Source organism: Mustela lutreola, chromosome 7, assembly GCF_030435805.1.
Source record: "Mustela lutreola isolate mMusLut2 chromosome 7, mMusLut2.pri, whole genome shotgun sequence".
NCBI lineage: Eukaryota > Metazoa > Chordata > Mammalia > Carnivora > Mustelidae > Mustela > Mustela lutreola.
In genome coordinates, this window is record NC_081296.1 from 85,637,183 (window position 1) to 85,709,271 (window position 72,089).

Here is a 72,089-nt window from a genome sequence, read left to right on the forward strand (position 1 = left end):
CTTAAAATTCTTTTTAAAAATTAGGAAAATAATACATGCTTATTGCTAAAACGTAAATTCTGAACTCTATTATAATTTGATTAATGATTAAATTCACCAAATAATTTCTCCAAATAAACTGACTCAGATGAAAATACTTAAAACATCCATTGATAATTTTAGAATATATTTAAATAACTAATCACTATATAACAACGTTTCTTTTGCAAACAAGGTTTGCAATACTACTTAGTGTTCATATTTAAGTTAATGTTTATTAACAAATTACCATTTGCTGTTACAAGTAGGGTTTCATTAAATGACTCTCATAATGTAAGGGATCTGAATGAAAGCATGCTGTACTTCTTTATGTATTTTCTTTCTTCTTTTGCAATAACATGCCTAAAGATTAGCATAATTTATTTTCAAGAAATTAATGCTCTTCTTTAGAGTAATAATTATTCTCATTTTGACCTGTTGAACTAGCTTCATATTTACAAAAAATAATTAAGTGTTGATCAGAATGTGGCATCTTCTGAGGCTTTCTAATCACCAGCTCTACCAATCCAGGGCATTTCTTTGCTGACCCAACATAAATATACTTAACTAATGAGTTATGGACCTTTAAGAACCTTCTTTTTCTGCACTAAATTCTCCAAAGAATTATTTCAAGTATTTTTTCTTCATTTCATAGATGCACTTTCTTCTTGTTCTATCTGAATCTTTGATTCTGTGGGTTGCTCAAGGGAGCTGATATGATATTTTTTTTAAAAATTCAAATTAACAGCAAAAAATTGTAACAAAACTCCATCAAGGTTACAGTGGTATGCCCACTTGATTTACATTAATTAGACAACTTCTGTCCCCATTGTAATTTTCTAACAGGAAATGTTTCTTTATGAAGCTCTGCAAAAGTTCAGGTCATTTTTAACAGTTTTGAAGCATAGAACATGGAAAATGGAAAAGACTAAATACCTCATCAAATTTAACCCCATCTTATTTATAGTTATATAGATATGTTGATCAAGGACCAGAGAAGTAAAGAAATATAAAGTCACACATGGTATCGAATGGTTAGTTAGTATCAAATGGTATACTATTTTTATGCAGTTTAAAAAAATGTATTTCCATCTCCATTGTCCTCCATGCTATTTGTTATGCAAGAGGAGATGGAGAGGAGAAGGGAGTTGAGGGAAATTGGAAGGGGAGGTGAACCATGAGAGACTATGGACTCTGAAAAACAACCTGAGGGTTTTGAAGGGGGGGGTGGGAAGTTGGGGGAACCAGGTGGTGGGTATTAGAGAGGGCGCGGATTGCATGGAGCACTGGGTGTGGTGCAAAAACAATGAATACTGTTACACTGAAAAGAAATTTAAAAAAAATGTATTTCCAATATTTGTTAATCAGGTTTTTTTTGTTTTTTTCTTTAAAGATTTTATTTATTTATTTGACAGACAGAGATCACAAGCAGGCAGAGAGGCAGGCAGAGAGAGAGGAGGAAGTAGGCTCCCTGCTGAGCAGAGAGCCCGATGTGGGGCTCAATCCCAGGACCCTGAGATCATGACCTGAGCCGAAGGTAGCCGCTTAACCCACTGAGCCACCCAGGTGCCCCTGTTAATCAGTTTTAAGTTAGTTGTATATATAAACAAATATACACTCATGAGTTTTATTAATTTTGTCAACTAAAAATTACTGTTTTCTTAACATAATGTTGTATCCTGGATGTGATCTTAGAACAGAAAGAGGAAATTATTGGCAAAACTGGTGAAATCTGAATAAAGTCTAGAGGTTCAGTAATAGTTATGTACCAATGTTCATTTCTTAGTTTTGGTAACTGTACGATGGTAATGTAAGATGTTAAAATTAGAGGTATTAGAAACAAGACATTAGGCCCAAAATGGAGTTTTTGGTAAGCCCACGTCACCAAACTAAGGCTTACAGTTTTGAATCTCCCAGAAATGGAATCATCTGATCAACACTAGTTAGGTCATCAACCTGACAGAACTGATAGAACCCCCAACTTCCCCCTAAAGGAATGTAATTGCAATAAACAACTTGCTTTTCTGTCTATATAACTTGCTGGTTCTCACTTCATTTTGCCTATAAAAGTCTTTCATTTCATATGGCTTCTCAGATCTCCTTTTCATCTGCTAGATTGAATGCTAACTGATTCTAACAGATTTTTGCTCAAATAAAATCTTAAAATTGTTAATATCCCTCAGTTTATCTTTTAACAGAAGAAGCTGAGTGAAAAGTATACAGGAACTCTGTACTATTTTTGTAAATTCTCTGGAATACTAAAATTATTCCAATAATTATTTTATATAATTTTATATTAAATTATTTATAATTCAGAATTACAAATAAGGCCATTTAACTTAGACATTAAGAAAAAGAAGAAGAAGAAGGTGGGGCCACATGGGTGGCTCTGTTGGTTAAGCATCCAACTCTTGGTTTCTGCTCAGGTCCTGATCTTGGGTTCTTGGGGCTGAACCCCATGTTGGGCTCTGCCCTCAACACAGGGTCTGCTGGAAATTCTCTCTGCCCTTCGTGCTCCTGCTCTTGCTCTCTCTCTCTCTCTAAAATAACTAAATCTTTTTAAAAAAAATTTTAAATTTTAGGGGCACCTGGGTGGCTTACTGAGTTAAAGCCTCTGCCTTCAGCTCAGGTCATGATCCCAGGGTTCTAGGATTGAGCCCCGCATCAGGCTCTCTGCTCAGAGGGGAGCCTGCTTCCTCCTCTCTCTCTGCCTGCCTCTCCGCCTGCTTGTGATCTCTGTCTGTCAAATAAATAAATAAAATCTTTTAAAAAATTTAAATTTTAAAAGAATTTTAAAAAGAACCAGGATTCAGATCCTTTACCTCTTTGGTTAGATTTATTCATAGGTATCTTATGTTTCTTGGTGCTATAGTAAATAGAATCAATTCTCTAATTTCCCTTTCTGTATTTTCATTGTTAGTGTGTAAGAAAGCAACTGATTTCTGTGCATTAATTTTGTATACTGCCACATTACTCAATGGCTGTATGAGTTCTAGTTTGGGGTGGAGTCTTTGAGTTTTTCCATATAAAGTATCATGTCATCTGCAAGACAGATGAGTTTAACTTCTTCACTATCAATCTGAGTATCTTTTATTTCTTTTTGTTGTCTAACTGCTATTGATAGGACTTCTAGTAATATGTTGAACAAGAGTGGTGAGAGTGGGCATCCTTGATGTGTTCCTGATCTCAAAGGGAAGTCTGTAAGCTTTTCCCCATTGAGGATAATATTCACTGTGGGTTTTTCATAGATAGCTTTTATGAAGTTGAGGAATGTTACCTCTATTTCTATACTTTGAATTGTTTTAATCAGGAAAGGATGCTGTATCTTGTCAAATGCTTTTTCTGCATCAATTGAGAGGACCATGTGGTTCTTCTCTCTTCTCTTATTGATTTGTTCTATCACATTGATTGATTTTCAAATGTTGAATCACCCATGCATCCCATGAATAAATCCCACCTGGTCATGGTAGATAATTCTTTTAACATACTATTGGATCCTGTTCACGAAGATCTTATTGAGAATCTTAACATCAATATTCATCAGGGATATTGGTCTGAAATTCTCCTCTTTGGTGGGGTCTTTGCCTGGTTTGGGGATCAGGGTAATGTTAGCTTCGTAAGGAGTCTGGCAGTTTTCCTTCTGCTTCTGTTTTTTGAAATAGCTTCAGGAGAATAGGTATTATTTCTTCTTTGAATGTTTGGTAGAATTTCCCAGGGAATCCATCAGGTCCTGGACTCTTGTTTTTTGGGAGGTTTTTTTTTTTTTTTTTTTTTTAGAGATTTTATTTATTTACTTGACAGAGAGAGAGATCACAAGTAGGCAGAGAAGCAGGCAGAGAGAGAGAGGAAGGGAAGCAGGCTCCCCGCTGAGCAGAGAGCCCGATGCGGGACTCGATCCCAGGACCCTGAGATCATGACCTGAGCCGAAGGCAGAGGCTTAACCCACTGAGCCACCCAGGCGCCCTTTTGGGAGGTTTTTGATCACTGCTTCAATCTCATTGCTAGATATTGGTCTATTCAGGTTGTCAATTTCTTCCTGATTCAGTTTTGGAAGTTTATAGGTTTCCAGGAATGCATCCATTTCATCTAGGTTGCTTAACTTATTGGCATATAACTGTTGACAATAATTTCTGATGATTGTTCCTGACCAAATAGGTAAAGGTTCTGTACTTGTGAAACTACAGAACACTCATAAAAGAAACTGAAGACACAAAAAGATGAATGACCATTTCATGCTCATGGATTGGAAGAATAAACATTGTTAAAATATCTATATTGCCTAGAAATCTATATGTTCAATGTCATTCCAATCAAAATTCTACCAACATTTTTTAAAGAGCTGGAACGAACAATCCTAAAATTTGCATGGAACCAGAAGAGACCCAGAATTGATAAGGAAATGTTGAAAAAGAAAAACAGAACTGGAGGCATCACATTGCCTGATTTTAAGCTTTACTACAAAGCTGTGATCACCCAGACAGCATGGTACTTGCACAAAAACAGACACATAGACCAGTGGAACAGAGTAGAGAGCCCAGATATGGACCCTCAACTCTATGGTCAAATATCTTTGACAAAGCAGGAAAAAATATACAGTGATAAAAAGACAGTCTTTTCAATAAATCATGCTGGGAAAATTGGACAGGTATGTGTAGAAGAATGAAACTCAACCATTCTCTTACACCATACACAAAGATAAACTCGAAATAAAAGATAAAAGATAAAAGATAAACTCGAAATAAAAGATAAAAGATAAAAGACCTCAATGTGAGGCAGGAATCCATCAGAATCTTAGAAGAGAACATGGGCAGTAACCTCTTTGACATGGGCCACAGCAAATTCTTTCAAGATATGTCTCCAAAGGCAAAGGAAACAAAAGTGAAAGTGAACTTTTGGGACTCCATCAAGATCAAAAGCTTCTGCACAGCAAAGGAAACAGTCAACAAAACAAAGAGGCAACTCAAGGAATGGGAGAAGATATTCACAAATGACACTACAGACAAAAGGCTGATATCTAGGATCTATAATGAACTCCTCAAACTCAACACACACAAAACAGATAATCACATCAAAAAATGGGCAGAAGACATGAAGAGACACGTCTCCAAAGAAGACATACAAATGGCTAACAGACACATGAAAACATGTTCATCATCATTAGCCGCCAGGGAGATTCAAATCAAAACCACACTGATACCACCTTACACCAGTTAGAATGGCCAAAATTAACAAGGCAGCAACATATGTTGGAGAGGATGTCAAGAAAGGGGAAGCCTTTTACGCTGTTGGTGGGAATGCAAGTTGGTGCAGCCACTTTGGAAAACAGTGTGGAGATTCCTTAAGAAATTAACAATAGAGCTTCCCTATGACCCTGCAATTGCACTACTGGGTATTTACCCCAAAGATACAGATGTAGTGAAAAGAAGTGCCATATGCACCCCCAATATTCATAGCAGCCAAGGACACAGTTGCCAAACTGGAAAGAACCAATGCCCTCAACAGACGAATAGATCAAGAAGATATGGTCCATATATACTATGGAGTATTATGACTCCATCAGAAAGGATAAATACCCAACTTTTGTATCAACATGGGCAGGACTAGAAGAGATGATGCTAAGTGAAATAAGTCAAGCAGAGGGAGCCAATTATATGGTTTTGTGTACGTGTGGAGCACAAGGAATAACACGGAGGACATGGGGAGATGGAGAGGAGAAGGAAGTTGGAGGAAATTGGAGGGGGAGACCAACCATGAGAGACTGTGGACTCTGAGAAACAAACTGAGGTTTTGGAGGGGAGGGGGATGGGGTGTTGGATGAGCCTGGTGGTGGGAATTGTGGAGGGCACATATTGCATGGGGCACTGGGTGTGGTGCATAAACAATGAATTCTGGAACACCGAAAAGAAATAAAAATAAAATAAAATATATTAAAAAACCCAAAAAGAACAAGGATTCAGATTTTCTTTATGCACAGACTATCCTTTTATTAAAAGTTGCACTTGCATTTGGGGCCTGATGGATGACATAAACTGGGTTCCTCTGACTGAGACTCCTTATTCAGAGACTTATGTACAGGAGATTTATTGGAGAGAGTTCTGAAGAACAGTATCTGTTAGACAGCAGGGGAAGAGGAGATGGCAGAGGAAAGAGTTAAAATATGATGAAGTTTTAACAGGGGACTCAGTGGGTCTGATGGGAATCTCCTGAGCTGGGACAGCTGTTCAAAGATGTTTCAAAAGGGGCAAGCCTTTGTATTCACCATGTTCACAAGTTATTGGAAGTGGGCTACCTTGAGAAGGGGATACATCTTGGGTAGGCAGTGCCCTTTGGTCAGCTCTAATTCCTTCCAAGGGACTCAGCTGGGATCTCTTGTCAGGGAACACGTCTAGCAGCTGGAAGAATGAACACATTGTTCTGTAAAGGGGAGATGGTCATTGTGCCACAGCAGCCATTGGTCACAGGATGAATGTGAAATCAGGCAAGCAGATTTTGCTAGGTACAGGCAGTGAAATCCAGGTGAATTGTGCTTGTTCCAAGTACTTTTTCTCTTGAGCTTTTCATGTTTGTACCCATAATTATTTATACATTTCATAACAGCTATCCCAAGATGTGAGCTATTAGAACTGGAAAGGAAATTTAGAGTATGTTAAAAAAAGAAGCTCTTTTAGACCTTTAAGAGATATGATTTTAAGTGTGAGGAATATATAAAGAAAGTCCATTGACTTTTCCTATCCAAGTGTATAAACCCTCACCCCACTCCTATCTTCTACATTTGTCCCAGTGAAGACATCTTCACTTCCATTAGATATGGCTAAGTTATATTATGGTAACAAACCAATCCCCAAATCTCAGAGGTTTAACACATCAAATCTTATGTGTCCAATATGGGTCAGCAAGGGTTGTCACCCTGTAGTGGCTCCATCTGGAACACATGGACTCTAAGATCACTGCTGAATAAGTAGAGAATGGGAAAAACACACCTGTTTTTAAATGCTTAGAGTCAGAGTGACATTTTGGCTGATAGTCCATTGTCTAAATCTTGCCACATGGTTCCAACCTAATTGCAAGGCAAACTGGGAAATGTAGAGGAATGCTACTACAACAGGCTTTGCCAAAACTGGTTAGTGAACCTTCTGGAGTATTATACATAGCTCCAGCCCAATAAAAAAAAAGACTCAATTTATTTGTCATTCTCCTTTATTTCATTACTGGCTAAGTCTTATCCATCAGTATCATCTTCTCTGAGCAAAGAATAAGGTCAATCTTTGTGCCACACATATTTTTATATCAGCTATATTGGTTAGTGAAGCAACAACTTGAACATTCAGACAGTTAACATTTTTAGGAACACACATAAAAGTGCTTTGAAGAGTTGCATAATCATGGGAAGACAACTTTCATTTAAAATATCTTGTGAATTTGTTAGGGAAATTATCTTGATAATTCGAAAGTCCTGGGCTTAAAATATGTATGCAGGGACAATTCATGTTCTTGTTGTTTTACAAGAAGCCACAATGTATTAGGACAAATAGGATGTGCAAAAGTTGTCAGCAAATATCCAAAGAGGACATTAGTAAACATCACCAGAGGGGGAGACTTTAGTACAAAGGCATGTATTTCCTTACCATATGGTCCTAGTTTTTCAGCTGAAATGTTTTCCCTTCTGAAAAAAAAATTGCTTCTCTTCCTTGCTAATGGTACAGAAGACTGGTTTTATAAATTAGAATTACCATTTTTCATGAATACTGGTCATTGGCATATAAGGCTTTTTATTACAGATGGATAAAGTAGTGGCTAACATCTGGGCCCTAGACTCAGTCTGCCTGGGTGCAGTTCCTGGCTCTGTCATTTACTATGTCCCTAGGTAATCAGTTAACGTCTCTGAGGCTCAGTTCATTCAACTGTAAAATGTCCATACTACTGGTACCTACCTAACAGGGTTATGTTGGAACAAAAGAGTTACTATTTTTAAAATGTTCAGTACAGTTCTTGCCACATAGTAAACTCTGTTTACTGTTGTTGTTATCACTATTATTCAGCCATTTATAAATAGTTTCATAAGAGAGGAAGCCTATACAATGGAGAAGTTAAGTCTAATATAAAACTTACAAAACAATGGTGCCAATATAAAATTTCAAATGCCAAAATAAATTTTGCCAATATTATTCATTCGTCTTTTCCTCATCCACAGTTTTTCTTTTCCAGTTCTAAGGGAAAATGTCCTAGCATGTTCCGTTTTATAACTAATGTATTTTCTCAAGTAATAGTTCAAGGACGCAATTAAGGAATAAAAGAAGACAAGAAGATCTCTGTTTTTTCAACACAGTGAATTCTACATGGCCCTGCTCTATTCCCGCACACATACCAATGTACCCACTGTTCCACAGCAATACAGAGGTTGACACTCCGGCTGGAAAGACAAAGACTCATGAAAGGAAGGGTATAGACAAAAAAAGCTGAAAGATGTGGAGAATTTTAGGCTCAGAGACTCTCTGTAGTCAATGGGAAATGCAACTATGAAAGGGTCTCTTGTGGCATACAATATGTATCTTTCTCTAGCAGGGAAAGGAAGATCAAAGCATTGATAAGTTTATAGTCTTCCAGATGAACTCCCATTTCACTGGTAGCCATGAATAGGACTTCTCTTGGTCCTACCAATGTGTGAGCAAGAGAGTCCCACCACCGATTGCTTCAGGGCATTGCCAAGAGCATGGCACCTGAAAGTCATAAGCATCCTAAGTCCAGAACACGTATGCTATATGTTGAATCATGTCCCCCTAAAATTCATATGTTGAAGCCCTAGTACATTGCAAGTAGCTTTATTTAAAGATAGGGCCTTTAAAGAGGGCAATTAAGTTAGACTGAACCCATTAGGGTAGACCCCAATCTAATCTGACTGGTGTCTTTATAAGAAGAAATCTGGACACACAAAGAAATACCAGGATGCTTGTGCACAAAAGAAAAACCATGAGAGGACACAGTGAGAAGATTGCCCCCTGCAGCCAAAGAGAGAGGCCTCAGATGATATGAAAACTGCTCTTGGTCATCCAGCCTCCAGTAATGCAAGAAAATAAATTTTGTCATCTAAGCCACCCTTTCTGTGGTATTTTGTCATGGCATTCCTCATACACGAATACAACATATTTTTGGATTCAGTAAAGCCAATCAACCTATTTGCTTCCTATCCACTCTCTGACTATCTTGTAATATGAAATATGCTTTGTCTCACTGTTAGTGCTTCTGCTGGAGAAAATAAGCTAAGTGAGGAATTATATACTTTACTGGTTCACTTCAGAAAAAATATTCTCACTCTGGAACTTCAGAGTGCTGATAAACAGTTACATTTATGTTATTTAAACTCTATCATACATTTATCCATAATAATTTTTAAATTTGGAAGAAGTGAAGTTGAAATTGTATTTAAATTATCATTCTTTGCCCCCTCTATTGTACTCCCCCAAGCTAAGTTTATTAATATCAAAGATTTCTATTCACTCTATGTAAATTTACTAAAGTCTGTTAAATCTCCTGATTGCTGACATTTTAGAGTTTTATACACTTTTTGTCTCTCTTTTGACAAATCACACACACATCTTCAGGGACTCTTATTACAGAGCTAAGTACATTGTCTGACAAAAGCTGGAGAATTTTAATAGATAAATGACAAATTTTAACAAAGAGCTCTACTGAGTTAATTTCTAAAATCGTTTACTGTATGTATAGAAAACTGGCAGAAGTAATTTGATGAAGTGCAGGTTTTCCATACATAATAAAAGGAGAGACAAAATTATTGGTAGATTATTCGATAAGATCCATCTATTTGATGGATAACCGCAAAAATAATCTACCAATACGAATATATCTTCTTGCTTTCTTATTAGGTTCTTTTTTCCCTAGACTAAAAAAACCCAATGTCTTGTTAATATCTATCATTTCCATCATTTAGATTGCTGCCTTAGTAGAATTGAGAATGAATCCAGAAAGGTCAAGTTCAAATGAGAAAAAGCAGCTCAGTTCTACTACTGCAAAATCGTGACATCCTAGACTTTAAAGACAAAAAAAAGCTATAATTTAAATATATACCTCTGGGTAGTTACACTTTCTATTGAATACTTAGTTTACATTCTGTGTGTGTGTGTGTGTGTGTGTGTGTGTGTGTGGTGTGAAGGAATGTGCTTGATGGGGTCACTGCATGATCTATTCTCTGCAGGTGTTAGGCAAGGTCAAAGACAATCATCATCACAAAGTGAAGTGATTTTCTTCTTTACAAGCTCCTGATGTAAACAGACTGATGAACACAACAAGATCCTTACTCACTCACATGATATCATACACAATCACAGTTAAATGTTTCTGTCTGTCAAAGCCTGGAAAGTCACTACCAGATTGTTGCCTGATTAGAATATAACCCTAAATGGTATTTCCCTGGTTTTAGCTAGTCAGTGCTTGTTTTGCAAGATTTCTGAGCTCTGTAATGAAAGGTCAAAGGTAGTGAGTGCTGAGACAAGGTAAAAGTTTAGACAGCTCAGAAAATGAGCAGGCTGTGTACGTAATTGAGCAGCAACGTTACTGAACATTTGTTGACCGAAAAGCAAAAAATAAGTAAATAAAAGACACTTCTTATTTTAAGATCAGAAGTTACATAGCACATTCTTTGGAAAGAGAAGTTTTGTAAGCATGTGGCACCTAATCTTTGTTCCTAATTTATGCTCATGTTCAAGATATTTTTTATAGACTCCAATTTTACTGCTACATTTATTGCCAGTTAAACAGCAGCTTTTAGTATATGGAGGCCCCACTAAAAATTCACCTTCTGAGTTTCCTACTCAAGACATTTCAGTCAGAATCTGGACCCAATCTGCCACATTACAGCTAGCAGCAAGTGAGGAGGACTCAAAGATCCTGCTGGTATAAACATACTCCTTGAGGGAACAGCCAAATAGTTTGGAAGTTTGGATTTCTTCTTTTAAGATAAAAAAAAAAAACAATCCCTGGGTAAGGAAGGTTCCAGAATACTTTTAATAATATTTATATACTTTCTGGGAATATTAAGTAATTATTTTTACTTAAAAATGGAAGTATGAAATGACATAATGTATAAAATTTCAAATAAATCAGATCAAAAGGGATTGGGAGATAGTTTCCTATCATTTAGTATAGTATTTTTCTTCTAATAATTAGATCTTAACCTCATGCAGTGTCTTACTATGCTTAAGAACTATGAACAGTAGGGCAGGATCTTGTTTTCAAGATGCTGTGGAAAATAAGATGGAAAATTGTAGCAGCTGAGTTACAGTCCACACTGAACATATGCCAAGTCTTTGTTTTGGTGTCAATATCACTAACTAAGCACTAAAATATAGGCAAGTGGAAGATAAAGTACAGTGATATACATCAGATGTGAATATGGATTAAATCAAGTACCACATAACTTATTTGCTATTAAAAACAAAATGACTAGCAATATTTTTTCTCTTGCATTCTCACTGCCAAAGAATGTATCTAACATACATACAACTAACGAATTATTGAACATAAATCAAAAGCTAACGATGTACTATATAGTGGCTAACTTAACATAATAAAAAATACATTATCATATCATAATCTATGGTTACATCAGAAATGACGGGTATTTTTTGAAAAGTTTTTTAATGGCAGACTTCTCAGTTCATAGATTTTCACCTAATAGCAAGTTGCATCAACTTGCTAGAGTCAAAGAGCAGTTTTCAGTAGTCTGAACTTTTGATTGATCTGAGCCATGTTTAGCTTTAATCTATCCTTGCACATGACTAAGAAGAGATGTTCTATCAGATTCTGTCCCTGTAGCATTGAATCTTTCTCTGTGTGCATTTAGAGTGGGAAAAGTTTTCAAATCCAAGTAGGGTCAGGATTTAACCCTTATTTGGATTTCACTGTGACGGACTGAGGGAGGACATGCAACCTCAACAACAAAATGGGTCAAGACCTAGTGGAAAATAAAGGATTTAGGTGGGGCTGTGACTCTTGGCTTGAGCAAATACAGAGTTAATGGCTTGGAAACGGATTTCAACTTACTCTGATATGAAGCTCAGTGCTGAGTCACAGATGACCCAAAAGCTGACAGCTCCAAACAAGGATGGGCTGGGAGCAGGGCAGAAAAGGAAGTTGGTGCTCTGTGGAGAACAACAGCAGGAGCTTGATGCAGGGCTGGAAGAGATAGAGTGTGTTGTGAGCTGGGGAAGAGCAGATGGGGTGTGACTGTCAGCCTACTGACTAATTAGAAAATACTGGTTTGTTAAACCTGAGCTCTCAGAGAAAAGTCCTTAATGTGTACAGTCTGACAGAAAGGACAATCAATTTTTTTTTTCATTTGTCACTTTTTTCCACTTATTTTTTTCACTTTCTGAATTCTTCCATAATGCCACTTTTATTTATTAACTATATATATCTATGTCTTGAAATAATGAGAAACATCATTTCTTCTAAACAAGGAAAATTCTTCCAGAAAATTTTCAAAACAAATTACTAATTAGAATTTTGAACAAGGTGTAATGCTTCAAAATATTATACAAGAGTAATATTGTTTAATATTACTAAGAATGACATCTCACTTGTTATTGATCTAAAAATTACCTTGGTTCATTCAGAAATAGTAGTTTATAAGTTTGGAATAAACCATCAAATTTGGGGAAATGGGTCCATCAAATCACTCGGATACATTATACATTATCTTCCCAATAAATCATTGTACATTGTACAATGAATGTACAACTCAAATTTCAATCAGGCCCTATTTTAGGTTCCTGGACCCAATTCCAGTTTGTGTGTGTGTGTGTGTGTGTGTGTGTGTGTGTGTGATGGGGTTATTTCCCACACAACATCAAGCAATTGTCTGACACCATCTGGGTGTTGAAATTCAGCTCCATTCTGACACTATCAATGGTATCAGATTCCACAGTTTGAGGGCTCAGTCCCACAAGGCTGCCCCCACCTTTAGACACTCCAGTCACAAGCCCAGACCAACCAGCTACAAATCGGAGGTTCCAATGACAGCTCAGGATGTCAAACACAAGTCCAGGTTGTTATCTGTACTTCAGACCAATGGCTAGGTTCCAACTTACCCCTCTGGATATGATTAACTTGCTGGAGTGGCTCACTGAACACAGAAAAAACATGTTATTTACTAAATCTCCAGTTTATGTAAAAAAAAATAATAATAATTAAGGAACAGTCAGAAGGAAGAGTTGCACAAGTCAGGATATGTCAAAGGGATGCAGAGCTTCCAAACATGCCCTCTCCAGGTGTGCCCCCTTCCCCACTTCTCCAAGTGCTCACCAACCCAGAAGCTCTCTGAATCCTCTCCTTTGGGTTTTTATGGAGGTTTCATGACGTAGGCAAGACTGATTAAATCATTGGCCATTGGTGATTAATCTCAATCTCCAGCCCCTTTCTCTTCCCAAGAAGTTGGGGAGTGGGACTCAAAATTCCAACTTCCTGTTCACAAGGTTAATTCTTCGAGTAATCAGCTCCCATCCTTAGGTGCTTCTAAAAGTCACCTCATTCACATAACTAAAGACACATTTATTGTTCTCTTAGGAAATTCCAAAGGTTTTTAGTCCTGTACTAGAAACAGGGACAAAGACCATATATATATATTTCTTATTACATATCACAGGCCCCCTCCCAGCAGCATAATTCCATCTGCTTTATAGAAGCAATATTTTAATGTTGACAGATTTGGGGATCATATTCACCAAGGGTCAATACTGCAATGAAGCCTTGCTTGGTGATTTGCTTTTCACTCTGTTGAAGGTAGACCATATTTAACAAATCACTATCATCTAATTTACTCATTCTTACTATTGGTGGTAGTGGTGGTGGTGGTAGTAGTAGTAGTACTAGTAATAGAACTATTTCTTGAATGGCCAGAGGTTTGTTTGGTGTTTTGTTTTTACAGCTTTGTATATCGAAGAGATAAACCTAAACAAGAGGTCTTTATTCTGTTCTTTCCATGGAAATAATTCACTGAGTTGAATATTTATATTACCAAGATAGGAATATCTTCTAGATAACTATAAAATGTCTAATCATTGCAACCACTGCCCATTTTGGATCAGAAGTAAAAGGCATCTTATGTTAATAAGGCTATATTAGATACACTTTAAATTTACGAGCAATGTTGTCAATCATATTTTTCTGCAGAGGTGCCTTAAAGTGGCAGTTTTCTGAAGATAATTTACTAAGAAAATATTGAACATTAGGAAATGAAAATATTTTCTCTCTTAGGGGCAACAAATCCAAAACAGCAGCCTAAAACTATTGTCATAGTCTAACAGGTAATGATGTTACCTGATCTCTGAAATGGAAAAAAATTAGTTCTGGGAAGAAATTGGTTATGTCCAATAACTTTTCCCATTTTTAATTGAAATCTGAACCAGGAAGAGAATGAAATGAACCAGGAATTCAGGGTTTGGGAAAATGGAAGAAATAAAAAGAGCTCAAACTCATGATAAAAATATGAAAAATGTCTAGATAGAAGAAATAACAGATTATTTGGATCAGGTTCTGCTTTTTATTAATGAGGAAACTAATACTCCAATCTTGTTTTCATCACTTCTTTACTTTCCATTCTTTCCTCAGCCTCTCCAGTCAGGCTTTTTTTCACCCCATTTTATTTTATTTTATTTCTTTTCAGTGTTCCAAAATTCATTGTTTATGCTCCACACACCAGACCACACACCACGTATGCACCATATGTGCCCTCCATAACACTCACCACCAGAGGCTTTTTTTCATACTATTTCACTGAAACCTCATCCAGGACATCACTGAAACCCACCATTTGCCAAATCTGATGATCTATTCTCAGTCCTCCTCAGACTTGATCTCTTCGCAGAAGGTAACAGAGTTGCCCACTGCCTTATTATTGGGATACTCTATCACTTAACTTATGAGACATCGTACTGTTTTTTTCCTCCTTCCTTACTGATTCTTCTACATTTTCTCTGCAGGCTCCTCTTGCTTATGTTTGAGAGCCCTGACTCAGTTCTTGGTATTCCCCTTGCTATCTACAGCCATTCTACAATCTCTTCTATCCCCATGACCTTAAGTACATATGTAAATAATGATGATGTCTAAATCTTTCCCACCAGTTTAAAGATTTTATTTATTTGACAGAGAGAGATCACAAGTAGGTAGAGAGGCAGGCAGAGAGAGAGGAGGAAGCAGGCTCTTCGAGGAGCAGAGAGCCAGATGCGGGGCTCGATCCCAGGACCCCAAGATCACAACCTGAGCCGAAGGCAGGGGCTTCAGCCCACTGAGCCACCCAGGCGCCCCCAACCAGTTTAGACATCTCCCCTGGGACCCAGATTTTTATATTCAGTTACCAACTTATCATTCCTTTTCTATTGTCTAATACACATCACATATTGATTCTAAGTTGGAACTTTTTTTCACCTTTCCCCACCCTCTCTAGTGTTTCTCACTTTAGCAAATAATGCTGCTATTCACCCATTTGCTCAGACCAGAATCCTTGGAGTCACTTAAAGATTTCAACCAATTTTTTATCTTCTATGGAGAAATTACTGATGGTTTCTCATCCCATTCATGATAAAAGTCAAGCCCATTGCCATTGCTAATGAAACCCTGTGTGCTCTGGCGTTGCCTAATATTCTACCTTGCCTAATATTCTACCATGATTTTCATTCATTCATTCTCTGCTTAGTTCTCACTTTGCTTTAATGCTAGCTACCAAATTTATTTTTACTTCAGGTCCTTTTTTATTTGCTATTCTCTCTTTCCCGACAATTCTTTCTAAGATCTTTACATGGCTCCCTAACTTCTTTTACATTTCTATTCACAGTCTAGCTCCTCATGCAGGCCTTCACTGAACACCCAACAAGGAAATAGTGTCTACTTTCCCCACCAACTATTGTCAGCATCATTATCCTCCTTTAGGTTTCTTAACAGCATTTGAGACTGCTTGAGATATACTGTGTATTTACTTGTTTATTGTATGTTTCCTGACCAGATCATATGCTTGAGGGCAAGGTCTTCCTCTTCTTCAGCACTATATCTACAGTGTTACAACAATGTCTTAAACACAGGTTGTTCTTAGTAAATATCTGTAGCATGAATGAATGATGAATGAATGGATGAAGTCTATTACTTGAATGCTATACTTGACTCAGTTCAGCAATTACGTTTGGAAGCACTGGTGTTTCCAGAGTGTGGGCAATATGCAGCCACTGTGCCCGTAGTCATCACTCTTTAGAAGATTGCTCCTCGCTTCCTTCACTTCTGCTCTCTTCTCCTTATCTACCCTCTCGTACACTGGCTCAGCATAATCCCTGCCTTTCTTCAGCAACCCTCCACTACTACTTCTTTAGATACATAAACATACAGGACAGTAGAGTAAAACTGCTCTTCTTTGGCTGTGAGTGCTGGTGGTATTATAGGCTAGATGGAAGAACTTTAGCTCAGAACTCTGCAGTCCCTGTCCTACGTGATAGATTTTGTTGGCCCACCTACAGAGTGTTTCTCAACTTCTCTGTGCCTGGCCAAAACAAGTATGGCATCTCAGTTTCTGTGAGTTCACCCTTCCTCCTTCCTTTCCAAAGTTTCTGATTTTTTTTTTTTTTGCCACTGCTGCTGCTGTACATTTCTTTAAAAAACTCATAACAGAAAACTGAGTTCCCAAACAAAATCCCATACCATATGTAAAAGAGCATGTCCCTCTCTCAACTGGAGGTGTATTTTGAAATAAGAAAGTAACAGCTCAGCAGTCATTTGCCATAGCTTGCTGAGTAAGCTGGGCTCAGGTTAAAAGGGGGTTATAGGCTGCCAGCCAAAACACTGACAGCACTGCTGAATTCAGAGATTCAGAAACTCTATATGTCCCAAGGATTCTGTGTGGATGCCATTAATTACACTCCCTTCTGCTCTATCACTGGAAGTATCTCAGTTCAGTTACCTCACATGGATCAAAACAGATATGGATTTTAACTTTAGAACTTGTTTAAATTCTGTTGGAAAAAATATTCAGCACTCACAAAAAGATCATGGAAAAATAATGCTATCAGACTGAAATGAAATCAGAAATGGACATAATCACACATGTTTTGCATCAAATCTCTCATCAATTTGGGTAAAAGATGACTTATACAAAGTATGTGGGTCATGATTGAGTCAGGGAAACTCTTGATGATGTTAGAGATGTAGTTATCAGGAGTAATAACAACAAAATTAAAAGAAACCAAAGGCAAATAACTTCAAAACTATATTGTACATGCTACAAAGTGACTAAATATGGTCAACACTAGAGGCTTAAATTGTTAATTTTTACTTCAATTTTGTACAAGTTCTTGCAACTGAGGAGGAGTTCTTGAGGGCTGCTGATTCCAAGACTACATTATATGAGTCTATGTTACTTATTATAATGATGGCATTCATTGTCATGTGTGATTCTGTGAGTAGTAAAGGTTTGTTTGTTTGTTTGTTTTAAAGCATCCTGTTTATTTCTTATTAAACTTCTGATGAAAAGAATTCTTCAGGTCTTCCTTCCCCTAATAAGATACTAATGCAGTAAACTCTAACAGGTTTCAAAGTAAAGTTTCATTCTGTAAGAGCTTTTAAGCTGTCTCCAATCTGAAACTTGGAGACATTTCAAGCAACATTTACATTAAAAAAATTCTTACATCCTAAGAAAATATTTTGCCTTCATATATTTAACAAGTACCCAGATATAATGTTATTTTCTATTAGAAATAACATTTAAAGGGGTAATTGAGAATGAAATCTGCCTTGTGAATCAACACTTACTTTTGTGATCTTTATCTAAGATTTAAAAAGTAAATGCACAATTTGTTATCACTATAATCGAGTAGACAATTTTTTCCACAAGGTTACATCTGTTTATGCTATTTTATTATCTGTTGAATGGTGCGATATGAAGTCTCTTTATTGCAGTTTAGCTAAAGAAGTACCATGCCTGTGATGGAGCTGTCAATCAGCATTTAGTCATACAGTATCTATTTCTATCCCTGTTCTTCTTAGCACAGAAGGGCTATTATAGTCTACATTACGGCATAGCTACTTTGGATATAGATATCCTTGAGGGGCAGGATTTATTTTGAAAGGAGATACTCAACATAACATGACACATCATTCAGACATCTTTAAAAGTACACATGCAGGTATTTCAAAGCAAAATATAGCAAAGGCTAATTTTAAACATTTAACATTTTGTGAATGTGTTTCCTTTTTTTCTTACTTTAATAGCACTGAAAAAGGCCAAATGGGGTCATGTGACTTTTCTGTAACTGAAAATGTCTATTTAAAGCAATCCCTCTGCAAACCTTTGTGGCATTATCACCTATGAAGGGTTAGCTTTTGTAAGATACTACGCATGTCAAAATTAACAAGAGAGAACCATTCAAGGCCAAAGAAAGAAAAACAGTGCTGAAATGCATTTATAAACACCTGAAAAGTGAAACTTTTTCAGCTGTCCAATAATATATATTTCCAAGTACACTAGCATATATGGAATATGACTAAAAATTAACAAGACTGATTACAAACCACAAACATGAAAATCAGTCATGCAGCTGTATACCACACTGGATGTGCTTCCAGATGTGATGATAAAAATGGATACAACCTTTTAAAGCTTGAGCTTCGGATATGCTATGCATGTGGCACTCATTAGCTAAGCAAATGGATGTTAATCTTTATGACAGTCGATTGCTGTGCTGCATTCCTACAGAGAGCTTATCAGCTGGTCTGACCTGATCATCAAGACCATCATGACTTAATTTACAGGAGGATTATTTCCTTCCCCTGCAATTCCATGGGTTTAAGACGCACAAGAAAGTTTTTTGAAAGAAATGGCTGAAGCATTTCAACTTTCCTATTCTCCATAGCGCTGCAGTAAATAGGTAATGGCATTAAAAGATTTAGAATGCATGGATTCCATTAGGAATCCAGCAAGAGAGAATATCTAATTTCTCAAGTTCAGGCCTGAAAAATTAACCTCATTTTCCCACCTGATTTGATTTCCATTGAATAGCTAAAGATGCTCATATAAGAAAGATTTAGTCTTTCAAAAGAAAAGGCATTTTCAATCCATACCATATAAATGGTATCTTTAGTCAATAAATGGTTAGAAGAGAAATGTCACGTCATAGCTTAGGAAGAATCAGAAGCCTCTCTAGTGTCCTAACAATCATTACTGCTCTTAGCAAAGTCATCATATTACGATGTTTGCCTACATACTCATGATATTACCATTAGGAAACTTGTCGCTTTGGGCTACCTTGGGGCTATTATAAAAGGCATGATAGAATACCAGATCTTTCCCTCTGAAATTGAGTGCTTGACATGCTAGACATAATGCAGGAAGAGGCAGTTCAAACTTCTCATGTAACTCTGTCAGCATACATCAACCTAGTCGACAGGAACTTCTGTTTCTTAGGCACTTTTAGCTGGAGACAACTATTGTACCAATATTTTTTTTTTGTGATGTGCTTCATTGTCCCCCAGGGGTAGCTGATACCAACAGGCCACATGTGTATTTTAATAAAAACAGTTAGATAGAAACTGAAGATGGTCTCTTCAGAAAAAGACTGAATCATCTCTATTTTTGGTAAAAGCCTAGAGTATCATGAGCACTTAATTAATGAGTTCATGAAAGTAAGTAAATCACTTCCTTCCAGAGTTTTAGGTGCTTTGGAAGTAGGTTTAACTCATTCAATTTAGTATGAAACTATTTATTGTCCTGAAATTTATACTATTGCTTCTGGTGGTCTGGATTAAGAATTTTTCAAGAGGTCTGACACTTCCATAGAAAATGTCATGAACAATGCCTAGATCAATAAATCTTAATGAAAAAATCCTAAATTTCAAAAACAGTAAGATTTACTTTTAAAATCAATCTATGAAGAAAATTTTAACCCCAATTTGTGAAACATTCATTGATTATTTATGGGTAGAGTGGATCAAGATAGGCAACATGGAAAAATAAAAGACAAATGAGACAGACCATTCTCTCTTAAGAAAAGATTATGCACCGAATGGCCAGTGATACATGGTACAGTGAGCGCCTTGGAGGGCAGGCAGGAGGGTTGAACTGCTGACGAAGAGCAGAAAGAAGAAACTTTAGCAACTCCAACACAGCTTCTGCTGTGTATTCTACAGAATATAAGACTCAATACTAGATTCTTAAATATATTACTTCCTACCACCCTTCACGGGCTAATACTCATAATGATTCTTCACAAACAGGTGCTAATATGCAGCAAGGGTCAATATTTTCTGAACCATCTTCCCCCACCCTCCAAGGAATATCTCTTGATATATGAGTCTCCTATTAAAAGAAATCACTTTGAGAAATCAAGTTCTGATGTTAGTTTGGCGATGCAAAATGAAAGTCCAGAAATATAAGTAATTTTGACATTAGATTACATGAGCGACATTTTAGATCTGAGCTAGAGTAGGAACATTGGGGGGGAAATGATAAAAATTCAAGATGTATTTCAAAAATAGAATTTAGTAGATTTTGGTAAGACATTTGTATGGCAGAGAGAGGTGCAGAGTTCTAAGTGAAACCTTGGAATCACTCACTTAGAAATAAATATATGCTGTCGCCAGGCTGATGAGGACACACAGAGTCTGTGAAGGTGAGAAGAGAAGAGAATTCTATCTCTAACTTCGTCTGGGCCTGCTTAGAAGGACCAGATACAGTGAAAAAAGCTTTCCTAGTAAACTAAAAAGTAGATAGGACAAAATATGCATCTAAAGAAATATTAGGACAATGGGAATTAATTTAGGGGAGAGTTTCAAGGAACAGGTTGGTTAGGGAAAAGACTTAAAAAATAGGAGTATAGGAAGTTGGGCATTAATGTTCGAAACTGAATCTGGTTGGCAAAGCTTCAAGGTATAAAAAAGAGACAATGAATACAGACTTTTTTTCTCCCCCCAAAGTGGATGAAAAATTCCCAAGGACAATACAAGATTGAAAAGTAAGGTTTCACTATTGTTGTCTTTGCATTTTTCCCCCCACTTTTCATTTGGGGATATGACTTTCCTGAGTTTATATACTAAGACAGGGCCTTTTGAGAGGAACACATTGGTGATAGAAAAGATGTAGAATAGCTGTAAAATTCTGATTGAGAATTAATTATAATTCCTATACTTAGTGAACATAGAAAACAAGATAGAAATTAACAATAATTATTGTATTGGATATTACATACAATGAAATACAAAAAGTAGCTTTGAAAATCAATTTTGTTTATCTCTAAGGTAACTAAGCCCTTTCTAATTTCTGGATGTTTTAATGGCCAATCAATATAATCTATTCGTTGATAATATGAAAATATAATACCTATTGTGTCTAATAACAGCTAATTATTACAAAACAAAAAAAAGATTTTACAAGCCTCGTGACAGGAGAAAGAGAGGGGATATCATGGAAGATACCACAAAGTTCCATCTATTTAGTCAATCAGCCATTACTTTTTGAACACGTATTATGTGTAAGTACTCTGCTACATCGTATGAAAGATACAAACAGTTATAAATAAGATCTATATTCAAAGGTCTTATAATTAATATGGTGAGACAAATCATATACATGTAAAATGCATCTGGCACTTAGAAGGATGTCAGCCTCTGTGTTTGGGAATATAGCTTTGAATCAACAAGTGGAAAAATAGGGCACCTGGGTGGCTCAGTGGGTTAAAGCCTCTGCCTTCGACCCAGGTCATGATCCCACGGTCCTGGGATCAAGCCCCACACTGGGCTCTCTGCTCAGCAGGGAGCCTGCTTCCCCTCCTCTCTCTCTGCCTGCCTTTCTGCCTACTTGTGATCTCTATCTGTCAAATAAATAAATAAAATCTTAAAAAAAAAAACAAGTGGAAAAACACTCTGCATAGGGAAAATACCTGCCTTGCCCAGGTACTTCACTTCATAAGAAAAAATTCTGGCCCTTTATCATTTTATTATCTATTACCATTTTGCCAAGAAGTCTATATGAACAGACTTATCTGAATAAATACATAAAATTTATAATTTGAAAATTTTTATGGATTGACACTTTAATTATGAAATTTCTTTACAGCAATACTGCTTCTCTTAAACTTTACCTTGTTTTATATGAATATAGTTATACCAGTTGTACAACTTTTGGTGTTCTCATGGTATGTTTTTTTATACCCTTTCTCTTTTAACTTTTTTACAGACTTATTTAACATGTGTCTTCTGTAAGCAGTTTACAGGTTTTTTTTTTAACCTTGTTAAAATTATATTTTACTTAGAGTATTTAATTCACTTAAACTTAATAAAACTACTGATATGTATTTTAACTTGTTATTTGAGTATAGTTGACACAAAGTTATGTTAGTTTCAGCTGTACAACACAGTAATTCAACTTCTCTATATATTATGTTATGCTCACTACAAGTGAGGCTACCATCTGTCAGCATGCACACTATTATAATATCATTGACTATATTCCTTTTATTTATATTTATAGGCCTTTGATTCCTATGGCTTATTCATTCCATCACGGAAGCCTGTATCTCCCACTCCCCTTCACCCATTTTGCCCACCTCTGGCCCCCCACCCCTCTGGAAACCACCAGTTTGCTCTCTGTATTTACAAGTCTGATTTTGCTTCTTGTTTGTCTATTGATTTGCTTTGTTTTTTTAGATTCCATATATGAATGAAACCATACAAGATGGCCAACAGATACATGAAATTTGCTCAACATCACTAATTATCAAATTCAAATCAAAACCACAATGAGATATCACCTTATATCTGTTAAAGTGGCTAAAATAAAAAGGACAAGAAATACCAAGTGTTGACAAGGATGTGGAGAAAAAGGAAACTTCAGGAACTATTAGTGGGAATGTAAATTAATACCGTCACTGTGGAAAACAGTGTGGAGATTTCTCAAAAAGTTAAAAGTAGGAATACCTACGATCCAATAATTACACTGATATATTTTGGGTTTAATCCGCTATGTGTTTTCTATTTGTCCTAACCGTTCTAGGTATATATTATTTTTCCTTTCTTGCCTTCTTTTGGAAAATCTGAGTACTGGTTATTATTCAATTTCTCCCATGCTATTACTTACGTTCATTTTTTACTACTCTTTTAATGGTTATTCTAGATATTACAATATTCAATGGGATTTATTAAAGATTACATATTTGATACTTTTACTTTCCAGACAAAGTAAGGATCTTAGAACATTTAAAACATCTTAATACCATTTATCTTTTTTCTGCTTTTTTTCTCTTCCTGTCATATATTTCTACACATATTTTAGTCTTTTAAGAAAATTTTTATTGCAACTTGTATGAAACATAAAAGTGCTTCTTATAAAAAGTCATTGCTGCAGAAATATATCATATTCGAAGTATTTCCTGAGAGGGAATTACTGTAACCAATTTGGCTTTCAGATAGTTTTAATTTCCACATTTCTACATGATCCATCTACTCTGAACTAATCTTTGTACATGGTATAAAGCAGGGAATTTCTATTTCTCATGCAGTTATTTAATTAATTCACCATCATTTATTTGTAAAGACATACTTTCCCTCCAGAACTGTAGCAGTCACTCTGTGCAAATCCTTGTGCCCAAGACCTAATACCAATACGGTCTTAATTACTGTAATTTTATAGTAAGTCTTGATATCTGGTGGAGTATATCCTCTAGTTTTACTCTTCTTCTACAGGGCTACTTTGATAGTGTTTCCATAGAAACATTAAAGTCAGTTTTTAAATTTCCACACAAAAAGTCTTTTGGAATTTTCATTGTGATTCCAGCAAATCTGAGGTCTTCTTAAGTAACAACTGACATAACAAGAGCAGTCTTCTAGTTGGTAAAGATGGCATATTCTTCCATATAATTCTTCTTTAACTTCTTTCAATAGTGTTTTTACAATTTTTCTTAAGTGTTACACCTTATGTTAGGTAAGCATATTTTAAACCCCATAAGACACCGATGTTACTGAGATAGTCAACATTCATTTGGATTTACCCATACAGTCACTCTTTTTGTTTTATATTTCTTCCTGCATACCCTTGTTTTTATCCTTCTGAAGAACATCCCAAGTTATTTCTTTATTATGGGTCTTCTCAGTTTTTGAAACCGTCTCTAAGTAGAGACTTCATTTATGAAGAATATTTTGTGTTTATAGAATCTAGATCGGATCACTGGGGAAAAAATGTCACTTCATTGTTTTCTGGCCTCCATTATAACTACTGAAAATAAGTTATTAGTCTTACTTCTACCGCTCTGAACACAATATGTCAAGATCTCTGGATGCTTTTAAGAAGTTAAAAGGTATGTATCCTTCCTCCCTGGTGGGCTTTAAATTACAATTTGTAAGGGTTTAGATATATCCATCTATACAACAAATTAGAGCCCCAAATTAGAAGGATATAAAGAAAATGTATCAAAGTGTATTAGTTTTTTTCTCTGAAAAGAATAGATTAAGAAGGCATTATAAGGAAGTTTAGAAGTATGTGATTATGAAAAATAGGTGATGTGATTATGAAAAATAGGTGATGGGGACAGACATTTGAAAATATTGTTAAGTGAGACTAATCTAGAAGAGTTCTGAGGGGAGATGACCAATGATATGGGGTATAAAGTATAGTAGAAGCTGGACAAGAAAAATAGGAAATTATACTCACTTAAAGCTTTTATTTTTCTAAAAAGAAAAGCATCATTCAGTATTTCAAGACATTATGTCTATAAGAGTTTAAGGTTTAAATTATTATACAGCAGTTAAAATCTTAGGCTCTATCTTTTTCAATGATCAAAGTTGGCACTTTCTCTAATTTTCATTTCTGTTCTGACCTGAATAAAAGACTGGCATACTGAATTTAATTGCACTCAATTTAATTGCTTCTTGATTTTCGACTCATTATTTGAGTTGAATAAGTCAAAATGTTAGAAGTGAGCAGGGAGTTCTGAGAAGTGAAACTCTGAAAGCATGCCTTCTAGCTAGCATGCTGAACTGGAAAGTCAGAACTGACCGAGGTCAAACTTGATTGTATATATTTTCACATATTTGGAAGGACACACGACAATTTAGTATTTACTTCTCTTGAATCTATTCTCCTCACTATTTATCACAGTGGGGCAATTATCATATATTACACTGACATCTGAGTAGAGGTAGACATGTGGGTGCTGATGGAAAAATGTGCCCTGACCAACATAATAAACGTGTCTATTACTAAAGAATATAAGTGAGACTTCCAAACCTCTGAGTGGTTTCTAGATTTTTTTTCTTGTGTCTATGTTCATAAGTTAGAAGAAAGCAAGACACCATATTTATGATTATGTGATTAATAAGATGACAACTGAATTTTCAGTATAAATGCAGACGAACTGAGGGACAACTCCCTAAGGCGATTCATTAATGCAACTGGTTGCTAAAGGCCGAACAGAAATCAGTTATATTCAATCACAATCAGTTCACATTCAATGGAACCAAATTAGACTAGAATCAAATGTTGTTTAAAAATTATTCTAATTTTAAATGTCTTTCTGATAAAGAAATCTGTAACACTTCAGAAATTATCTATACATTTATCTGCAACTACTTAGGATGGTTTGCTAGGATCTGGTATAATAAATTAAAGGATTCATTTAATGAAACTGTGAAACAGGATACTACCAGTGCTCCATGCAATACATGCCCTCCTTAATACCCACCACCAGGTTCACCTAACCTCCAAAACCCTCAGTTTGTTTCTCAAAGTCCACAGTCTCTCGTGGTTCATCCCCCCCCCTCCGATTTCCCCCAATTCACTTTTCCTTTCCTTCTCCTAATGTCCTCCGTGTTATTCCTTATGTTCCACAAGTAAATGAAACCATAAAACTTCCATATATTTTAAATCATTTTTTGGGGGGGTAAACTCAAATATTTCTGAAGATGAATGAGTGTGTGTGTGTGTGTGTGTCTGTGTGGGGACGTGCATGTACACAAGTATATGTGTTTTAGCCTATTCAGATGGGGAGCAACTGGACAAGATTAAAAGTTTATGTGAAACCAAAGTTTCATTGGTAAATAAGAGACTGCAAATGCACAAATCTGGAATGGCTTTTCACAAATAGTCTCTAATAACTGATGAGGATATTTTGTTGCTGTTACTATTGTTATGAAATACTACCTATGACACAAACTCATCCAAGTTCTAATATTTTTCTGGTTTTGTTATGCTTTTGCCCTACAGAACAGAATTAACTTTTTCTTTCCTTTTGAAATACTTATCTTTAGATTGGTCATGCCTATCACATGAAGCATTGTTCATATGAGAATCATGGTATCAATTCTCTTCAAAAACCTCCCCTTCTATCCCATTGGCAATGGATAACACAGTATGGAATCTGTGCAAACGAAAACTCCAGAAACCAAATTCTCCCCGATGCTAACAATGCTTCCCTGGGGCATAGTGAGAAGGATCTCAATTCATCTCCTCTCCATGTTCGAGCTAGACACAGGAAGCCCTTTAGCTACCAGCAATGAAGTTTCATTAAAGCCACTTCATTTTAGGTGTAACAAAGCTCCTTCCAGGAAGCAAACCAGAAACTCTAGTCGGATTGTAGAATTGCCCAAACATTGGGGTCCCTGCTTTTTTATAGCACAAAATTGTGTAATGGCACCAGAGGCTCCTTAATAAGCTAAAAACCCTATGGAGCAACAAAAATCAAGCTAAAGAGTCATGGAGTTTCTGATTGAAGCTGAAGTTGAATTGCCATTTCAATTCTTCCCTCACGAAAATTATCCAATTAATCTGCATGGATCTTTTTGGAAAAAATTCCTGTTATTCAAATGATTGCTAAGAAGAATGAATGGAGGTTGTTTTCCTTTCTTTCTTTTTTTTTTTAAATTACTAAACCTAGTACATTTAAAAACTTTTACTTCTCAAGTCCATCAGGGCTGGAAATTCTTGGAAGAGGTATTTCTCAGGCTTTTTCTCTGTACTCCACTGGTATTCAAATAAAGCCATATAAAATTCCTTAAAGCCAGTAAAGCCTGAGGGAAGATTAAAATCACAGAAGACAGAGATCTTCCCCCATGGACCTTCTCTCTCTAAATCAGACTTTAAAGTAAATGTCACTGTGGGGAGAGTCAGCATAAATTTCACTTAATCTAAAATTCCCTATTTTTTTCTCAAGCTCCCTTCAGGAAGAGCAGGAGCTAAATGATAAGCAGCATGACTTAAGTCAGCAGTGCTGATACCTTCTGAAGATCAGGCACAAAAAATAGTCATATAAGCAAGGAAGCCAGCCAGTACTTCGTCTTTACTAATAAAAAAAGAAAGAGATAGATCAGATTACAGCAGCACTTTACTATGGGAGCTTTTATAGCATATTGCACAATATCTAATATCCTAGTGTCCTCCCTTCAGTTCTCTCGTGTATAGAGAGACCGTTTACCTCCTCTTACCCAGGAGCCAAGTACTTAGGATCACTTCCTCACCCCTCCTTGTAGCCGCGGTCAGGTTGCAATATGTTTTTGGTGTTGTCTTTTTTAAAAAAATACATTTTAGGTAAGGTAGGGTAAGAAAAGTAAAAATATTATTGTACAGAGGACATACATATGAATCATAGTTTGCTTTAGCTCATAAAAATGACATGGATCTTAATCAGAAATTTCATATGCAGTTGACATACTATATACTCCATGCTCCTATCTAGCTTTTCTTTCTTATTCAGTTTGTACCCAACATCTGAAAATTGATACTAGTGTTTTGGAAAAAATAGCTGCCTACTTTGACTTCTAGGACCTGTTTAATTTGCAAGAGTCTTTTATGTTCTGCTCTGAGATACTTGTTTATGTAGAGCATTGTAGTTATGAAAGGATGTATTGTTTAAGTAGGTATTAAGAGATATGCAGTTATTCACAGTTATAAAAAATAAATTATGGTGGACTTTCTAATTTTTGTGCAATTATAAAGAGAAATGTAACATTACATTTCGATTAGGCTATTGACAATCTCATATTTATATAACGAATAAGTAGCAAAAGACATTCCTAAAATATTTTAGAAGATGCTTCTATTCCTGAGAACAAAAGTGGTAAATTTTAAAAAGATTTTGTTGATGCGAATTCAGAAAATTTTATATATATATATATATATATATATATATATATATATATAAAATTCAAAACACTACATATTTTATTTTTTACTGTGAAGAGCCAATAATCAATAATTGCACCCTCTCCCTGAGAAGGAAAAGAGCCTGTGCCTTCTATTTGAAGAAACTAAGGCAATAAGATGCAACAGATTTGCTTAAAGGTAATATTTGTCAAATAGAGGGGTAAACCTGTCTTTTATCTTGCAGCTCCAATAAACAAAATGATCCTACTGGCTTTCCATGTTTTGACATACCTGTGTCTGTCAATGCCCTTCTCCTGGACACCTGCCATTTGAATCAAAAAGTCTTGATCAATTCAAACTGTTGTATTGACACTTGGTGATGTTAGAGCAATTGGAAGATAAACAAGTAGTAATAACCATTCCTTTCTAATGCTATTAAAATGCAAAGATATTAGAGATGTTTTTTCATAATAAGAGTCTTCTTTTTTCCTGGATCAGATACAGTAAACAAGAATCAAATATAGGCAGAAATATGTAATTTAAAATTTTATGTTACATTTCGTTGAAATGTTAGCTGAATAATATTGCTTTGGCACATATGTTATATTCATGTCAATATGTTTCATATGCTAAAAAGATCTATGCAAGAGTGCCTAGCCTTCCCTGTTTACAAAAGAACTAAACAGCTGTGTAAGTTCATAGAAGAAGAGAGAAATTGAGAAAAAGAAAGTTCTAAGACCTGTTCAGATTATTCAACTACACTTACCTAATGAATCTTGTGGTTTAATATAGAAAATAAAATATGCTTATGAGGAAAATATGCACTGGATGCTCCAATTGAGAAAGAAGAGCCATTTATAGTTGAACGAAGTATCAGAGGGCTCTTTCCTGTTCTCTCTTCTCTTTCTCTTTTTTTAAAGCTATGTTACAGATTTTTCATTCATATATATATTTCCATATATATATATGACACACACACATATATCTAATACACACACTCATTAAACATTATACATACACACAAACTCATATAAGTTACAGTGGAAGTTAGGAAATGAATATCAATATGTAGCATTTGACTATAGGAAGAATCTTGAGTCTTTTTCTAATGTTGTTATATTCCAGGCTGGGCTCTTAGTCAGCTGCTAGATTTAAGACTATAGGCATAGCAACAGCAATGGAGGAAAAGTCATCTAGAAATCTAGTAAGGTAATACCCTGGTAACTCCTTATAGACTATAGTTACTCTTTTTGAATGGTTCCAATCCAAATTTGGCAGTATAGTATTATAAATTTTTCATTGTCATATTTGTCTAATTTTGACCAATACACCTTTTCTTCTCTTCTTCTCTCATTTTAGAAAATTAATTCTCCACCAATTTTGTAGCAAAAAGATCTACAGCACAGAGAACAGGTCAGCAACAAATGATCCAGGGAGGTCTGAAATTTTTCTTCCTCAAATTGGCCTCCACATGACAACTTATAATAACCCATCAAATATTTTTTTACAAAGATTTTTTAAAAGTCCTCTATACTATCAGAAAGAAAACACTGAATAACATTGGTTTGTTCCTTAAATATTGCAAAGATAAAATTGTTTGCACTGTAAATTATACTTGGTTTTTCAACAATTGACCTCAAATTTGTGAATGAAATAAAGTTTATGTTATAGCCACACTATTAGCATTTTTTACTCTTTTTTTCCCTGAATAATCAATGAAATGTTACATTTCTCGTAAGTATTCTTGAATATGTAGAATGTATACTGCTGTATAAGGAGTGTCATTATAAATAAAACCTATTCAGACATATTGGAGTAACCTGTATCTTTTAATCTGCATAGCCATTTCTTTTTTGTGACCCTAAAGGATAGGATTTCCTGGCTGTTAAGTGCCTTTTTATTTTTCTGAGTTGAACTTGGAAATGGAGTGTTTGAGATTTTAGTTTATCTTGATACAAGCCAACCCATTCCTGCTTAGAATACTTTGATTTTATATCTGAGAGCTTAATTACTAGATCCTTGGATAGAAGCTGGGCTACCAAATCCTAAAAAAATAATGACAAGATAATTCTAAGTAAGACTTTATTTAATCTTATTATCTATATGTCTCAGAAACTGCTCACTTTACTAGAAAGTTCGGATTGGGGAAATAAAAATTGAAGACTTTAGTGAGTGATATTAATGGGGCATTTTCCCATTTTTCATCATTTTTGCCATCAAATACTGAGCAACAAATATGCTGATAACATTACGGCATATATGGAGAGTGATTCTTACATTTATGATTATAAATATCCCAAATATGAATCATATATTTTATGCTCCTAATTTTTAAAACACAGGTTGATAATAGCACAGATATATTTTGTCTTCATTTCCAATACAGAATTCCATTCTATAAATATAACTTATAGAAAGCAATTTACCATTTTAAGCACATGGATGAAAATACTGCCACATAGAGGGGCTGGGACTTATTCTGAAAATAGATTACTTCAGCGATGGGGGAGAAAGCCCCCATGAGGAAATCATGAAGTGGAAACAGTTCACACGCCTATACAACGAGAAACCTTTTTAGCATAAGGAAACTGCAATATATGTGGCACTTGTAGGTACATTAAGATAAAACATCCAGGAGCCAGTAAATTTTGTCATGCTGTCAGAGTGTTCAGCGGTACATATGAGCTGTCGCGCTTCAGTCATCAACATCCAAAAAAGCTTAGCATTTTAGAAAACAACTTTCCATAGAAACAATTCAACTTCATACTAATAGGCATATGGATACTAACAGAATAAGTAAAATAGCAGTTGTCAGTCTCTCAGTCTTTATGATCCTTCTTCCACCTCCTATTTGACCAGAGCCCTGTCGTCTCTAGCACCAATACCCTCCTTCTCTTCTTGCAAAGAGAGAAGAAACGGAAGAAAAGAGAGTGAAAAGTAGATGGAGAAAAGGAATGAATCAGAGAAGCCATGGAGTACTAAAGGCAACAGGGCTTTGTGTTTCCCAGAATTCTTTGTGATCATTTTGGTTTCTATTTGCATTGGGTTTTCCTATGGGTTTCTCTTTCAGAGGCAGAAAAGAAAAATATTGAGAAAGTATGTGTACTTATCTTCCCCCGGGACACCTTAATTTACAGTACATTCTAGAAACACCTTTCATATAAAGCACTGGCCCAGATGTGATCTTCTGTATGAAACTCAAAAGAATCTAGGGATTTTTTAAAATTAGGGAAAGAAACTCTATCAGCAACTTCACCCCCACACCAAAAAGATTCTGACATATGAGATTCTGGTTTCCCTAATGTTTAGAGTTAGTTCAGTTCTGTAATTCTAAATCCAAAACCAGGAAAAATATTAGATTGGTTGAGGTACATTTGTTGATTCTGTAATTCCTTATATTCTATAGAAATCCATTCTATAGTCTTAAAATATACTGGCATATACAGCTAAAAATAATTAATGCTTCAGCATTGTACTAATCATATCCTCCTTCTCTCTTAAAACAAGATTTTTCATACTTATTTACTTTTCATTGCAGTGTACTTTTATGATGTCATTTTGGGATAAAGCATTCAGATCTGATTCCTCAACAGGAATTCTAATACCAAAAAAAAAAATAATAATAATTAAAATTTAAAAAATTTTAAAAAAGGAATTCCAATACCATGGTTTTAAAGCCAAAAGCATATTTTGGTGATATATACATATAAATACATTTGGTTCTGGAGTTTTTATTCTGCAATTTTGGACACTAAGACGGTATTCTTCCAGGGAACTGAGAATGATTAAAATCTTTCTGTATTAATTCACCATTAAAGTATGTTATGTTTATTATGTGTGACTGTGTACCCAGAGATAAGCAAGTCACAGTTCTTATCTTCAAGGAGCATATAGTTCATAGGGAAGAGAGACAAGGAATGCAATTTCTTGCTATCCAAAATGTTTTCTAAAGACCAGCACATGTCCATCATCTGGGAGCTTGTTAACAGTGTCGGATTTCAGGACATCCCTTAGACATACTGATTCAGAACATACATTTTTCACAAACTCCCCAGGTAATCTGTAGACACGTTAGAGTTTGAGAAACACCACTTTGATTAGATCTGAGCAGGGTTACTGTCCTTACACCTAGAAGAAACATGGTCAAGGACGAGTTTGCAAGTGGGAAGGTGGTGTGAAGGGATGGAAGGATCCTGATGCCTACATTTTGTTCTGCAAACAGAGGACAGGTTGCCTGTTAGGTACCTTTTACTATCATAAAAATAAATGTTTTAAAAGAAATATTTGTTTTTGAATGTTTTTGGTTTACATATTATCTGGAAAAACAGTCATATTACTCTTGACAGTATGTCAGTTTGACAGAAATATGATTGTATAAATCCACATCATAAGAAAAGTACTATTTTTTAAATTGTATCCATCTTATGGTTTGCGGAGGAATAAGTGACCATGGTGGCTTTTAAGAATGGCTTTGTCCATTACTCAGTTCTTCAATTATGAGTGCAGTGACAACACAGGAAACTTGTCTGCCTCAGATCTCAGCCCAGACCACAGCAATAGAACCATTTCACATAGAGAAGATCATTTGGAAATTCAGACATTTAAATTCATTTTCATGTTGTTTGCAAAGCTTCAAGTAGATATGCGAACAAAGATCATGGCAACATGTTTTGATCAAGTCTATTTGTGCACATCAATACCTCAACCACACTCCCTCTGCCTCTTTCCACTGCCGCCTCCATTCAGGACACCATGAATATGTTGTCTATGAACAGACAGAGTCTTACAGAGAAGAGGCCATTTTCTTTGCTTTCCCCTTCCACGTTATGTTGTGTGTTTGAATGTTACCTCTTTCACATGAAAGACCAAATAAGGGATACCTTCTGAAATATTTTTCTGAATGCGACTCTGTGTGTATATATATAAAAGACATGCAAGAATCATATATAAGGGCTTACAAGAACATATAGAATATTAATGTAGGATTCCATGAATAAGATACGGATACAAAGTTACCAAATAAACCCTTAATTTTTCAAGGTATGTGGAGGTATTAAATTATTTTAAAGTAATTCTTGTTAACACTTACCTTGTGTTACACCTCAAAAGGCAAAGATAGTTTGTGATACAATACTTATTGCCTAGAGTGAAATTGGGAAAATAAAACATAGTTACAAAGGAAAAAGCCTTATTTCTGGAACTTGATCCAGTTATTTTATTTATGATTATTTGATTTCATTAGGCATAGGCATTTTTAACCTTTGCATGTCTTTTTTATTCTTCATATATCAGTTTTCAGATCTAATTGTAGTTTGATTATAATTTATTGTCATTATTTATGTTTCATATAAGTTCAACTGAGGTTTTCTTCCTAGAATGAAAAAATTCAGGAGGAAATGCCTGGACACAAAAGCTGACTTTATAAATTAGAAAAGGTAAATGAGTTTTTATATGTAATATAAAACTATCTTACAATGGGCTCAATTGCTTTTCCCAATAAGTTTTAAGTGTCTTAAGTATTTCTGGATATCTAGTCCGATTAATCCCTTGCTGAATTATAGTCCCATTAGTTTTAATTTTATAGGATTATTCAAAACAGTAATTTTTATAGTAAATGTATGATTAGAGTCATTTAGAATATACAATAGCCTTCATAAAACCTCTTCTGCAACTGCCAGTGACAAACTTGTTAAACTTAAAATCTTTCTATTTATATTTAGCTGAGAAATGATGCTTGTTCAACTGGGGTCTAGCCAGCAAAACATAATCCGCTTCAATATTTTACAAGAAAGCAAACTTAATGCAGGGAACTGCACAGGTGATGGAGTAACTGAGAACAACTGGTAAAAATAGGGATAGAGTAACTTACAGATTAACACCATCAGGAATTCACTGACATCCCTAGACTGGGGAATCAAAGAAAAGAAACTGGAAGACTGCACCCAGGATCTGTGTGTGCCTCTCAGGTGGGATGACAGAACCATGGTGGCCTGATGGTGGCAGCTGGGATCACAGAAGAGACAAGCTGCTACCACGGCAAGTGCTGAAGGAGAGGATATTCTAGCTGCCTCCCTTCCTCTTCCCTCCTTCTCTCATCTTCACCTCCATGACCAACATAAACTGGAAGTCAGCTAGCATGTAAGCCAGGAAAATCAGCCTGCAGGAGTCAGAAGGATAAAGAATCGATCTGCCAGCAAACAGGCCTAAGTCCTGAAAAAATAATCTTCCAGGCTTTTATAAACAATATAAAAACTAAAGTTTTAGAAGCAATTTGTGACAGTAAAGATAGGAATGCACACATTGCCCTCAAACTCAGCCCTCCTGAGAAATCTAGCACCTACATTTTCATTCATCAAAGAGGGCAGTGAATAGCAAAAGAAATCATAGCTGAAAGAGAATTATATTAATCAAAGCAATTTCTGGTGAAAGGAGGCATGGAAATCTCTAAGCAAGTTATAGAAAGAAAGCTACACTCTTCCAACCACTGAACTGAAAACAAAGCTTCAGATGATAACTTGTGATTTGACAAAGATATTTCAAATTGCTCAGGAAAATCTTTTCTTTACAGTAATGTTTCAGGCTATTTAAAACAGAATCTCAGTTGAGGAACTAAACAAAGATGCTAGGATTGGACATAGAAGACAGATGAGTTTGGCTGTTATCCATATAAGAATAGAAGCCAAAATTATGCTGACTATAAATGGAGCCAAGCGATGTCATATAGATTTGAAAATCATGTTGTGCCAAGGAAGATGTTAATGTTTTTCAATTTTCAGGTTTACTAAGGATCATAAGTTGTTTGATTTCTTAATCTAGTTTACATATCCTAAATATCACTGCAACTTGCAAGCCCTCCCCCTCACCCCAACTTGTTTTTTAAATTCTAGATTTGACAGTTTGGTCTAGATTCCAAGCCTAACTGGATAGGCAGTGTTTTGGTTCATTCAGATATATCTTATTGATTTGTTTTGCATGACTTATCAGAGGCTATTAACTCTTTGGAATAACGATAATTTAAAATTATGTATAGCTCTTGCTTAGACTAGCAACTAAGTCCATAATGCCCTAGAAGGAAATATACTGGGACTTTACTGGAGGTGAAAGTTTCAAAGGATGTTTCCTTGCTTTCTCTTCTTTGTGTCCTATAACTGAGATAAAGAACAAGGATTGTCTTTGCTTAGCAGAGCAACCAGACCAAAGAAATATGTGGTGAAATCATTTGCAAGCATGGAATTTGTGAGCATATTTTTAGCATGTTCAAAAGCTCATGTGCACATGTATATTTATGTATTTGGGGCCTGTTAACATTTCCTAATATTTTAAATCTCTGAAGTGATTATTATAATAATTGGTATCCTCAGATAAGGAATGAAGTTTAACTGGAAAAGGAATTTTTCATAAACCTTTTAAAGGCTGCCATTATTTTCTTTGTAAATCTATGGATGATAGCTAAAATAATCAAAATCTTCCAGAAGATAAACCTCATAATGTTAAATGGCATTTGTATATTTGTACCACTACTTTGTTTCAGAAAGGACTTCCAGAGAGTTGTAAAGGTACATAACACGATGCAAAGTAGCACAAGCTAAAAAGTAGCCTAAGAAAAACTAAGTGAGATTAGAAAAATATGTGTGTGGGTGTGTGTGAGTATGTACTGTGGTTTGTTTTTATTGTTAACAGGATACAAAACAACCCAAGTGGTACCATTAAATGTTCAAGTTATATAAGGCAGGGATAATGATGTTAAATATATGTCAACATATTTTGTAAATATTATAGAATAATACACATGGAATATTATAATTATCTCATTTGAGCCTCATTTGAACACCCAGAAGTCAGAAAAACATATTGGATTCTACTATTTGTTTCAATGGTTTTAAAATCAGAAAATCTGTAACTTTTTTCTTAAAATAGACCTTTAAACATCATTTTGCTCTTCCTCAACTCTGTTGTTAACTCGACTTTCTTACTACGTCACATTTTCATAGAACTAAAGGTACTTTTCAGTAATTCAGTTCCCAAATTCAGGAACTTGGAATCTACCTCAAAGCCTTAAGTCACCATCTGAATCATATCTCCTAATCTCTGCTCCATGTCAACTGTCAGGTGTCTAAACTGCATCAGTCTGCATCCCTGGATCCCTCACACAGCCTGCTTTTTCTGCATATGCTTCCAGACCTCAGAATATTGCTGGTAAGATCTGTGGTCCTAGTTTCTTGTCTTGCTTTTCTTCTCTCTCCTCCTGTACATCATCTACACATCAATTTTCCCAGCTCTCTCTTATTGCAGCTTCCAAGTCCTGCTGGATCTGCTTTGGATCAACTGTGCGAACAGACACCTCTGCATTTGACTACTCCCTGTTGACCCACCTAGTCGAGCTGCTCTAATTTTTCATGTTTGTCCTCATCCCTCCAGATCCTCTCAGGATTTCAGTACATATTTCCTCTCATCTCCCTTGTCATCTCTTTCTAATGAAGATAGTCTATTCGAATTCCTCTTCCTTCTTCTATCAGAGTACTTTCCAAAGTAACTACAACAGCCCTACCATAGTAACTTCCAAATTATGGGCAAAACGTAAGCATCTTCAAAAACAAGCTCTTTAACCATTCATTCATTTACTTTCTCTGCTCTGCAAACACAACCACTACCTTGTGGGGCTCATAGTAGGGCAGACAAGAAATAATTAGCTTTGATATGCTACATTAAGTTTTATGATGGAAGAATGTCTCAAATACTACAGGAGCCCACAGGAATCTGGAAAAGGACAGGAGTTCAAATAGTAACTTTGCCAGGAATAGGTGACATTTCAACTAGATCTGGAGGGATAATCAGGAAAATGTGCCAAAGGGCTTTAGAGGAAAGGGAAAAGCAAGGTTACAGGCTTGGAAGGCATGAAACATTTGATATAGAGGGGAGTGTCAAAAAACTAGATAGGACCAACGTGCTAGGCTTCAAATACAAGTCATGAGGGATGGCACTGGTCTGGTGGGCCACAGAACCCAGGAACATCTGAATCCCTGTGTTTTCAAGTGCTCACAACTATTCTCTCAGGAAAGCCTGTTATAGTAAATAAATCTAAAATAAATAATAACAAATTCATAATAATAAATACATAAACTAGTTCAGAAGTTAGTTTACTCTGACACAGGATTCTGCACTACCCGATGTTATAATGCAGGCTTTGTAAACTCAACTACCTACAAAGGCCAAACACCAACATCAATCACTAGCTTTCTATCAATAGCTTCACGATACTGATGAATAGGATAAATAGGGTACTCTGTGAAATCTGGAAAATGGAGGAAACCCAATAAAAGGCTTGTTAACTAGTAGTTCACCACTGGATGATGGAGAGCTGGTTAAACATAGGGTCCATGTTAAATGTAACCTCAGGTTTGCCCCACCAATGACCAATAGAGCTGGTTTATTGATATAAATCTTCTGTTCCTCACTACTTGAGAGTACAGCCTGGAAGCAACTCCTGCCATTAAGAAGGGACAAAAGATGGGACTCCTGAGTGGCTCAGTTGGTTGAGTGGCTACCTTCGGCTCAGGTCATGATCCCAGCGTCCTGGGATTGAGTCCCACATCCAGCTCCTTGCTTGCGGGGAGCCTGCTTTCTCCCTATGCCTCTGCCTGGCCATTCTGTCTGCCTGTGCTCGCTCTCTCTCTGTCAAATAAATAAATTTAAAAAAAAAAAAAAAAAGGGACAAAAGAAAATCCCGAGGATCTTTTAACTGATTAACTTTGTCCTGTTTTTTTGCTATGATCTCTGACGTTCTTCTTTTAAGAATCACATGTGTTTTCTTCATAATAAATGTTTGTTTTGCTAGCATTATCCTAAATATGTATCGTATTTTGTAAGGAGATTCAGTAATGTGTTGCAAACAAATGCATGCCCTTTGACCCCCATAAGTCCACCTCAAGATGCTTTTCCTTAGGCAGTAATTATGAATATGTGCTAACATTTTTCTTACTTTACAGTTATATTAGTTTTTGCAGAATTTTTTAAAAAGTTCTTATTTTTTTTCATTTGAGAGAGAGACAATGAGAGAGAGCATGAGAGGGGAGAAGGTCGAAGAGAGAAGTAGACTCCCCGTGGAACTGGAAGTCTGATGCGGAACTTGATCCTGGGACTCCAGGATCAGGACCTGAGCCGAAGACAGTTACTTAATCAACTGAGCCACCCAGGAGCCCTAATTTTTGTACAAATTTAAAGAACACTTAAAAATACATAGAAAATGAAAGTTAGAAGCACTGCCACAATGGAGTCATAAGTAGTGTTTATATTAAATATAAAGTATTTTTTAAGAGATTTATTTATTTACTTCTGAGAGAGAGAGTTTTTTTTGGGGGGGTGGGATGAACAGCAGGAGAGGGATAGAGATTCTCAAGCAGACTCTGCGCTGCACACAGAACCCAACATGGGGCTCGATCTCATCACCCTGATGAGATGACCTAAAATCATCACCCTGAAATCACAACCTGAGCTGAAACCAAGAGAGAGAGGCTTAATTGAATATACCACCCAAGTGTCTCAAATATAAAGTATTTTTTAAATGAAATTATACTACTTATGCTAAATATTTTTATGATGTCATGGTTTTAAATTTTTTTAGTAACTCTCATTTGTAATAATATTGTTATTCTAAGACATTCTAAAGCATATTCAAATAATACAAACAAATTCTTAAACAATTACATTATAGTCAGGCCCATAATATTCTGTCTAAGGCTAGATACATGCTAAGTACCAAATAAATGAAAAAAAAAAAATAAGGCATTAAATACAAAATAGCTCAGGTTAATTGTAGATATTTCTCTTATAACATTGGTGCCAAGCATGCACCATAGTACTTCAATGGCTTTCTTATGATATATACTTCCCTGTCTTTCTCCTCTTCTTTGTCCATATACATTGTTAAAATTTTGTCTTTAAAATTTACTAACACAGTTTCCCAAAAGGACTGTAGTCAAAAAAAAAAAAAAAAAAAAAAAAATCACTCAGATGTGTCTATTTGGAGAGAAAATTTGTGGCACACAAGTATCTCAAGGCTGTCCAAGTCCCGGAGTGTCTCCTGGAGTTCATACCCTCATTTTCTTGTTCCCTGCTTACCAGTGCTGAAATGGCCATACTTAGCGTCAGGTCCAGAGACATCTATACTCAGGCAGTCTTATTTCACACCTTCTATTCTTCCCATTTCCAACCTCCACTCTTACCTTTCCATTCAAGGCTAATATTTCATCTTTGGTCTGGTTCCCTTGCCTTTCTGCTTCCATATGAACAATTACGGTCTCTAATCAGCATTTGAATTTGCTAAGTCTCTTCCCTCTTAAAACAAAACAAAACAAAACAAAATTCTCTCATATCCAAGTTTCCTAATTACCAAACCATTGAGTTTCTATTCACAACTGTTTTGAAAGAGAGGACTTTTTTTTCTCTCCCTAATCCTCATCCCTCATTCACTCCTCAACCCCCTGTAATCTGTCTGCTCCAGGGACCTATTCTCAGCAAGGCTACCAGGTAGTCCCTCATTTCAAAATTCAATCGTAACTGACAGCATTTTCCATTGTTCTTGGCTGCCATGATACCACAATTCTTTTTTTGGTTTGTCTGCTTGTTTTATTTTGTTTGGTTTTATTCAGTCGCTCTTTGTTGTTTTTGTTGTTTTGTTTTCTGCATATCCTGGCTTCTAAATTCCTTCTGCTGCCTCTCTCTGTCCACATATTTGATCGTGTCTTCCATCATATATCTTATGATGCTCCTTACATTTTGCTGCTCCAATGGATCTAAGCAATGCCTCTTTATGTCTCACTCTACATACTTTGCTATACTTCCAAAATTTTAACTCTTATTTGTTAATGACTGCAAAAGTCTGTAACTTTATTCCACATGGTTCTCCTGAGCTCAGTAAACACCTATTAATTCATTCAAAAAATTATTTAATGAGTGTCCACTACAATGTTAAGCAAATTGCTACATGCTAAGAACACAATTATTAGCAAGGAACAAGAGCTGGCATTTTGGTGGTGAATATAGACAACAAACAAATAAGCAAACAAATTTTAAAAGCAATTTCTAAGATTATTAGGGCAAAAAGGGACTAAAAAACTAGTGTGATCAAATTACCAGGAGAAGGATGATTTGTCTTGAGAAAGCAGCCTTAAAGCTGACAAGAGATGAAATCAGGCCAAAATGCCTGTTAAAGAGGGTTCCAGCAAGTACAAATGAGGCAGGAAAGAAGTTGACATGTTTGGGAAACAGAGATCAATGAGTCTGAATATTAAAATTAGGGTATGATAGGCAGTTGAAGTACACTGGAGCCATAAAGGTCTTTGTAGTCCACAACCCAGAGTTTAGATTTATTTCAAAAGCAATGAGAAACCACTGGAGCATTTTTAGCAAGACTGATATACATTAATTTAAAAAAATATTTATTTTTTCTTTAAATATTTTATTTATTTATTTGCTAGAGAGAGAGCACAAGCACAAGCAGGGGGAATGGTAGGCAGAGGAAGAAGCAGACTTTCCCGCTTAGCAAGGAGCCCAGTGTAGGACTCAGTCCAGGACCCTGGGATCATGACCTGAGCGGAAGGCAGACGGTTAACTGACTGAGCTACCCAGGTATCACAAAATACATTTTTTTTTAAAGTATAGTACAACTAGAGAAAATTACAGACACCATGAGTGTAGAGCTTGCTGGAATTTTATAAATTGAACACATCCAAGTAACCAGTATCTAGGCCTAGAGATAAAATTTTGTTCCTATCTCAGATGTCCCCTATGTCCTCTTCCAGATACTACCCGTCCCCTCCCCAAAGTAATCACAATCCTGATTTCTAACATATTTATTTAATCTGTTTTATACTTTATATGAATGTAATCATACAGTATGTGTTATTTTGTGTCTGGCTTCTTTGACTCTACATTAAGTCTATGAACTTCTCCCTTGTCATTAGGTCTCCTGGTATTTTTTGCAAAAAGATTCTATTTGTGAAGATTCCACAATTTATTTATCCATTCAACTGATAATGGGCATTTGAGGGGTTCCAAATTTGGGGAAATTATTAATAATACTCCTATAAACAATCTAGTACATGTCTTTTGGTGAATATATGCATTTACTTCATGGGACTATACCTAACAGTGGATTTGGGGTAAAAATTCATGCATATGTTCACTTTTATTAGGTTCTACCAGTTTTCTTTTCTTTCTTTCTTTTTTTTTTTTTTAAGATTTATTTATTGGAGAGAGAGAATGAGAGAGAGTGAGAGTATGAGAGGAGAGAGGATTAGAGAGAGAAGCAGACTCCCCACTGAGCAGGGAGCCCAATATGACACTCAATCCTGGGACTTCAGGATCACGACCTGAGCTGAAGGCAGTTGCTTAACCAACTGAGCCACCCAGGCACCCAGTTCTACCAGTTTTCTGAAATGATTAGATTTGTATGTGTGTATGTATGTGCATATTACATGTAACTTTTCATTTGGAAAATATTTCAAATATACAGAACTGCAAGAACATTTTAAATGATCTTCTACTTGCAATCAAATATTGTTAATATGTTCCCCCCTTGTCATTTGCTCTCTCTATACGCATGTTATATTTTCTATATCACTTCAGAGTAAGTTACATAAATGATGGTCTTTTATTTCTAAATAGTTTATTGAGTATTTCCTAAAATTAAGGATTTTGTTTTACATAATCATAAGACAGTCATTCATTTTAGTAAATTTAACATTGATACATAACATTTTCCTAATCTATTGTTGCTATTTTAGTTTTATGAATTTAGCTACTAATGTCCTTTACAGCATTTCTTCATGCCAGTATAGGCATAATGTATTAGTTTTCAAATCTTTCAGTCTCCTTTGTTCTAAGTTCCTCTGCTCTTTTAGTCCTCTGTGACGCTGAAATTTTTGAAGGACACAGTGCCACTTTTTAGCAGAACTTTTCTCACTTCTGAGTTATCTGATTCATGATTAGTTTCAAGTTTATGCATTTCTGAATGGAATACTGCAAATCTATGTTGTGTCCTTCCTAGATTATCATAGACACACAATATCTATTTTCCCCAGTCAAGGCTGTCTGATTTTCTCTATCCTTATAGTCACTAGCCTTTTCCTTGCTACTAAAAAAAATGTGCATATATATTTTAAGACCACGAATATATCCAGCTTTTCATCAGAATCCACCCCCTCTAAACTTAGCCTAAATTGATAATTCCTGCTTATACCAATGTTTACAGTGATGTTTGCAAGATGATGTCTTTATAACCCTAGCATTCATTTACATTTATCAGTCAGCTCTTAGCATTCTACTACAAGCAAAAACACTTGCTATGCCTTATTTATTTATGATTGTAGGATATATATTTTAATGAATAATTTGAGTTGCTCTTTAGAGTACACTTTAAGTGGGGCAAGAGTGGAAGGAAAGGAGATCAGTCTCCTGGCTACGATGAATTAAGGCAAAAGATAAGATCTTAAATGGTAGCAAATGAGATGGGGATAAATGGATGAATCTGAAACAGGGCTGGAGTTCAAATATACAAGACTGGATTAGATAAAGGGATGAGAGATAAGGAATCTTCCAGGTTTCAATCTTGAACAACAGGATGGCATTGCCATTGGAGAAAATCAGGGGGAAAAAAGAGTTGGGCAAAGATGGGACTGATTTCAGGTCTGCTAAATCTAAGGTGCCTCTCAGACACTGAAATGGCCATGTTAGGTAGGCAGTTGTGTATTTTGTAACTCAGGATTTTGACCTGGATTGGAGCTATATATTTAGGAGCCAAGATCATAGAGAAGTTATCTAATCATTGAGGGTTCACTTAGGAAGAGAAAGTAAGAGGGTCTAGGGCAGATATGGGCACATTAGGGTAGGTTTAGGAGAGGGGACCAGTGAAGAAATATCACAAGAGTATTGATTCAATAAAGTAGAGAAAACCTGTAGAGTAATCCTCATGGAAATACAGCGAAGGGAATGTAATAGCCAACTGGGTGAAATATATTCAATTCTTCCAAGAGCTGTTGAAATATTCCACTGATTACATACCTATGGCCACTTGGGTATCCCATAAGAATCTCCAAAAAGTTAGAGTCATCCCTAAGTCCTTTTTACACCCTTTTATAATCTATCAGGAAATTCGTTTGACTCTACTTTTGAAATATATACTGAATTTGACCACTTCTCACTACTTCCCCTGCTATTCTTTCCATTTATTCACCATTGTTATTCAACTGGCTAAATGTAGTAACTTTTTAAGTGGTCTCCATCTTTATGTCCTACCTCTTTTTGGTTATGCTCAACATAGAACAGGCCAGTGAAAAAGATAGTTCATCTTATGTATTCATCAGCTCTTAGAATAAAAGGCACAGTATGTCTCTGACTTCATTTCCTATTACTTTACCCTTCATTACCCAGCCACACTGATGGTCCTAAAACATTCTAGGCAACAGTTCACCTCAAAATTTTTTTAAAAATCTTACATACAGATGGAAAATAAACACATGAAAAGTTGTACAACATCGTTAGCCATTAGGGAATTACAAGTTAAAGGACAGTGAGATACTATACTCCTACAGAATAGTTAAATAAGTTATAGTGACAATACCAAATACTGGCAAGAATGCAGAGAAAATGGATCATTCACACATTGCTGGTAGGAACATAAAATGGTACAGTTTGGCTGGGTTTTTTTTAAACTTATTTTTATAAAACTATACAGGAGACCAGCAATTGGTTCCTTGAGCCTTAATTTCAGAGAAATAAAAGTTTAGGTTCATACAAGAATTGGTGTATGACTGCTCACAGCAGCTTTCTTCATGGGATGAGTGGTTAAATGAATGGCAGTATATCCATACCACAGAATATTACTCAGAAATAATAAAGTAGCAAATTATTGAGAAAAGCAACCACTTAGATACATCTTAAAGGAATTACATTGAATGAAAAATGCCAATCCCTAAAGGTTATATACTGTATAAATCCATTTACATAACATTCTCAAATGTCAAAATTATAAAGATGGAGAATAGATTAGTGATTACAAGAGTTTAGAATGGGAGAGATGGCAGGAGGGGGGCCAGTGTGGTTATAAAAAGGAAGCAGAAGGGTTCTTCATGGTAATAAAACTGTCCTACATCTTTACTGTGGAGCTATTTATAGCTACACATGTGATAAAATTGCATACAACTAATTGTATACACACACAAGTACATGTAAAATTGGGGAAATCTAAATAAGATCAATGCACTGTATTAGTATCAATTTCCTGGTTGTGATTTTGTACTCTACTTTTACACAATGTTATGGAGTGGGAAGGGGAAATGCAAATTGGGCAAAGGGTACCTTGATCTGTACCATTTCTTACAACTTCATGTGAACCTACAATTATCTCAAACATTTGTTAAAGCTATAAAAGTTATAAAATATTTTATAATTGTGAAATATAATTATATACAGAGTACATGAATTATAAATATACAGAAGAAGGTAAAAGTAATTCCTTCCTTACACCATACATAAAAATCAAATCTGGTAAAGTACGGACCTAATGTTCAAAGCAATATAATACAGAATTTAGATGATAATATACAAATATATTTTAATAAACTTGGTATTGGAAACTAATTTTTATATAGGATACAAATTTTAAGATAGACGTAGAGATAAATTTGACTACCTTCAGAAGTATTTGTCAGAGCCTTCTTCTTGCTGGCCGCTCTCTGGATGCCATTCCCTACCATCCCCATGGGTATCTCCCTCACCTTCTTTACCCAAATTTCACTGTCTCAGTGCAGCTTTCCTTGGCTACCCTAAGCAAAATTGTAATGCCTCCTTCCTGTTAATCATTCACATTTCCCATCTTTCTTTCCTACCTTCTCTTTTCTCCTTAACATTCATCTCCTATTTTTCAAGGAAAAATATACCATATACCTTTGAGGGCAGAATATTTTGGGTTTTTGTTTGTTTGTTTGTTTTAATGCTATATTCCTAGCACTTAGTCCAGTAGTAAGTGGCAGATAGTAAGCACTAAATAAATACGAATTAATGAAGAAATCTTCTTCTAAGCCTTCTCTGGCTCTTATTTTTTCTTTCTCAATTACCCAGTGCTCAAACAGAAAACCATGTGCCAAATTTGATGGTTCTCCCACCTACACTTCACATTAACCAAGTCCGAGAAATGTTTTGAACATGTTTCTATCCATATCCACTGATACCTCTTAGGTCAGGTTGCTGTCATCTTTGACCTAGCCTACTGGGCCACCTTGTGACTGGCCAATCCATTTTTTCTCCTGTATTATGATCCTTTCATGGTAGCTGAAGTGACTAATATGTGTGTGTATGTATGTGTGTGTGTGTGTGTGTGTGTGTGTATACACCTTTAAGTTCAATGTCTCCCATGATTAAGGACATCTTTAATTCAGTGTCTCCCGTCGTCCTCAGGATGAAATGCAAGTTCTTTAATGTGATCTCAAACCCTTCATTTCTTCATTCTCCAGCCATCTCCTCCTCATTCCTGTAAAATCTCCTTCCCTTCTCATCCTCTCCCACCCACTGCCACCCCAATACTATATTCTTCCTCATCTGCTTATCTTTGCACTTGGCTCATTTCTACTCTCCCTTCAGGTCTCAACCTGAATATTTCTTTCAGGCAGTCTTCCCAATCCCCTTGATATCCTGACTGAGTTCTTTCCCTCTCTCCCCGATAATGCTGCCAGAGTAACATGTAGTTCCACTATGACACTTTATCACACAATATTTAATTGCCTGGAAACTGGTGTGTGTATGTCCTCCATCAGATATAAAGAAGATGATGGTAAAGACCATGACGGTCTTGGCCTTGATCCCAGAAGAATTTCTAGTGCTTTCCAAATTCCTGCAATATGATAAAATGCTCAGCAAATGTATATGGAATGAATAGTGCCCTTCCCACTCCATAGTAAACCCTGAGTTTATAATGGAGAGAATCAACTGATAATAGAGTGTGAAATTAAAAAAAAAAAAAAATAGAGCGCTATGGTCAGAATAAGTCTTTGAGCACCAGGTGTTAAATGTAAGTGTTGAATCACTAAGTTCACTTCTGAAACTAAACTGCACTGTATGTTAACTAACTGGAATTTAAATTAAAACTTTAAAAAGAAATAAAGCGCTATGGTCAGAATTTGAGCCTTCCTGAACACAGGCAATTAGCATGGTCATGGTATTTTCTAGAAATCATTCACAACTTTAAAGACTTAAAATTCTTATCATGATTATTCTTATTAAAAAAGGATAGCACTGCAACAAATCAATAGGGCTATTTTTCTCCCATGTTTCCTTGGTATTATTACTTTCAACACCTGAGAACAGATACAAATGTAGACACAAAATATTAATGATCATAAAATTTCCAATTCAAAATATTCTGATTTTATCTATTTCTGAAAAAAATTATGTTAAATTTATGCAGAAGTTTAACCTATTTGAAATAAATAGGTTTAACCTATTTGAAATAAATCTCATATTAGGAGATTCAAAATAATGTCTAAATGTCAAGTAATGGTGCTATTTCTTATTTTTATTAACTCTGATAAACAAAATCTATGATTGCTTGCAAAATAGATCACCACCTCAAAATATCTAGGTTGCTTTCACTATTTTCCTTCTTTTTTCTGATCCACTACTCCAGAAAACCTGAGAAGAACTTACTTCAGTGCAATTCATAACTGCTGCTAAGAAGGGATATATTAAAACAATGGCCTTTCCAAAATCCTATTTCTCCTAAGAAGTGGAATATTTATTTTACACTGAATATGGTAACAAAATTAAAGGCAAAAGTTATGATATATATTCCTGAATACCATGGAATAAAACTGCTCTTAAATTCAGAGCTCACCCTGTAGTCAGTAGTTCCTAACATCTAATAATATCAGGGAAACATTTGATAACAGTTCTGACAATCATGGAGGAGGATTTAGTGAAAGGGGTACACTTAGGCACATATGGCGAGAACTGCCCCCTATTCAGGACTTCTGGAAATTGATATGCTCCCAGATTGCCAAAATTGCAGGGTGTGATCTCCCTCTGGAGTCCAGGGAGTTTCCCCTGGGAGATCCTGGCGCTAGGACATATGTGTAAGGACACTTACAGAGGAGAGGCTGAATGGACAAGAATGATACAAGTTGTCTGATGGTCACAGAAAGTGAGACATTCTCTATCTTTCAGTGGCTGGGGGCATTCTGCCTGGAGAAACGTTAGCAGATCATGGTCATGCAAATGGTTACCCAGGAGCACTGGCTTCCCCAGAATAAGATCTTAGTCACTAAAACTGTTAGAAATTGTGTTTTTACTCCTAGTGATGACTCGAAGCTGTACACTGACATGCTAAAAGAAAAATTTTAAAGTCGCATTTAGGAGAGGTGGATTGAAATATACTAAAACATATTTATAAGGGACAATTTTACTATTATTCCCAAACAGAAATATTGAAGGTTAAAAATAGTGCAATTCAAGATTCCTCAAAGATAAATCCAATTGCTTCTATCCCCCCCCAAAAATGGCAGTTATTATTTTGGCAACCAAGCAGTATTAAATTTAAATGAAAGTTACATATGTTTTTGTATATGTGTAAATGTGATTCATGTATTACACATAGAACAAGGGCTGCTACAAAAAATTAAACAGAAATCCAAATGTTATTATTGTCATGAAATTCTATGGGAATGACAGTATTTCCAAAGATGTCTCATTTCCAGCAGAAAAGGGTATGGACAAACCAACAGAACCAGAAAAAAGAAAGGTCGAAGCAAACACAAAACATTATAAATAAAAGGACATACTATCCAAAAGCTAGGTATATAGAAAATACCATCAAAGAAGCAAACCTGGTCAGTTAGACTTTATTATATCTGACAATAAAATAAAAGCTGGGATTTCTTGTTTTGATCTGTTTCTCACTACCTCAATCACAATAGTCTTATATTTTAACTCTAAATATATATGTATTTTATATATAGGTGTGTATTTATCTACACACATATAAATTTAAATGTACTTATATTTTAAATATAGAATCTGTTTTGAATTTACAAAATATTAAAATTCATTTTCCTCTGAATGGTTGGAACATAAGCTACTCTGATTAAGTAAATGCTATATTTGGCTTAACTGAGATTTATTATATATAATGTGTGATATATCCAATTTCTAAGACTGAATATGGTAAACAAACACAACACACTTATAGCCTAAATATCTTTAATCTCTTACTTTTTGACGATTTAAAATATGCTTGTATGTCTTCCAATAAATATGTTACTAGAATAATTAATATTTTAAATTCTATTTTAAAGTATTAGTAATAAACACTGAATCAGAATGCTATTTAAGTTTATAATTCTAATTAACAAAATGAAAATACTCCCCTATTTGAAGCACGATTGTATTGTTTATCCTTATATTTGAAATTGGCCACTATACATATATAATGGCTGTTCAGGCAGTCATTTCCTAACTTCAGATTTCTCAAGTCCAGTCCTTAATAGTTTTCTTTCTGCCTTTAACTATTTATGCCCCCTCACAATTCTATCACAAAAGAACCAAGATATTTTTTAAAAGGAAAACAAAACATCAAAATACTATTTACAATTTATAATACATATTGGGTCTACTATATTCCTCATTTTATAAGATTTTACTTATTTATTTATTCATTCATTCATTCATTTTAGAAACAGGGAAGGAGGGACAGAGGGAGAAGGAGGGAATCCCAAGCTGACCCAAGGCTCCATCTCACAACACTGAGATCATGACATGAGTTGAAATCAAGAGCCAGACGCTCAGCTGACTGAGCCACCCAGGCGCCCCATAGTCTTCATTTTATAGACAAGAAAACTCAGTTCTGGGAGTCTAGACGCACAAAGCAAGTAAGTGGTAGATTCCTGAGCTATCAGTACTGACTGCAAAGACAATTATTTTGTTCTGTAAAATGAGCCAATAAACAATTTTATGCTAACATGGAAGTTCAAAAGTCAGATAAATTACTGTTAAGTTTAAATTAAATGGGGTTCTCTAAGCAGTAGTAAAATATTTCTGGAAGAGGGACACTTCGAGGGGCTTTGCATTCCTAGCAAGAATGGGTGAGGACCCAACCAACAGAGCTAAGACAGAATAACGACAAAGATGATGGCATGAGTCAGGATTTGAACCCAGGATCTCTGCCTCTAGAGTTCATTCTAGTAAGCACTGTTCGAAGATGATCTACTGCTAGTCAGTTTCACCAATTACTAGAAATGGTACTGAGGTGTTTTATTTAAAAAAAAATTCCTTTACACTACTGAATAAAATTATATTTGTGAACTCCCTGCTCTGAAAAATATTAATTCCCTTCATACTCAGACTATTTATTGGCAATCAGTTATAATAGTTATCCAAACTAATGAGGAAAATTAGTTATGTAACAGTAATAAGAATCTGCTAATCCAATCAAATGAAGTATTTAAACAATGTGATACTTCTATAAATAGAAATGTCCTATATAATTTCAAAAAAAAAAGATATTTTAAAAAGAGAGACAGGTAGTTTTGAAGTAGTTTCTCTAAATTGTGTAATATTAATTAATAGATAAGAATGAATTCTAATTATTATATTAATTGGCTGAATGTAAATGGCAATTGTAAAGGTCTTGGAAGTGATTTATTCTCTTAATTTGATAAACATTTCCCTAAATTATTAACTACATAATGAATTTTCTCTACAAGCTTATATAAGATAATTCACATGCAGAGAATGCAAGCTTACTTTATTGTGAATTGCTTTAAATTCCACATAATAAGAATTCAAATTAGCACTTTCTTTTAGGTAACTTAACATAAATATGTGTATAATACAGATTGGGAAAGATTTATAATTTTTTAGATCTCAGAAGAAAAAATCTCAACCAAAAATAGTATAATGATGCCCCTGGATAATTATAATGAAGTAATAACTGACCTTAGCCGTGTACTAAACTGTGACATCTTGAATTCAGTTGCCAATATAAACTACAATTACCAAATCACTCGGTGGTTTAGAAAATCAAACCATATTCTTTCCAGCTATTCTTCTGGCTTGGCATTACCTTCTAAATTTCAGGCTTACCCAGGTCTGCTGTGGTGTAGCAACTGCCTACATTTATTGACAAGCAAATATTTTCTGATCTGTTGCCACAAAGGAAGGATCACCCAAACTGGGAGGCCAGATTAAAATTGAAATCCTGTCAAATGTCCAATTCTCAGCATGACTTATTATTTCGTATTGTCATTTTCTGTACCCACAGAGTTAAGTCTTGTTAATTTCAGCACATTTAAAAGAATCCTAAATCATGGGTTTAAAACTAATGGGGCTGAACAGACATTTATTTATCCTGCAAAGCAGGCCAATAAACAATTTTATGTTTCCAAATGCTAATTTAGAAGTTTGAAAGTCAAAGAATGTATTGCTAATTTTAAGTAAAATGGATTACTTCAAGTAGGCAGAAAAACAAACATACACATGCAGAAAAAATATTCTTGCATGATCCATGTGATGCCCACTTTTACTGACAAGACATAACACAAAGTAGAGAGCTTAGTTCTTAGTTGACCTGTAGCTGCAAGGTCTTGGGGAAGGTGAGAAAAAAGCATAGACATGTCTGCATTACCTCAGTTCTTTAGGTCTGAAACAAAATCCATGTCTAAAAACATTAGTTTGAGCTAATGGTCTAAAAGTTTGTCATGATTTACCTGGCACAGTAAATCTTTTTACACTTAGATCTTTTTTAGTATACATAACATATTAAGATTAAGAAAAAGAGACAGTGAACATTGATTCCCTTAAATGGAGTTCTCAGAAAGTCGAGAATTTACCAAGTCAGGCATATTTTCAGTCTTCATAAGGAAAGCTTTAATTTACAATCACTGTGAAACCCTATGATTCACTAAAATAGTACATTGTCAAAAGTACCAAACTATTGGGAAAAAGATGTTAATGTGATGATATTTCTAATTTTAGTCTATCCCTATATTACAGTCCTGTAGCACCTTTCCTCCAAAGAGATCAGGATGTTTTATATTTAGAAAAAGACGGAAATGCAGATCAAAGTGAAATTTCCCCCAGAATTATGTTGAAAGATGAAGAGTCATAAAAAAGAAAGAGAGATAAAGGGCATTAGAAAAAATAGAAGCATGAGCAATAGAATCCATACAGGTCCTGGCAAGTAGTTTGACTTAAGTGTTATGTTTCTATGCTCTCTAAATTTAATAACTACGAGAGACACCAGATACTGTTAAAGGGAGATCTCATGTTTGGTCCAATCCAAGGTGTCTTCATGTAGCACCATAATTTGGCCATTTTACCATTTCCCAGTATCATTACGGCTCATAATTTCCCTTGGAGAATTATAAAAAAGCGAGGCTTGTTTCAGGAGTTTTATTTTGTGCAGAAGATCTGGTATCTGATGACAGTGGTAGGGAGGGTCACTCAGAGAGTACTCTGCCGCTATTATAGACATCTTTAAGAATTCAGGTATTTCTCAGAAGTTATGGGCTCTATAGCAGACTTTTGCTGTTTGGGTATGAAAAGTGTTTTGTGATGTCAAAAGATGCCAGTGAAAACTTTCAATAATTCAGAAACACTTAAATTTCATTTTTACTTGTTTAATGGTATCTACTTATAGACGTGGAATATGAATTAAGATGGCCTATGTTCAAATCATGCTACATTAACATCCACTAATTACTACCTGAATTACCTTGGGCAAGTTATTGAACATCTCTGTGCCCCAGTTTCCTCCCTCATCTGTTCAAATGGACATAAAATATATCCTACCTTTTAGGTTGTTGTGAGAGTTACTGTGTGACACAAAGAAATAACTCAGTAAACTTTTGCATTAAATGCAGGAGAGGGGCACCTGGGTGGCTCAGTGGGTTAAGCCTCTGCCTTCGGCTCAGGTCATGATCTCAGGGTCCTGGGATAGAGCCCCACACTGGGCTCTCTGCTCAGCGGGGAGCCTGCTTCCTCCTCTCTCTCTGCCTGCCTCTCTGCCTTTAGAGGGTAGAAGCTCAAAGTTCGGGAACCAAGACTGTACTATAGGACCTTCCTTAAGTAGTTTTGGGATAAATCTTGACACAAGTAAAAGTTTATAGGGATATTTTCAGAGATAGTAATGGGATACAAGACATTACATTGGACAGATGTTGATTACTGCAGAGATGCTTTAACATAGACCTATATAGTGTACAAATACAATAACGAAATAAATATAAAAACAGTAACCGTATCATTTTTTATCTTTTACTCGGCAAGTTTTTTAATACTTTGAAGGCACAGATTCATCTGACTATCACAAAAGTAACAGCTGAAACTATGTTATGTTCTTTCAGAGGTCTGCAAAAATATTACTAACAAGAAGCTACATAATTAAAATATTGAGAATTGTATCATTTTGATGTTTTAGGATTTGATCAAGTTTCTTGAAAGAACTGGGCAACGCTACCAGAAGCACAGAGAACGCCTTCATATATTTCCTAGAGTCAGGGCTGAGAACACGGAGTCACATGACAATCAAGAAGCCCTGGGAACCCAATACAAGGCACTGGGAATTGGGGTTTGGTCCTAAACTCTACCCTAGTCTAGCAAGAAGCTAATCTCACACGGGACAAAAATATCAAGAGAGCCTCCAATTCATAACTCAACACAGTAAATCCATTTTTGAATTCTCATTGTAAATAGCAAAATCTTGATACTTGAAGATTTATCATTTTTATTTCTTAATTATGTTGACACCAAGAAGAAGACCTGAACTGCTTCAGAAAATTTGCTCCATGGAAAGCTATCAAATTTGTTCAAATAGGTAGAGAATACTTATTCAGGTGTCTGCTCACCTTCTACAAATCCTGAGTGAACAGGAAGTTTTATGGCAAACAATTTTTAACCCATATTTCTAAACAAATACCTTCTGTTGGAAAATATAAATAATTAATTGTTATCTTTATCATCTGGTTGGATGCTTTGATTTAAAACCTAGACTACTCTGCTTTCTAGTTCAGAGTTTTCTTACTCTATTCATTTACACCCTTGTCTCAAAGACCTTCCTGAGATTAAATGAACTCTGAATCTTCTAACGGGTACTGTCAGTCTAGCTGCCCTTCCACATGCACAGTCAGCACTTCGAGACTGGCACTTTTCTTCATTGATTGATAAGTGACACCACTTTCCTGGGTTCATAGTCAGAGACATAGGAACAGACAGTCCGGCTACACCATGGAGATTTACACACACATACACACACTCCAAATGAAGTTAGAGTTCTTTTTTTTTAAATAGGAAAGCGATCTAATAAAAAATATAAAGGTATAAAATATTTCACACATCTAACAGTTTCAGACACATAGAAACAACTGAATTTTGTACCCTTGATTCTAGCAGCTTGTATCCACTAATTCATTCATTTATATAGTCAACAAATGAGTATTTCTCAGGCATTGAGTTCTATGGATTTTCTAGGAGCTCCAAGTTCAGTAGAGGATATTTCTAAAAGGGCAATAAAACATGTTGTGTTACTAAATAATGTTCTTGGAGTAGAGAGGTCTGAACAATTAACTCCAACTGGGAAAGTTCAAGAAACTTCCTAAAAGATGTGGTATTTGTACTAAGTTTTAGGAGTTGAGTATAGGTTAGCCAGGTGAAGGCAAAGTGTGCATAGAGACAATGAGTTATGAAAATGTTTGGTGTGTCTAAGGCATCTGAGCTGAACTCTGGCAGGAAAGAGCGGTAACATAAGTGGTCAAAAATGAATCCAGAAAGGTAAATGGAGGCCAATTTTGCACACTTCACATGCAAAACTACAAATTTAGATAATATCCTAGACATACCTTAAAACCATTAGAGATTTTAAAATTTGGGAATGGCAACTTTAACTTTGATGTTTTAAAGGCAATAATTCTAGGTGTTCTGTGGAGAATGGACGGGAGTGCAGAGTGAGACTCTGGAGACTAGATCCAAAGAGGTTAAATAAGATTGAGAAAGAAAAGTCTAGAGCTCCCAAATAACACAGTGGTGGAGAAGGTTTAGTCCCATATGGAATGTTTTAAAGAATATAACTCATATGACTACTGATTGCCATTATCAAAAGATTTACCACTTAACAGAATTAAAGATGTATATAAAAAATGAGTTCCTCTGTTTCATTTTAATTTTACTGCCGCACATAGAAAGGCAATTTATTCTTGCTTTCTCTGCAACCTTACCTTTCTTTTTTTTTTTTTTTTCAAATACACATCTATTAGATTTCTGTGCACATGACTATATTTTAACTATTTCAGGAATTGTCTAAGCTCATGTGTACCTTACAGACCTTTTCCATACCTTTCTGTGGCATTTGATATGGTTGACCATTTCCTCTTCTGGAACTCTGTCTTCCTCTGACTTTCCAGTCATTATTCTTTCAAGGATTTTATCTTATTTCTCAGACAAGTTTCTCTCAAGGTTCCATGTTGCCTTCTCATTGTCTCCCTTCTCAAATGCTGCTTTCCCCATGGTTCTATATTTCACCCCCAATCCCTTCTTAGTCCTCCAAGCTATTTAGTTCACTTCTTTGTTATTAATCATTATGTATCTGATGATGAGTCCAATTAGACATTTACTCAACAAACAGGCTCCAAGCACCTACCTTGCGCTAGGCTCTACACTACATGCTAGGATTCTGTAATAAGTAAATCAAGCCTCTTTCTTCAAGAAGTAAATTGCTGTTCACTTTAAAGAGAAGTGGAAGAAGCTCAACAGTAAGATGTGATGGGACGACAGAGACAAATTATGTTTTGTGAGGGATAGGGATAGTGATGAGTAGAAGTTAGTTAAGCAAAGGGATCCATTTCTGACAGAGGAAATATGAGAAAAGTAGAACCATTCTATGCCTTGAATTTTATCCTTTATCAGGATTTAGGATATAGAGTGGCAAACAATGAGGTTGTAAAGAAAACAGAGTTCAGATGAAGCAGAGCCTTGCATGACTTGCTAAGAAGCTTAGGTTTTATTTTATGGGTCATGAGGAGCCATTGAAGTGCTGATCGCTCCAGCAGGTATGTGAAGGGATGATTAGAAGGGGACAATACTAGAGTGAGGGATTAGTTAGGATGCTGCTGCTTGATAATTAATATGAAAGAAATTAAAAGGCTGACTTAATAGATCTGTGGTAGTGGGATGGAGAGAGGGGGACAGTTTCAAGAAGTATATAGGAACAGCTGATGTGATAAGACATAAGGAAAAAAAAATATCTGGGTAATCTGCTAGGTCTCCTTAATAGCTACACCAACAACAAAGCAATAAAAGTTTATTTAGAGCATCATTGGGGGAGGGAAAAAGACAGACAATGCATTTACTTCTGGACATGGTCCATCTTAGAAGCTGATAAGACATTCAGATTTTTAAAAATCCAGCACTTCAGTCTTAGGAGGTCAGAAATTCTAGAAAGTCTGGTGTGGACATAGAATTTACTAAGTGCTCTAAATGCTCTGTGATACTTGCTCAATTTTTTCCTCCCTACAACCTTATGAGATAAGTACTATTATTGCTGCCATTTTACAAAAACTCACCAAAACAGATTATAAATATTGGAACCAGGATTTGAATCCTGGTTCTAGCATCCATGGTCTTAACTACCCTATCATACTAGTTTTTACATATTTGCAGTATATGAGTTGATGAAAAGTAATGACATCAGTCAGGGAGAGTGTGTGAAGTGATAAAATCAACAGGTCAAGGGCAGTGCTCCTGGAAACACTTAGCATAAACACTTAGCATATATGGGAATGGAGGTAGAAAGAAAAAGTCTAGGAAGAAGACAGAGATAGAAGGACCAAAGACTCCACTGTCATGGAAAGGAATACATGGTTTCTCAATGAAGAAGGAGACAGCAATGAGGCCAGGACTACATCTCTAGGTACATTCTGTATCATCAGCTCCAAATAAATAATAAAATTCCCTTAGGACCTACCCACCTTAATGCTTCTCAGGTATCTCAAACTCAACCTGCCTCTAGGCATCATACAATTACATCTCCTACTCTATAGATCAGGCTCTCCTAACCTCCTCTAGAAACTGACCATTTTGGGGCTAATAATTATTTTGGTGTGTGAGACTGTCCTGTATATTGTAAGATGTTTAGCAATAGTCAAGGCCTCTGCCAAGTACATGCTCATAGCACCCTTCCTCAGAGTTTCAACAACCCCAAATATTACCAGATACTGCCAAATATCCCTTGGAGCAAATAACATCCAGTTGAGAGCAACTGTTCCAGTCCCATCCAGATAACTTGTGGTTCTCTGAAAAAACAGTTCTGCACATACCATTCTCTGGGGTGGTCTTCTCCCTACTTTCCTGCCAAGGTGCTTTCTGCTCACCCACCAGCACCCAGGTTAAATGACTGTAAACCTCCCCTTGGTGCCATCACAGTACCCTTGTATGTAGTACTTTTATTCCACAAATGGCATTTTACTACAGTTATTTCTCTGAATTTGTTTTCCACAACTGGATGATTGCAAGTTCCTCCTGGCCTGGCACACAGAAGTTGTTCAATAATGTCTGCCTAAATAAATGAATAAAAGAAAATATTTCTGGGAAAATTGGACAGCTATATGTAGAAGAATGAAACTCGACCATTCTCTTACACTGTACACAAAGATAAACTCGAAATGGAGAAAAGACCTCAACGTGAAACAGGAATCCATCAGAATCCTAGAGGAGAACATAGGCAGTAACCTCTTCGATATCAGCCACAGCAACTTCTTTCAAGATATGTCCCCAAAGGCAAAGGAAACAAAAGCGAAAATGAACTTTTGGGACTTCATCAAGATCAAAAGCTTCTGCATAGCAAAGGAAACAGTCAACAAAACAAAGAGGCAACCCCGGAATGGGAGAAGACATTCGCAAATGACAGTACAGCCAAAAGGTTGATATCCAGGATCTATAAAGAACTTCTCAAACTCAATGCACACAAAACAGATAATCATATCAAAAAATGGGCAGAAGATATAAAAAGACACTTCTCCAATGAAGACATACAAATGGCTAGCAGATACATGAAAAAATGTTCATCATCACTAGCTATCAGGGAGATTCAAATTAAAACCACATTGAGATACCACCTTACACCAGTTAGAATAGCCAAAATTAGCAAGACAGGAAACAATGTGTGTTGGAGAGGATGTGGAAAAAGGGGAACCCTCTTACACTGTTGGTGGGAATGCAAGTTGGTGCAGCCACTTTGGAGAACAGTGTGGAGATTCCTCAAGAAATTAAAAATAGAGCTTCCCTATGACCCTGCAATTGCACTACTGGGTATTTACCCCAAAGATACAGATGTAGTGAAAAAAAGGGCCATCTGTACCCCTATGTTTATAGCAGCAATGGCCACGGTTGCCAAACTGTGGAAAGAACCAAAATGCCCTTCAATGGATGAATGGATAAGGAAGATGTGGTCCATATACACTATGGAGTATTATGCCTCCATCAGAAAGGATGAATACCCAACTTTTGTAGCAACATGGACAGGACTGGAAGAGATTATGCTGAGTGAAATAAGTCAAGCAGAGAGAGTCAATTATCATATGGTTTCACTTATTTGTGGAGCATAACAAATAACATGGAGGACATAGGGAGATGGAGAGGAGAAGGGAGTTGCGGGAAATTGGAAGGGGAGGTGAACCATGAGAGACTATGGACTCTGAAAAACAACCTGAGGGTTTTGAAGGGGTGGGGGTTGGGAGGTTGGGGGAGCCAGGTGGTGGGTATTAAGGAGGGCACGTATTGCATGGAGCACTGGGTGTGGTGCAAAAACAATGGATTCTGTTATGCTGAAAAGAAATTAAAAAAACAAAAGTTAAAAAAAAAAGAAAATATTTGTATTTTTTTACAAATGGAATATTAACACCCTTGATTAAAGTTTTACCATGAGAGGCTATCTTTCAGAAACTAAGAAAGCCTTTCTGACTGATTCTTTTTTGTTATTTTTAGGGTATACTTTATTTTTCTATGTCAATTTATTCCTGCTTGAGCCAATATCAGTAACTTGCTATTTTTATGTGTTATTAAATTTACTAATAATTATAAATTACATTTAATAATTAGAGTTATGTTAAATTTAACAATATAAGTAATACAAATGTATTATTTATTTTAATCACTTTTAAAATGGGATACTTTGTATATATTTTATTATTTTAGCAAATGTACATAGAAAATATGTGCAGGATTTTCATCAATCTTTTCAGTGCTCTTAATTATATGTTTTCTGTCTATATATTATTTTTTATCAGGGGACCACAAAACCAACTCAACTGGAAAATCCCTACATGCCTTAGTATGGAAGGTAAATGTGGTCATTCCCATTTTGTGTTTGAAGAAATAAAATGCAGTATTTTTCCCTGAAATGTCTTGACAATCCTGATTAGCACTAGGAACACATGTCCCATATTTGTTGTCATGATACAAAGCTGTTAGAAATACTAACTGGGATAACCACCCTTAGTGGACAGGGCTTGAACTTTATGGGAACACATAAGAAGAATCACATGTGGAATTAGTTGTCAGAGAATTTCATCAGGTCTCAAATTCATACTGAGCTAATATAAAACTTCCTTCCTCTAATGGTCTCAATGTTTTCTGTCTATGGTTATCATAGGACTCCATTAAGATTTGTGGCAAAAGAGAATCTGAAATGCTCTCAAGAGAAGGTTACCAAACTAAACTAACAAAAGAAAGTGCCTCTTATTAATAAGATATATGACTTCTTCATAATCCCTTTTGCAGATTTAAGTCTAAGAGCATCAATTTATCACAAGGGAATCATCCAAGAGCACTGAGTTTTAAGTCCAAAATTACAAAATTCTCAACAAATAATAAAATTGAATCTACTGGCATTTAACATTTTATGACATGCAGGCTGAGGCCAAATCCTTGGTAGACGGGGCGGTGGGGGGTGGTATTGTAACATTAAAAATATGAATATACTTTAACCTAGTCTTTAGGTTCCTGGACCTAATTTCAATGTGTTTATGTGATGTGGGTTGGGGGAGTTTCCATATAACACCAAGCAATTCTGCAGTCAAATGCTCTACCCCTGAGCTATACCCCCTACACCAAGCAATTCTGGAACATCAGCAGTGTGTTGAGAATTCAGCTCAATTCTGACTGACACTATCTACCTACAGATAGTGTCAGATTCCACAGTATGAGGGGCCACAAGACGTCCCCCTAATCCCACCCACCACACCCCAACTTCAAATGCCAGTCACAAACCCAAACTATTGCCTGTGCTTCTGACAAACTAGCTACACCCTCCAAGGCAGGATGTCAATTCCAAGTCCAGGGGTTGTTACCTGTACTTCTGAGCAAATGGTTAGTTTCCAACAACCTCCTCCTTGGATTCAATAAATATGCTAGAGTGCCTCACAGAACTCAGAGAAATGTGTTACTTCCTAGGTCACCAGTTTATTATAAAGGATATAACAGAGCAATAGCCAGATGGAAGAGGCATAAGGCAAAGTATGGGGAAAAGGTGAGGAGCTTCTATACCCTCTCTAGGAATTCCATGTCTCCCCACACCTTTCCATGTGTTCATCAACTGCAAAATTCTCCAAATCCCATCTTTCTAGGTTTTTAATGAAGGTTTAATTACATAGGCATAATTCATTAAATAATTGGCCATTAGTGATTTGACTCAACCTCTTGCCCCTCTTCTCTCCCTAGATATTGGGTGTGGGAGAGTATGGGGTGGTAGATAGGGATGTGGGTATGGAGGTACTGAAAATTTCAACCCTCTAATCATATGGTTGGTTGCCCAGCAACCAGCTCCCATCCTGAGATTACTTAAGGGCTTTCCAAAAGTCACCTCATTAACCTAAAAAAAAAACACCTTTCTAGATCTTGTCACAGGAAGTTCCAAGGGTTTTAGGAGCTCTGTCCAGAAATGGGGCCAAAGACCATATATATATTTCCCATTATAAATCACAACATCATGCCTCTGAATCCCACTAGTTACTTGTGACAGAAAAATGAAAAGTCTTTCCACAGAAACAAAATCACCAATATGTATGGACCTACAAACAATTATGTTTATCACAGTGTTTTCTTTTGTAAGGCCAAAAAATTAGAAACAATTTGAATGGTCATCTATAGAGGGTAACTGAATAAATTATGGTATGTCTGTTATATCATGCAGTTATTAAAAAGAATAAAAGAATGCATTAGGTTTATGTACTAATCTGGAATGTGTTCATGTTTTATGATTAAAGGGGCAAAGTGAAATTGTAGACCAATGTGTATATGTGATTTCATTTTATTAAAAAGAGGGAAAAAGAGGGGTGCCTGGGTGGCTCAGTTGGTTGTGTCTGCCTTCAGCTTAGGTCATGATCCCAGAGTCCTGGGATAGAGCCCCATAGTGCTCTCCCTGGCTCAGCAGGGATCCTGCTTCTCCCTCTCCCTCTGTTGATCCCCCTGCTTGTTCTCTCTCTCTCCATCTGTCAAATAAATAAATAAAATCTTTAAAAAAAAAAAAAAGCAAAAAAGAAATAATGGAAAAAATAAAAATTTTCATATATTTGTATATGATATATGTGTGTATACACATGCATGTATGTATAAATATCTGCACATATTTGTGTAAGCATTGATATGGGTGTGGAAGGAATCCTAACTGTTTCTACTTTTACTGAGAGGAAGAGATGTAGACTTAAAGGGAAGAGTTAGGGAGACTAAGAAGTTGTTACAAATATATATTTCTATGTTATATATATAATACATACACATACATATTTGTATATATACTTGGACTTGTTACAATAAATAAATATTAATTTCACAATTTGAGAAAGTTTATTTAATATCAAGATTTTTTAAAAAATACAGTAACAATAACAAAAATCACTTCCATTCCTAAGATCAACTAACACATATATAAAGAAAGGACTAAAAATGTGTATTTAGAAGTAGTAGAAAAACAATAAAAATTCAACCATAAGTTAGTGGTAACTGTAGTGATGAGGCAGGAGAAATTCTGTCTCAGCTTTTGTAACAACATCAGGATAATCTATAAGAGAATCAAGAGAATGAATACTTAACTTGACTTGGGTTTTTCATTTCAGATGTTCTTGGACCAAATTTTCTACTACATTAAGGAAATACATTTTGAAAAGTTGAGCTGAAGTTAAATCGACAGAGGTCAAGCTTTGGGCCAATGGTTATCAGCCTACAGGTGCTTACCACACAGTGAGTGAACTATTTGAGTACAGTGGAGACAATGAAGTATGAGTCTTGGTCCTCTTGGTCAAGGAATTTGTTACTTAGAACTAACAAAGGAAATTAATTCTTTTTTTTTTTTTAAGATTTTATTTATTTATTTGTCAGACAGAGATCACAAGTAGGCAGAGAGGCAGGCAGAGAGAGAGGGAAGCAGGCTCCCCGCAAAGCAGAGAGCCTGATGCGGGGCTCGAACCCAGGACCCTGGGATCATGACCTGAGCTGAAGGCAGAGGCTTTTAACCCACTGAGCCACTCAGGTGCCCTGGAAATTAATTCTTGAGTGATACAGAACAGTAAGTATTCAAGAGCTAAATGTCATGGTATGTACTTTTAATGTAATAGTGCAATCTAGGAAGCCAGTGAAAGTGATTGCAGAAAACCATTTGGAAGAAGGACACCAGAGATAGTACATATCAGCTGGAGGAGGGACTCAGCAGGGCATTACAAAATAAAGAAAAGTGATCAATGAGTACAACAATGGGAAGTGAAAGTAGGCTGGAGTCAGTGGAGTGACATCAGAAAAAAGGAGAAGAACAAGATCAAGGAGTAGAGAGAAACGTATGAGCAAGGGAGGAACAGACTAGAAGATTAAAATGGTCCTAGAGGGGCACCTGGGTGGCTCAGTGCGTTAAGCCTCTGCCTTCTGCTCAGGTCATGATTCCAGGCTCCTGGGATCAAGCCCCACATCGGGCTCTCTGCTCAGCACGGAGCCTGCTTCCCTCTCTCTCTGCCTGCCACTCTGCCTACTTGTGATCTCTCTCTCTGTCAAATAAATAAATAAAATTTAAAAAAATAATAAAATAAAATAAAATGGTCCTAGAATGCCAGGTACAAGAGTTAAGGCTTGAGATAGAAAACAGGGAGCCTGTGGAGATTTTTTTTACAAAAGACTTTATTTATTTATCTGGGAGAGTGTATGTGAGCAGGAGGGAGAAGAAGAGGGAGAGAGAATCTGAAGCAGACTCAACACAGAGCCTGACACAGGGCTTGATTTCACCACCCCAAGATCATGACTCGAGAAACCAAGAGTCGGACACTCAACTGACTGAGCCACCAGGTGCCCCAAGCCTGTAAAGATTTTTTGAGGAAAGCAATGTGCTGTGGAAGGAGGCTATGTCTGGCTATGTCCATAATAGTGGAGATAACAAGGAAAGCATGCTATTGAAACATTCCTAGAAGAATAAGTATATAGGACACCTCAAACTAAGGTTGTGATTGTGATCCCCTTGGAATTACCCACTCCTTTGTATTTTATAGCCTAGTACTGTATCATACATACAGAGGGATATAATAAATGCATACTGATGAGGAAAACAGAAGTAAATATAGGAAATGGGATGAAATTTTAGGGAAAAATAAGAAGGATCCTGATTAATCGATATAAGGAATAAAGAGAAAGCTCTCATCAAATATGACTCCAAGTTTTCAAGCTTTCATGATAAAATAATAATAGTAATATCATTGAGTAACACAAGGAGGAGAAAAAAAATGTTTTAAGGAAAATCCAATAATTTTTACATCATAAGTCTAATTTTGCTAAGCAGCAGTATGATCAGTATCACTGTTCTAAACAGCAACGGTGATCAGTATCACTGGTGAAACACCATAACCTCTTCTGATTTTAAAAACAAAGGGAAGATGTAGCTCTTTGAGAAAAAGCATCAGAGCTACTAGTTGTGCACACACCGCACATGTCAATTCAACAAACATGACTTGAGAATGACTGTGAACCAGGAACTATCCAGGTGCTTGAGATGGGAAGATAAGCAAGATGACACATTTGCCTTTCAGGTGCTTACTGCCCCAAGTGGGAGATGGACATCATTTTGTAGAGTGACTGTTTCTTTATTTAAAGAAGTTCTCAGAAGTGCTATGAGGTTCAACGGTGATGTAAGAAAATAGATGGACATTGAAGAGAACTAAACAAAACATCTCACAGGAGATGTTATTTGAACTTGATACTGAAGATATAGCATAAATAGAAAGTTGAAGAACGAAAAGGGGAGAAAAGAATATTTACAAATGAGTGAGGCACTCATGGTATTACTTGCAAGCAAATTTTCTAAAAAGTGACACTGCCCCACACCTACTACTGCAGGGCAGCATCTGGTGCCCTTTTTTTGATCCCACCTAACCCAAGATAGATAGAAGAGTTCTCTAGGCATTTGCACAACAAAATTTTTAGTTGTCTGGAATGAAGCACATGTCATCTGGGAGTTACAGTAAGCCATGTCCTGCCATTTAAAGTGAAGCACAGAAGCATCCACGAGAAAATAATAGATGTGTCCAGATATCAGAAATGAGAGTTAGAAAAAAGGACCCTCACAGTGCTTGAGTGCTCAACTCCATGTATTAATGAGGCCAACCCTCATTCTGGCCCTTGGCTTCCTTGGCCACCCCCATTTACTTACAATAATAATTTCCTTTTTCTTTCTTTCTTTTCCTTTTGTGTTCTTTCTTCTCTGTTTTTGTCCTATTTCATTTAACTCAAATTTTGTTAGAAGTAAGGCAAGTCGGGGCGCCTAGGTGGCTCTTACCCTGGGTGGGTTAAGCCTCTGCCTTAAGCTCAGGTCATGATCTCAGGGGCTGGGATCCAGCCCTGCATTGGGCTCTCTGCTAAGTGGGGAGCCTGCTTCCCCCTCTCTTTCTCTGCCTGCCTCTCTGCCTGCCTCTTGTGATCTCTATCAAACAAATAAATAAATAATCTTAAAACAAACAAACAAAACATTGTTTGCTATAGCCAAGTTTTAAAAAAAAGTAAGGGAAGTCAGCTATATAAATGCTTCCTACACTTAGCCAATTCAATTTTTTTTAGGGGGTGGTGAGGGCCAGATGGAGAGGGAGAATCTTAAACAGGCTCCACGCCCAGAGCAGAGCCCAGTATAGGGCTTGATCTCATGACCCTGAGATCATGACCAATGCTGAAATCAAGAGTCGGACACTCAACTGACTGAGCCATTCAGGTGCCCTACACTTAGGCAATTCTATTAGGTCAGTCCACATCCATTACTTCACTGAATTCCTCTCAGTATTTCTGCTAAGTGGATGTTATTATTCCCATTTTATAACTGAAGAAATTAAGACACAGACTCATGCAGGGATACTAGCAACTAATTGGTGGTAGAACTGGAATTGTGGATCAGATCTTGTTCCAAGCCCATTTTTTCCTCACTACACTATATAGCATTCCAAAAACCAAACCAAACCAAAACAAAACCTGCATGTATTAAAAACTCAGAGATATCAAAGGGCTGTGGATGTTCTGAGGATCTGTACCCCTTCTATGTAGCTGGGGAAAGGATCTCACAGGAGAAAGCTTTACAAAAAGAAGCTTGAGAGTAGGTTAGGGTGAGCTCCTGAAGAACCCCGTCATGCTAGGGAATTTGAACCTGATTTAGTTAAAATGGAGAGTATTAGTACTTTTTTTCTGGTAAGCTTTTTTTAAAGCCAAGCAGAGATGTTATCAGAATTTGTTTAAAAAAGACAATAATGGAAGCATTAAAGATAGATTAGAAAAGAAAAAGATTGTTGAGAAACTCTTGCGATGTTCTATGGGAGAGATGGTAAGGCTTGGTATAAGTTCGGGGTGACAAAAGAAAGATGAGCTTAGATTACTGAGATATTTCAAAGAATGTCCAGGACTCAGGCCACTTGACAAATGGAAGAACTGAAGCTGATTCCATGGCATTCAGCTTGGACACCTGACAGAATGGAGATTCTTATGACAGGCTAACTTTGAGGTCAAGAAAGTGGCAGAACTGGGGATAAATTCCAGAGCTCTTGATCATGTTTTAAAATGGATCCTCTGTCCTGCTATCTGAATCAGGCAGACATTCGATTCTATCTCATTGGGTTTAACTCTCTTACTAAGGCTCAAAAGAAAACACAGGGCATGTTATTTTGATCATTTCCCAGTTATCACACTGTCTGAACTATGGGTATATACTACTTCAGGTTTAAATCTAATCTTGATCACGGAATTTTAAATTTCTTCCTGGGCTGACTGCTTTGGATCTGGATTCTTCAGAATGATGAAAGAGTTCTGTTTGGGAAACAAAAGCTGTTCAGAACTGAAATGGGGGGAAACCCTCTCCTTTTTGAATCCTGATGTATTATTCCCTAAGGCAGTCGCCTGAATGAATCTTTTTCCTTTGTTGTGTAAGAGCCTTCAAAAGCAGTGAAGAACATTCATTTTTCTACTTGATTTTGTTACTTTGCCAGGAATAGCACAGGGGTCCCTTTAGAGAGTGAGACTAAGGGCACTAAAATGGTTGGAAATCACTGAAAACAGTAGCAGGTTTATTTGAGCAAAACCGGCGGGGTAGTGTAATATACATTTTTAAAAATGCATTTTCATTAAAATTAAAAATGAGCTTCCAAACAAACTCTGGAAAGGGCTCCAAATACAGCCTTACAAACCCAAAATGAAATCAATAAAAAGAAACCAGCCAAGCAGCAAGTTGAGAAAACACCAATTAGAGATTTTAACAAACAGAGAAGCTCACTGTGGGGTACAGTTTTTAAATCAGACAAGAGAAATTTGGGCTTTTTTTCTCCACCTCAGCACTGCTCTACTGTGCTCTCCCTGGAACTGAAATTGATGGGATTCAGAATGCACCCCAGGAAGAAACCACAAACAAGCGGGTGCTTTCGGCATTATATCTGAGCAGATGAAAGCAAATATTATTCTGATAGCTTTTCATTTTGCCCTCCAAGGAGCTTTGCATTATTATCCATGACTAGGGATTTTAATAGTCAAACTACCACAAATTTGTCAAACACTCAATTTCTGCCTGGTTTCAGAGTACAGCTTCACCCCATGGAGGTTAACTCAGGTCTCTCTAGCCAAGGAATTTTTTGAAGCAAATTATTTTTTGATAGCCTGTCTCCACCTACATGCCTCCAGAGATGACCGTACACTAAACAGATAAACACGTGAGGTCCATTTTCAGCCCATCTCCCACCCCAGCTATCAAACCTGGCTAGACACTCCTGGATGTCGTTCTGTGCCTAGCAGTGCCCAGTCCTCTGCTTCTCCCTGGCCCCCCTCATATTAAACTACCTTATCTTATTCTCTGATGCTCAGGAATAAAGCTTTGTGCTTCTTCCTGGGTGACACAATATAGACTACCAGGAAAAATTACCCTGTCAGCGCTCTGGAGTCCAGTACTTTTGTTTTTATCAATTTCATGTAACAGAAGGCTCTCACAAAACCTGGAGAATAATAAAGCAGTTTCTAAGGACCTGGGTGGCTCAGTCAGTTAAGGGTCTGCCTTCCGCTCAGGTCATGATCTCAAGGTCCTGAGATCAAGTCCTACATGGGGCTCCTTGCACAGTGGGGAGCCTGCTTCTCTCTCTGCCTGCCATTCTCCCTTGTATGTGCTCTCTCTCTCTCAAATAAATAAATAAAATCTTTTTAAAAAGCAATTTCTATGTGTTGATTATTTTACTTGGTTATTTCTACTCATACATGCATATATGTACACATATATCTGTGTGTATATAAGTGCATACAGATGTATATATGTGTGTGTAAACATGTTTGCGTACGTAAAGGCACACACATATACATGTATGTGTGTGTGTTGTGTATAAATCTATCTATTTTCCCCAAACCCTAAAAGCTGTTTTGTCTGGAGATACAGTTTTAGGTTCCTATACAATAGCTACTTATTAAAGAAACATTTCCCATACTGTTTCCTTCTAGTCATTAGTTTTAAGCCAAAGCTCATAATCCTTAGTGATATGGTAGGTTACAGAGATGTTTATTTGTCCAAGGCCCACCATTCTACGACGATAACTTGTAAGATACATTCAGAATCCCACCATTTTCATTATTTCCACTGGCATCCCCCTCACTGCTTTCTTTCCTAAACATGTTCCTTTCTTCTACCTTTATCTCCACCTAACCGTTCTCAACACAGCATACAGTTATCTTTTTCAAAAGCAGCTCACATCACATCATTCAGACTTTCCAATGGCTCCTCATCTCCCTTAGCATAAAAAGCAAAGTCCTTGAATTTTCTACCAGGCTCTAAATGATCTCGTTCCTCTCCTGTCTCTGTCCTACCCACAAGCTACTCTCCCTTAGCTCACCCAGATCCATCAGCATTGAGATCTTGCTGACACTCTTCCCCTTAAAGCTTTCCTTCTTCCTACAATGCTCTTCCCTTAGAATGCAACATGCTTGGTTCTTTTCCTCACTTTCAAGTCTTTGCTTTAGTAAGGCTTACTTTGGCTTTCCTACTTCACATTGAACTTGCCCACAAGTACCCTCCCACCACCAAAAAACCCCCCAAAAAACAAATTATCCTTTCTCCTGGCCCTCTCAATTGTGCATTTTTACTTTTTTCTACAGCACTTACTACCTTGCATTCAACCTAATTTAGCTATTCCTTATTTTACTGTCTATTTCCCTTGCCAGAATATAAATTCTCTGGGGGGGAGGGAATCTTTGTGTGACTATGTTGGTCAGTCCCTAAACAGGAGCCTGTACATAGTAGATAACCATCAAATATTTGTTGAAAGAATATACACCATCCAATTGATTCAAAATTGTGTATTTTTTTTATTTCTAATAAATGATGCAGGTATATATATGTGCATACCATTTTAATTATGAGTTTCTTAACTGAGCATGTCAGGAATAAAATTATTTTTATTTTTTGGTGGAATATGGTTAAAGAAATGTTAGAATTTTTTTTTTAAGATTTCATTTATTTATTTGTCATAGAGAGAGAAGCGAGAGCAAGCACAGGCCGACAGAGTGGCAGGCAGAGGCAGAGGGAGAAGCAGGCTCCCTGCCAAGCAAGGAGCCCGATGTGGGACTCGATCCCAGGACACTGGGATCATGACCTGAGCCAAAGGTAGCCAATTAACCAACTGAGCCACCCAGGCGTCCCTACAATATTTTTTAAATGAAGGTTTTAATCAGTTACTGGTTCAGTAAACAATATTTAAGAAGCACCTGCCCTCTGTTATGTATTCTAGGTTTGAAGTTGAACAAGCCATGTCTCAGAAATATCATGTTGGGTAGAGAAGACTACTTGGAAATAAATGAAAGAACACAACATGGGTTGATAAGTGAAGTGGCAGAATCATACACAAGGCACAGAAGTGACAAGCGAGAGAGTGATTCAGCAAAAAGTTAGGCAATTCTGAGGTTAAAACATGATCTCAGTACCTAAGTAACTCTTAGACCTGAAAACATATGTGAGAGTCTGAGATTTTGTTTAACTTGTAAAGAAGATCTGAATGCAGGGGCTCCTGAACCACTCTGTTCTTTGAGAGTTCCAGCTTCATTTAGGCCGGCTTTGGACAAAAGCACACAAACATCTCAGACCTAACACAACAGGTAAGGACAGGGTACCACAAGTGAAGGAGGGGAGGAACAGAAACAAAAAAGAAATGACCCTCTGGCCTTTCAGATGATGCCATATGAAGGTTATAGAGTGTAGACATTAGCACTGACCAGCACCCCAGCACCATGCTCTTCCTCTAATCTATGAGTAAAACAGAGAGCAAGGGTCCACTGGTAGTTACAGAATAGAGAGTAAATGCTCATTCTTGCCCTAGGGTTAAAGAGCTCCAGCCCACCAATAGAGCTAGCACAGAGAAAACGAACACAATCAAGTCTGTCATCTAAACGTCAATGTGGACCAAAAGATGAACATAAGTTGTGTTTATTTATTTATTTAGTTAGTTAGTTCCAGGTCAAGTTTTGTGCTTGAGTTAAGTTTCTATGGAAATTCTTACTCCATGCTGTTATGAAGAGACAACTCTGTTTCAGCAGGCTTTGGATTCCGGTCCAGGCCCCAGCCTGTCTCAAAATCCAAACAGAATCCTAAAATCTGTTCCTGCCTCTACCAGAACTTGCTGTATTTTCTTTGCCTCCTGCTACCACACAGTTGGATGGACACCAAGTATAGAAAATTTCAGCCTCAAAGGAACATTTTAAGAAAGTTATGAGCCAGATTCAATTATTTGTAAAAGAATCATGTCTGAAATAATATATGGTAATATACCTTGAGCACAATTTAAAATAACTCCCAGTTTATACCCCAGATGCAAATCGACTTGCAGGGCTATTTTGCCGCTTATTAGCTATTTTTCTTTGTGCCTTAGTATTCCTATCTGCAAAATGGGGATAATAAGTAAAAGACCATCACAGAGACTTAAATGACCTTGATGTATTGTACAGTGCTAAGCATGGTACCTGACTCCTAACTAATGCTCAACAGATTAGGTATATTTGTTGTCATAGTGATTATCATTTTCAACCATCCACACTTAGTGTATATGTTTTGTGAGTTTTCCAACAGTACACTGGCATCTGAGCATTCTTTTAATTTTCCATACACAAAATGAATCCAGTGATTACCATTACTTCTGTTGCATGGCTATCCACTCTCCCTGGAGGGCAGAACAGTAAAGAAAAATGACAATGACAATTATTTTAACAGGAGATTCCTTAACAAAAGGGTTAAGTGAAATGCTTATTAATAAATCTCAGCCTCATCTCGACATGAGAATGTTATCTGCGGAAGCTGATTAAAGCAATGTAAAAGGGAAATCATTTAAGATTTTTTAATGTCAGGGACGCCTGGGTGCCTCAGTTGGTTAAGCAGCTGCCTTCGGCTCAGGTCATGATCCCAGCGTCCTGGAATCGAGTCCCACCTCGGGCTCCTAGCTCAGCGGGGAGCCTGCTTCTCCCTCTGCCTCTGCCTGCCATTCTGTCTGCCTGTGCTCGCTCTCTCCCCCTCTCTCTTTCTGATAAATAAATAAAAAATTTTAAAAAAAAAAAGATTTTTTAATGTCATAATATAGTATAGCCAGTACACAGATTTAGGAATAATAGTTTTATTTACTAATTATAAAATCCATTCATTTTGTACACACGGCACCCCTCTCTTTCTCCTCTCCTTTCCCTCTCATTAATAGATTTGGAACTGACAGTGCTTTCACTTCTAAGTATAAAGAATCATTTTCTTCTGAACATAGAGACAACTATGAAATCAAAGTTTAAAATATAGTCCTCTTCTAACAGTGATTCAGATTTCCATTAAACCTCCTCCCACCCTCTCAAATTAAAGTTTGAAAAGCAGAGCTCAGAAATAAACTGACAGGCACTAGTACTTCGTTCATTTCCAGCAAGGAAGCACCAATTTGATTCCTACCATAACAATTTTTGCTGTTGCCAGTGCATCAAATTTTTTTTAACACAGCTTCTCAAGTGATAGAAATCATCCCGTCACTTTGTTTCACAAAATTGACACCCTGGGGAAATGCAAAATAGGGTAAGAACTTAAGCGAAGCTGCTCCTCCAACCCCTGCTAGGTATTCCTGAAATTCTCTTTTCCTCTTCAGCTAATGTCATCAAGTCCCAATTGCTTGTTGTTCTTTTCTCCTTGTTCTGCTCATGTGCTACAACATCCCTTGGCTTCCCTCAGCAAGGGAGTTGGTGTTTTAAAAAGTGTTACTCCTAGATCGGGATTCTACTGCAGGCTGATTGGAATGCAGTGACAAAGGAAAAAAAAAAAAAAAGAAACTTGATGAAATTATTTCACACACAGAGCAATAAACATATGGAATACATTACTACAGGAGATGATTCAAAGAGTTTAAGAAACACCTGGATTTGTTTCTGGAGGCAGTGGATTAGAGTGATGTGAAGGCACACTCACAAAGCAAAGTGTTAAGGCTCCACCTCTTATTGAAATGGCACCTCTTGCACTTAGCAGGAGCACCAGCTACAAGGCAAGTCTATTTTAAGGGAATGATTTCTCAAATACCCTGGAAACAAGTCAGACTGAATCACAGGAGCTACCTTCCTAATGGGTTTGGCCTCTGGCTTTAAGGAAAGAGAATGAATGATGGAAGGTTATTCTCAAACCAGAAAGAAGGGAAGACTATCTGAATATGCAGAAACTAAAATTGAGCAATTTCTTGAGATCTGACCCAGGCCTACCATGTCAGCCATGTCTCCGACCTCCTTTGAGCGCCTCCCTCCCTGCACTCCAGGCACGTTCTGATTTTGCAGAAGCAGTCGCCTCCCCGGGTGCGTGAGTATATCACCACCTCCTCTCCTAACTCTCTTACCCTCGTTCTTCAGTCTGGAGGCCACCCTTCCTGTGATGCCTATAGTCGTGTCTTCCTCAATATTCCCACACCACACATAAAGGTGTTATTTCCTATATTCATTTATATTTATGTGCTTACTTTATTAATCACTATTTCCTCAGCACTCACAAAGTGCCTGGCTCATCAGAGATGTTTAGTATTTTTAAATATTTACATTGCCTCACTTTGTCCCAGAAAGGATTTAAAGTGCTTGATAAAAATAATAGCTATGGGCTCCTTGGGTGGCTTGGTACAGCAAGTGACTTTTGATATTGGGGCTGTGAGTTTGAGCCCCATATTCAGGCCCCACAGAGATTATTTGGTGGTGGGGCGGGGAGCTAACATCACCATACCTTTAACATGTGCCCGGCCCCGTGAAAAGGCTTCACGTTTTAACTCATTTAATCCTCATATGGGCACTGTGGGATAAATGAGCTTATCATGTAGTTCCTAGATTATCCCCATTTTGTAACTGAGGAAATGGAGGTGCGGAGATGTTAACTAACTTGCCCAAGGTCAGCTGGCGAGTAAAAACA